This window comes from Amaranthus tricolor, chromosome 1 (genome assembly GCF_026212465.1).
Source record: "Amaranthus tricolor cultivar Red isolate AtriRed21 chromosome 1, ASM2621246v1, whole genome shotgun sequence".
Classification (NCBI taxonomy): Eukaryota; Viridiplantae; Streptophyta; class Magnoliopsida; order Caryophyllales; family Amaranthaceae; genus Amaranthus; species Amaranthus tricolor.
This window is the reverse complement of record NC_080047.1, coordinates 4,035,841-4,102,500: the sequence shown is the minus strand read 5'-3', so window position 1 is coordinate 4,102,500 and position 66,660 is coordinate 4,035,841. Positions and strand designations below refer to the sequence as shown.

Genomic DNA, 66,660 nt, shown 5'->3' with positions numbered 1-66,660 from the left:
TCGAATTCCTGTTCGGTTAAGGCTCGTCACCCCTGAGGCAGCTGAGCCTGCACTCATCATTGCATACGCAAAAATCTGTCTCACACAAAATTCAGAATTTTTATTAGAATAATTTGCGAATTACAACCTTAAAATTTAACACTTTTGCGAATTACAACCTCAATGTTTATTTTTTACGAATTACAGCCACCAAAGTATCAAAGTTTACAAGTTCATGCCAAAAACACAAAATTTCAATCACTTAACCTAAAATTCCGACCACCAAAATGGTCAGAATTTCGTGTTTAATTCACAAAAGTGCTAAACTTTAAGACTGTAGTTCACAAATTATTCTTTCCATTTTAAACTTTTATTCCGAAAAAATTCAACAAATTAGCTTCAGAAAAAAATAATTTGAAAAATAAGCTTTTTTTAGCCTTATACAAAGTTGTTTGAAATTTAAAATCTGGTAAGTAAAGTTGTTTCAAACAATAACTTTAGTCCCGAATTCAACTAAAAATTTGTGTTTTAGTTTTCCGATTGGAAAATTGTTGTCTCAAACAACAACTTCAACTGTCATATATGCCTATTATTTTTATCCCTTTTTCATTAGGTCGTTTCTAAGGCTAGTTTTGAGGTGCAACCGCTTAGGGCCTAATTCATGAAGCGGCTCAAATTGAGTTAATCCTTATAATTAAAAGTAAGTATTTGCGCTTTTAGCAAGGATCTAACTTGCAATATTAGGTTTTTCAGTTAAACGCATGAGTACTCAACTAAATAGTTGGAGAAAAAATAACCGAAACTTTAATTATATGAGGATCCTTTTTTATTTCTAAAAATTGTTAGGAACGACATTATTTCCCAAAAAAGGCAATTGTAGGCAAAATTGTCATGAGTCATGACTTGTATAAAGACATTAAAAACAAAACTTTCATGCAAGATTGATTGCATTTCTAATTTGTTTTAGGAATGAAAATAAAGTATGACACACCTGATCACCAGCATAGATAACCCATGCATAATTTTGAGATGGGATTACAATAGCTTTCTTCCTAAATCTTGACATACTAATTCCTAACTGAAGCAAAGAATGAGCTGCTACTGCTGCTGAAACTCCAACCAGATACCTATGTTGCACCAATTTTCATTAACAAAACAATACAACATCCAATTTAGATTTACACCAACGACGAGTAATCGAGTATAGGCCCTCGAAAATAGAGAATTTTAAATATTAAATGATTTGTAATATATTATTTTTGAGATAGAATATGTGGTAGAAAGTTCAAGTCATCAATCATTTAAAAATTGTAATATATTAGTTTTGAAAATTTGAGAGTTTTTTCCATTAACAAAATTCATAATTCCACAAAATCCAAATTTTTATATATGTAATCATAGCTAAAATTCTTCGATACTTAAAAACCCAAAACCCTTACAGATTGTTTGGTTATTGATATTAACGCATTAATAAGAGTCGGTTTTAGTTTTGATTTTTATAAAATATGTTCAATTATTTCCATGGAAATCTAGCTTGCACCCTCAAATGTATTTTTTTTCCTAATTTTCCAAAAGGGGATGATTAATGATTGAGAATAAATTTTGTGCGAGTATAAAACGTACATCATAAACCTTCTCACATAGTTTTTCTAGCAAACTTGCATTAAATTTCATTATCATTCTGATCATTCAATAGAACAATCAAATGAGTCGCCCCAAAATTAATTTGTTTTCCAACATTTAATAATTAATCAATTTTCAATACCAAAATGAAACAGCTATAAGTGAAAAGGAAAGTGGTGTATCCGTGTATATGACAACCCACGTACAAATAAACCATTAATAAAAAACAATTAAAAAATACTAATTTTTTATTGACATTGTCTCACCACGAGACGATTTCAAATGGGTTAACCTAATTAGATTTTGTTGTTTTTTAAATGTTTTTTTTGCTAATAGGCTACTTGTATGGGTTCGTCTCATAGTGAGACGGTTGAATTGACATCTGCAAATGAAGCAATTTTTTAAAATAATTTGCGCAGACACAATTTAAACCGTCTTACGATAAGACGGCTTCAATAAAAAATTAGTGAAAGGAGAAGGAAAGAAAAATGGAAGTACTCTTACTCAAAAGAGTCGGAAAAAGACCAATGAGAGTAAACAGGGAGTTGAAACCCATAAAGATTAAGACTAGAAGTTTGCTTAGCAGTCACCATTAAAGACAGTCCTACAACAGAAGTAACTAAACATAGCAACCTTAAAACAACATGAACAGCATCAATCATTGCAGGCCTAACTTTCCGGCTAACCGGAAACGGAGAAGGTGAGACTAATGGCCCACTCATAGCCCCCATTTCCACCCCAGTGGGTGATTTTGTGGCAGTATTTTTTGGTTCAGACCCATTTTCAGCCATGAATGTATGTATGAAAAGCTCAATTTAGGTTGAAAAATTGAATGAAAATATGATGTGGGTTATGAAAAATGATTGAAAAGAAAGGGGTTTTTAAAGAAAGGGAAGTGATACGCTTGGAAGAAGAGTATTGGAGGAGCTTTGAAATTTGAAATAGCTTGTCTTGTACGAGATATCTTACTAGGAAACGGACCATATAATTATTAGACCGTGAGTTTGTGACAATTCGTCACATAATTTCACCGTGATTCATTTTATGAACACACGACACCCTTGGGTTGGGACCACAAACTCACGGGTTCATTGTTTCTCATAACTATATGGTAAGGTTCATTGTTTTTCAAAACCATATAATCGTAGGTGTGATACCTCAGATTTAGCTTGAAAAAGGATTGGTAGACTACTCATAACAATAAAATTGCATCTTCTTTTCATGAGAGCTCGTTTGCTAAGAACTCTACAGTTAAGCGTGCTTAATGGGGAGCAATCTTAAAATGGGTGACTTCCTACGAAGTTTTCTTAGGTGCGCACGAATGAGGCTAAAGTGCGCTGAAAAGATTTGTGTTGGTCTGTGGGGTCAGTCTACAGTCTCCATGAATAGTCACCAGCAGTCCGAAGGGCCGGGGTGTTACGGTAGGAGGATTAGCTTATCCAATATACATGCAAGTCCACAACCCACTATTTTATCGATGTAGGATCCTTTCTTGTATGAGACAGTCTTACAATGAAACGGACTATATAATCAGTCCATTCCTGTGACAGACTTTAAAATTGTAAATTTTAACCCACTAAATATACATAAATTAGTCTAACAAAAATAATTTCACCATAAAACTATCCCATTTAAAAATTTATCAATTTGAAAAAATGTGAGAATATGAGAGTGTGGGCTGTGATCGAGTATTTTTATGCAAGTTTGTTGGGCAAGGACACGAGGACACGGTTTGGGTTCCCGGGGTTTCTATGTTTGAATGGACAAATTTTGGTGGCATGAAATTGATGCATTACTTATACTCTTGTTTTGGGTAACCATTAACCAAGCAAAAGGCACGCATGGATGGGTTTCATTTTTGTGTCCCCAACATATTTTAGGATAAAAGCGTTTTAGAAGATTATTTTTCGCTTTTTTAATTTCGTTGCATTACGAAGATTAATTTGAAAACTAATGAACTACAATACTACGGATTTTTTACAACCCTTTCTAATCCTACAAGATAGAAGTACTTCAAATAAAATATTATTAGTAATAACATTACTATGGAACTAGAAAAATCTCAATACTAAGCCTCACCGTCTACGAAACACCTCCTTGTAGAACAAGTTTAAGTAGGGTTAAAAGTATGTCTATAGGTGATGAGCTATATTATATAATGATGCAACATAATCATCATGAGCCACCTAAAAATTGAAATTTTTTTAAAGAATCTGTGTAATTTTAAAGATTATAATATTTTCTAACAATATTATATTCTTAAACACTTAACATATACTACATAATTTAATAGTAAAGCTTTTAATTTTTAGGCGTTTTATATGATCGTACTTGTTGAACATATTTAGAATATAATGTAGAGATAATCTAATTAGAGAAAAATTATTTTAAATATATGTGAAGTTGTAGGCGATGCGTTAAGCATAAAATTTATGAAATCATAAACAAATTTGCAATCTAATAAATTAAATACTAGATTAAATTTTGGGAGAAAATGCTTAAAAAAATATTAAAATGGGATTTATTGAGAGTGACGTAGTGTGTCTTAACGTGGAACTATTCTTTCTTGGTGAATGGTCTTGTTACATAATAAAAAAATCATACTAATTAAAGTTTTTTGCAACATAGAATTTAATGACATTTCTTATAAATGTCACTATAGATTATAGTAACAATTATATATGCCACGAATGGCCAAATAAATCGTCACCAAATCACTTAATAGAGGAACTTAAAATAAAAATCAACAATTATTACATTAAATATATAAAATCAGTGTCTTTTTTTAATGTCACTAAATCTAATGTGACGAAAAGTTAAATTTATTGTAGTGATACAATGTATTTAATTGAAATATTTACGGGAACTAAGAAAAATTAAATATTTTAGATAGTGTATATATTATTTTATTAAATAATATATTTAATTGAAATATGAGGACCATTACCTTTAAACAATGTTAAAAAAAATTGTGGAAAAAATTTGAAGACATAATTATTAAAAATATCAAAATAAAATAAAATAAAATAAATTAATTATATCTAAAATTATAATTTAAATAAAACTTTTTTAAAAAATAACATAAAATAACAAATAGAAACAAGTTTAATTAACTAATACTTGTAAACGAAAAAACAAAGTAGAATGAGTAGCTAGTGAGTGCCAATTGTTCAATGTTGATTCCTTGACGGGCAAGTGGAAAACTACTATAGATTTAACAACCTAAGGCAATTAAAACAGCTACTCTTCAGGATTCAACTTTACTCGTGACCAAACAGTACACATAGGAATTGCTTCTTACTTACATGTTTGTTTGTTTCTTTTAACTTATTTATAAGAAAAAAATTCTAATATCATGATAAATAAAGAGAGAATAAATTATGTCGATAAAGTTAAAAGAGAGTTATAATATACGTATGAGACTAAAAGATAATGATGAGTTATTGTCCAAAAATAAAATAATGCAAAATGAAAAAAACAATTCAAAAAGATAAATGATACCAAATGAGAGGGGTGTAGAGAGTATTGCTTCTTATTAGGACTCTCTATGTCCCTCTTAACTACCAACATGTGTTTTTTTGGTGAAAATTGATAGAGAGAAAATTGAGTTGAAAAATAAAACAAAAAACAAGTGAAAAACATAAATTTGTGTTTAAGACGGAGATATAAAAAGCATAAAAAAACATTATATATTTTTTATGTCAATAAGAAAAAATCTAAAGTCGATATACAACTTGATTAACTTAATTGTAAATGTCACTATATACACAGAAAGAATACTATGTTATTAATCTAATAGATGTTTTTAATTTATAACATAATATCATTTTTTGTATATAGTGATAATTTTTTTTTCTTATCCCTCTTATTATAGATTTTTTATTTGATCTTACACACATGACATATATATGACATATAATGAGCTAGGGGGTTTAGACGATGAATATAGTGCAATGCATTTGATGAAGGTAACTAAATATATCATACATCTATATTCAGTTAGAAAAATGACGTATAATGAAATATAGCTAATATTGAGCATGTACAAATCTATTAATGTTTATTCAAGATTCATATAATTATTTGTCAATTATATTGACATTTTCTTTTGATTTTGTTAATAATAAGTGAATAAAATTAAATTAAATTAAAATGTAAATTATATATTCGTCGAACTAACTTACCCTGCGATTTGCACGTGCACCTATACTAGAAAGAGTACAATGTTACTTTTTTAAAAAAAGATGTTACTAAAATTTCTCAATTGCCTAAAATATTGAAAGTAGGAAGGAGAAAAAATAAGTAAAAAAAGAATTTCTAGCAAAATTTTCTAAAAAGTATTGAAATAGAAAAAAGTATTGAACTACTGCATTCGTTCCTTAACAAAGTTTCCACAAAATATGTTTACGGGAAGTAAGAAAGATAGAATCTTTTAATATTAAAAAAATATCCTGAATAATCTCAACTATTGTCTATTTGCTGTGAATTATCCTAACTATTGATTAATTCTAAATGATTCAGCCTTTGTATATTTGTTGCTGACAACACCTATATCACATTTCAACCAGTTATTGTAGGTACCTACAACCAAAAAAGAGTTAGGTTAGACCAACGAAAAAACAAAAGGAAAAGAGAAAAAGTGATGTAACGGCTAGTAGGGACCACAAATACTTTATAAAGTTAGAGGGAAACAATGGGACTATATGTAAAATATAAAAAATGTTAAAATGAAGTTAATGGAAGATATGTGAGTACTATAAACATTATTAAAATATTAAAATGAAGATGAAGTATCATACCATCCGATCCGTCGATAATGAGGTGCTCCCAAATTATGATGATTGCCAAAGGTATATTTTGTTCCATCACCGATTATCGTAGAGTTTTGAAAATCACTAACCAGTTGTTGTTGTTGAAGATTACTAATCAATTGCAATTGTTGTCGTTGATCATCACTAATCAATTGTTGTTGTTGTTGAGCAATACTAAACAGCTGTTGTTGTTGATGAGCATGAGTAATCGATCGTGGTTGTTGTGGAATTGGAGGAAGTGGGTATTGTATCTTTTGTCTTCCGATATCTATTGCTCTCCGGTGTGTATTAGAATGCTCATCTGGCTTAAATGTTGGGCTCGCAGAGTTTTGAAAATTACTAATCAGTTGTTGTTGTTGAGCAAAACTAAACAGCTGATGTTGTTGATGAACATGAGTAATCGATTGTGGTTGTTGTGGAATTGGAGGAAGTGGGTATTGTATCTTTTGTCTTCGGATATCTATTGCTTTCCAGTGTGTATTAGAATGCTCATCTGGCTTAAATGTTGGGCTCGCAGAGTTTTGAAAATTACTAATCAGTTGTTGTTGTTGATGAACATGAGTAGTCGATTGTGGTTGTTTTGGAATTAAAGGAAGTGGGTCTTGTTGCTTTTGTCTTCGGATATTTATTACTTTTCGGTGTGTATTAGAATGCTCATTTGGCCTAAATGTTGGGCTCGCAGCGGGCCTATATTCGGGTAATAAACGATTCGATTTGTATCGAACCCCACATGCATTGCACAATGACTTTGGACCCATTGGTCCGCTCCTCCATTGCGGCGTCTTAACTGCCCCACAATGCTTACACTTCAAATCACCTTCTGGCCTTTTCTTTGAGGATCTTTTCTTCAACTTTGGTTCACTTCCTAAAGATGCAGGATAGTGAGAGCGTTTGCTCTGGGCGCTACTAGAAGTTAATTGGGTGAATTCTAATGAGGTCATGTCGCTCTGGTTAGACACGGTATTAGGAGTGGATTGAGTGAATGACAGTGGGGTCGTGTCACCCTGCATAGATTCGGTATTAGGAGTGGATTGGGTGGATGTCGGTGGGGTCGTGCCGCCCTGCTTAGACCTGGTATGAGGAGTGAATTGGGTGGATGCCAATGGGGCCGTTTCGCCCTTGTTAGACCTGGTATTAGGAGTGGATTGAGTGAATGCCGGTGGGATCGTGTTGCCCTGCTTAGACCCGGTATTAGGAGTGGATTGGGTGGATGCCGGTGGGGTCATGTCATCCTGCTTAGACCTGATATTAGGAGTGAATTGGGTGGATGCCAATGGGGTCATGTCGCCCTGGTTAGACCCGGTACTAAGAATGAGTTGAGTGGGTGTCGGTAGGGTCGTGTTGCCCTGTTTAGACTCGGTATTAGGAGTGGATTGGGTGGATGCCGATGGGGTCATATCGCACTTGTTAAACCCGTTATTGGGAATGGATGGGAATTCGATGAATACAAATGGGGTTGGGTTGCACCTGTTAGGCCCTTTTGTAGGATTGGATGGAATGGCCAAGCAATTGGTTGCAAAGGAATCGTCCATGAGATTGGGTGTCCATTTCATCTCAGCTGTATCATCAAACTGTTCTTCACATAATAATAAAATCATTAATCAAATAACTTTCCACAATTGATAAAGTTTAGTAATTAGTAATTAGTAATTCATTCATCACTTAAATTTATTATCTCGCACATAACGATGTCAGATGTAACACTTTCCATAAGTGGCTTTAACCATTTGTAACATTTTTTCGCAAATGAAATATAAATAAAATGTTAACAAAAGAGGCTATTAGGCGAGAAAAACAGCAAATATCGTACCATAAGAGCCGAGGATCAAGTTCGTCATGAGGGGACTAATCACATTAGATGACGATATTATTTCCTTTTACCTGATAATAGATTTAAGGTGTAGAAGATTGACACTGCTGAAAAATCCCTAGATAATTTTTTAGACTTATTTATAACTTAACTATAACATAAATATAACACTTATCACTTTATTATTTTTTATAGGAAAAATAAAAAAAAACTATCTAATTTATAGGTCTATTTGCAAAAAACTACTTAATGTGATATATTTCTCTGCAAATGACTACCACTTAACAAAAAATGTTAATTGACCGTTAAGTTTGAGGGTTTGACCAATTTGAGAGGTTAAGTTGTCCATGTGGCAGTATCTCATTGGTCCTCGTATTTTTAAATAAGTACTTGTTTCAACTGAATTTTCGAAAGATTTACTCCCTAAGGGTAATACTGTTACATAGACAACTTAACCTCTCAAATTGGTCAAACCCTCAAACTTAATGGTCATATAACATTTTTCGTTATGTGGTACTCATTTGCAGAGAAATATATCACATTAAGTAGTTTTTTGCAAAAAAAAAAAAAAAAAAAAAAAAACACTATAATTTTTTGCAAATAAAGTAATAAACCTATGAATTAAGTAGTTTCTTATAGTTTTTCGTTTTTAAATTGCTTATATATCGTTTTCTTATCATTACTTTCTCCTTCAAAATGAGTTTCAATATTGTCAACGTTTAATGATTTTTTGACTTCTAAAAATATACTAACATTGAATAAGTACTATACATAAGCTATTTTTTTTTTCAAATTTTGACAAATTTTCTCAACTTTTTCAATAATTAATTATACATTAATTCTGATTTTAATATTAATAATTGATCATTAATATTATTATCTTGAATTATTTTGGACAAATTTTATTTAATATCAAATTTCAACTTTACAAATTTTCGAAACATAATACTCATACTATTTTTCATTTAAAATACTTTTAAAACATTCCTTCTAATCAATGCTATCAATTTAGTCAAGCAAGTAATTTTATAAACAATGAGCACCACGTAGAAAATACGAATTAAGAATTAAGATTCACAATAAATTAAACAACATAATTTCAAAAAATAATTTTTTTATCTAATTAAATACTATCACTTTAGTCAAAAAAGTGATTTTACAAACAATGGTGTCCGAATTGCAAATACTAAATTCAAAAACTAAAACTCACTTTGACAAAAATAATCTATCTTAAAAGACTTTTAGAATATTCTTCTAATTAATTCTATCATTTTAGTCAAAGAAGTGGTTTTACAAAAATGGTCTCTAAATAAAAAAATATGAAGTTCAAGAATTAGGAGTTACAATAAATCAAACAATATAACTTCACAAAATAATATTTTTTATTAGACTTCTAAAATATTCTTATAATTAATTTTATCACCTTAGTCAAAGAAGTGATTTTACAAATAATGGTTTCCAATTGGAAAATTAGAAATTCAAGATTTAAGATTAAAATTAACGATAGATTAAAATATAATTTCACAAAAATAATTTTTTTTATATAAGACTTCTAAAAAATTCAAATTTATAAGACATTTAGAATATTCTCCTAATAAATACTATTACTTTATTTAAAAAAGTAGTTTTATAAACAATGGTCTTCAAATAGATAATATGAAGTTCAACAATTAAGTTTCACTTTCATCAGAATAATCTTATTTTATAGACGTGTTGAACGTTCTTTTAATTAAATCTACAAACAATAATCTCCAATAAAAAATACGAAAATTCAAGAATTAAGATCCCAATAAATTAGACAACATAATTCTACAAAAATTATATTTTTATAAAGCTTCTAAATTATTTTTCTAATTAATTCTATCACTTTAGTCAAATAAGTGATTTTAAAAACAATGGTCTCCAAACAAAAAATACGAAATTCAAGAATTAATAGCATGATATATTAAACAACATAATTTCATAAATATAATCATTTTTAAAACTTTTAGAACATTATTCTAATTAATTCTATCACTTTAGTCAAAGAAGTTGTTTCTAATATTTGCGAAAGATTATTCAATGTATTGAGGAGATTGATGGAGATGTTACTCATCGAATATAAGCAAGTTGGCTTAAATGGGAAGGAGCCACCAGCCTACTATGTGATAGGAAGTTTTCAGGTAGTTAAAAGGTAAATTTTACTGAATGTTACTCCCTCCGTTCTTTTTTGATCTTCCACTTTGGATTTTTCACACATATTAAGGAAAATAGAATCTTTGGGTTGTAGTGGGTATTATTTTAATTAAATAGTAGTGTGAAGTTGTAATGCCCCGAATTTTTCTCTGTGGCATAATTTCCATTTTATTCATCTTTCTAGTTACTTTTCTTTAAGTCTAGTTTTTAATTTAAAATAATTTATTATGATATTATTTGTGGATTATTATAACTATCTCTTTTATGCTTTATAATGTGATTTAAAAGGAGCGTAAGTTATTATTATTATTATTATTATTATTATTATTATTATTGTTGTTGTTGTTGTTGTTGTCGTCGTGTTAATATATTATTTTCATTAAATTTATGTACTACTATTATATGTCCTAGGTTATTTATTTTTGGACCAACTTGTGGTAACAAGTTTTAAATTAGGATGACTAAATATATTTTTTTTTTTTAGTACACTATTATCATGATAAGCTTTTAAAATTAGTGTTTAATTAGGTTAATTGATTCTAATTTATGCTTAATTAATTGGTACATTCTAGAATGGAATGAATGCATGAACATCCTTCAAATCTTTTCATTTTCTTTTCTTCAAGTTGATTGAACTTCCTAATGCTCATAAATTCTCAACCATTATGAAGAGTCTTTTGGGATGGTTTTTCCCCTCCTATAAATACTAGCCTATTGTTATGGAAATTTTCATTCATTCATAAACTAGCTCATAAACTTTCTTTCTCTCATTCTTTTCTCTCAAAATAAAAAAAAAAGAATACTTGCTTTATTTTTCTTCAAGTGTCAAAATATTATCATATTTTTGGGTAACTTTTGAAGACTTATTTTGAATTATTCAAGCTTACTTCAAGGAATTTATTTTGCAAATTATTTGGGAGATTTTCTTGGAGTTTTCTTTAATCTTCTAAAGATTATTACTTTCCTCCATTATCCAGGTAACTAGATTTTTCTTCACTTAGTTTCTTAATTAAACATAGAAGTCTTGTTTAGAATTAATTAAAATTTAAATTGATTAATTCGGTTTTATATAGTAAATTTTGCTTTAATTATTTTCGTGCATATATTATTGTTATTTTAATCTTCTATGATGTGTTATAACATAGATTAAATTAGGATTGGTTAAAATTTATTTTCGTGATTTGAATAATTTTATTTTAAATTATTATGAAAATCTGGAAAATCTACACTTCTTATTAATAGTAATTTGGCTGTAATTTATTGATTTTAATTTATTTCCACATTATTTTAACACTAAAATATGTTACAATCAGTAGGTAATAGTGTAAATTAATTTTGATGAATTTGGGTTTAATTTTACAAAATTATTATTTAATAATGGCTTAAACTAGTTAATTTGAATTTTGTGAATTAATTAAGGTTAAGAGGAATTAAAATCTGATTTAATTTATTAATTTATTATTTTTGGTCATGTACCTAATTGCTTGGTTATGTGTTAATTTCATGTACTACTTATTTATTTAATTAGATAGTTTATGACCATTTGTTGTTAAAGTCATGTAAATAGAGAACTTGACTTTGGCATTGACTTTGACCATGACCATTGACTTTTATTGACTATTATAATGGTTATGTGATTTTATTTTGATGGTTTATAAAACTGTTTTGTTGCTTGTCGACAAGTTTATACTTAAGAATAAAATAACATTGTCTGTAGTATATTCTTGCCAAGAGTTGTAGTAAGGTGTATTCTTGATTAAGTTCGAATTATCCTTATTCCAAACTCAGACATTACAACTTAAACTGTATGATTTTGATCTTGATTGGTTTTGAACTACTCCTTTGGAGTTTTGGTATTTTGGAAACGGTCATTGTGGCCTTTGGGTTCTTAAGGGTAAATCCATAGTGGTTCCTTATGAACATTTGATTTGGTTTTGGAATTTGACTTTTGGGTTCTTAAGGGTAAATCCATAGTGGTTCCTTATGAACATTGGTTTTGTTGTTATTTGGAAATCGTTGGGTAAGTCCATAGTGGTTCCTTCGATTGGACAGCACATCTATAGTAGATTGGTTTTAGATTTAGTTGTCGTTCTCGTTATGCTGGATCTTCGGAAAACGAGAGAGATTGGCCATTCTTAGACAGGGTTATATCATTGTGGTTGACCCGAGGTTCGCCCTGACTTTATCTAGGCTTAGTGGGCCGCGAATTTGTTCACTGCGTCTGTTCCAAGTACGACTTGAAAATATTGTTAACTTGATTTTTGTTAAATTGTTTTGGAAAAGTTATCCTTGGTTTTAATTGATTTGGTTACCCTACTTTGGTATTAATTGAATTGATCAACATTATTTGACTCTATTGGTTTGGCTTGTATGGTTGGATCGTTGTTAATTGGTTTGGATTTTAATTAAGTCTCGCATTAGTTCTTTGTTTAAATTTGAACCTTTGTGTTAAGGACAGTCTAGTTACTGGCCACTAAGTGGTAATTTGCGGTTTAGTTGTTGCAGGTGATGATTGAATTCACTCGGAGCGACTGGGGAATAAGACTGAGAGATGTAGGGTTACCTAGAACATTAAGTTGAAGTTTAGATGTTTTATTTATTTTTGTTTATGGGAGTGTTTTACTCCCTGGATTTTTATGTAATGACTTTTTGATTTACTTTATTCGAAGTTATAAATTTATTTTGAAAATTTTAGTGACCCAACTTAGTGTATTGTTTCCGCCAATACACCCTATATTAAGACGGGTCATTACAGAAGTAATAATTGTATTGGAAGTATGAGGTTGTAGTGGGTATTATTTTAATTAAATAGTAGAGTGAAGTAATGATTGTACTGAAAGTATGAGAGAGAAAATAATTATAAATAAAAGAAAAGGGGTACATTAAAAGAAAATGGGGGTTTTTAAGAAGTAAAAATAGGATAAAAACTTTCTAAAAATAGAAAGTATTCTAAAGTGGAAGAACTTTTGGAACTTCCCGTTATAATAATGTGGAAGATCAAAAAAGAACGGAGGGAGTAACTTATAAAGGCTTTTGAACATAAGATAAATGGTTTAGGGTGGAGGGTTATGAATGGTGTCAATGTTTGGGTTTGGCAAGATAAATGGATTTTGAAGGGGCAAGGACTAAATGCTCCTACTTTTCACCCTGATAATTGCACAAATATGTTCGTTTCGGAGTTAATAGATTTCAGCAATTGTTGTTGGGATATTGATGCTCTTGTTCGCTACTTTGATGAGGATATTATTGCTGCCATTCTGTTTGTGCCCTTTTCCAACAGATGGCCTTGTGATAATATATTTTGCTGGTTGAATAAGAGTGGTGCGTATTCGGTTAAGAGTGGATGCTGGCTTAGCTTTCTCGGTCTCATTGGTGATGATGATCAATCGTGGCCTCCTCCGCACTATGGCTGGGTGAAGTTGGACTTTGATGCGAAGGTTCCAGATGGTGCAAACCGTGGCATCGGTGTTGTCATTTATGATAATTTGGGTAAGCTCCTTGTGGTTGGTGTAAGTAGAGTTACAGCTAGATGGTCCGTTGATGTGAGCGAAGTTGCTGCTGCGCTGTTTAGTCTTGAACTGTCTGCTAGATTTGGGTTCGATTATGTCCAACTTGAAGGTGACTCCATGAATGTGGTTTCGTGAGTGGAATGATCCTCCCATATACATCTCCTCTATCATTGTATTTTTTCTTTGCGTAATAGTTTTATGGGTTTTGGCTATAGTATCGTTAAAAGAAATGGTAATACTTTAGCCCATTAAGTTTCTAAATGGGATACAGGGTTAGCCAATAAAAGGATTTATATAGATTTTTATCCCTAAATTTTGATTGAGTTTAATTTATGTTAATGTAGATTTATTTAAAAAAATTAATGATAAATTAAACAACATAATTTCATACAAATAATTTTTTTATATAAGATTTCTAAAACATTCTCATTTATAAAGCTTTTTAAACATTCTTTTAATTGATGCTCTCTCTTTAGTCAAAAAAGTGATTTTCAAATAGAAAATACAAATTTCAAATAGTAAATTCATTTTCACAAAAGTAATTTTTTTAATAAAATTTTTACAATATTCTTCTAATTAATTTTATCACTTTAGTCAAGTAATTTTACTAAGGATGGTCTCCAAATTAAACATACAAAATTCAAGAATTAACGCAATAAATTAAATAACATAATTTTACAAAAATAATAAATTTAAGAATTAGAAATCACAATAAATTAAACAACATATTTTTACAAAAATAATATTTTTTTTATAAGACTTCTAAAACATTCTTCAAATTCTATCACATTAGCCATGAGTTTACTAACAATGATCCTCAATTAAAAAATACGAAATTCAAGAATTAAGATTCACGATAGATTAAATTAATATTTTCAAAAAATAATATTTTTTATAAGACATCTAGAACATTTTTTTAATTAATCTTTTCACTTCAATCAAACAAATGATTTTGCAAAACAATGGTTTCCAAATAGAAAATACAAATTTCAAGAATTAAGAATCACGATAAATTAAACAATATAATTTCATAAAAATAATCTTTTTTTTTATATAACACAACAAAATACACCGAAAAACATAAAGAATAATGACCAAAAATGCAATTACCAATAAAGCCAATAAAATGGAAAACCAGACTTGTGATCAAAAAATATACTATATTAAACTTACACGAAATCTTTACGGTCTTTTTAGAGACCGTCTTTAATAGGGTAGCCAAAAAAGAAAAATATAAAACAAGTTAAAATATTATAGATAGGCATTCTAAATACTTTCGTGAAGTTACGTATATTGTAAGTAATCATTTAAGATCATGTAAGTAAACATTAAAAACACAGTAAATGAACATTAAAATTTAATATACTGAGCTTTATAAACGTCTCTCCAAGAGAGTCCCTAAGCAATAATTAGTTCCAAAATCTTTGGGTAAAAACCAAGAATTTTAACCACTTACTACAAAAAAAAATAAAACAATAAAAAGTATCAAGATTATAATAGATGTACCCGAACACAGTCGTTAACATCGGAAAAGTTAGCGTCGAGAAATGTGTTTGATACAGAAGAGTTGCCGCCGTCGGAAGAAAGTGTGAGGGAAGAAGAAGGATTGGAATTCGCCGGGACGGAATCAAATAAATTTTGGGTAGTATAATCATTTCCTTCAATAAAATTGTCTAATAGTTCATCGCAAAATGGATCTAGATTATCCATTTTTATGGGGTTTTTTAAACCAATATTCACTCTATTCTTTTTTATTTTTCTTATCACAAATTCTTGACATATATCTTATATTAAGATTAAATAGCTCAAGAATAAAAAATTTTAATTTATAGGTTTTTTGTTTTATTTTGTTTTGTGGTAATCTTATCGTGAGACAATTTCATACAAAATGACTTTCTTTTATATACTTTCAACATTAAAAAATAAAGGGAGTACAATATTCCTATAATTCGTACGAATTTAATTAAATGGTTTAAAAGATAAATTGAGAATAAGTGGCAAAAAAACCTGTTTTTCTTGTGCTTTTAAATGGTTTGTATTCAATCTAACCGATAATTTTTCTTCACAAAAGAAAATATCTAACCGTTATTTTGTACTTTTTCCTTATTTTATGGTATTATTACTACTATTAAATTAAACTAAAGAAAATACTTATCTAAATTTTTTTTTTCACAATTTCTTGTGAGAGACGGTTTTTCAAAGAGACCATTTTTAATTGGACCGGTCTATTATCTATTTTTTAGAATATTGTAAGCAGGAATTAAGAATAATATAAGTAGACATTTAAGATATGATTAGTAGCCATTAAGAGTACGGCAAGTAAGCATTAAGGATAATGTAAGTAGGCATTAAAAATATGGTAAATAGGCATTAATTTGTAATGGGTTGAACTTGAGATACGTTTCTTAAAAATACGGTCTCTCAAGAGACTAGCTGAAAATTCTTTTACCTGTTAGTCTTGCGTGAAACGGTACTTAAATTAATTATTTTGACAAATTCTTTATTAAGACCATTTTACCAGCTTAATATGAGCTGGTAATCAAGGAAATGAAAGGGTTTTTTTAGACAATTATTGAGAGGTAGTAGTTCTAGGCCTACCTTACTCAGAGGGGACCCGCATGAGAGGGGGCTAACGGGTTCTGCTAGGAGGGCTAGGCAGGAAGAGGCTGCCAAACACAGTATTGCCCAAAGGTCGAGTGCGCTAGACCTAGTCCGAACCCCTCTTGATGACCAGTCTGGCAGCATCCAGAGTAGTTGGGGGGTTTCTAGTGATGATGATAATGATGCTGATGATGTTCAATACGAAGCTTTCGATTCTCGCCCATTGGACTGAACTGTTGTTCGGGGACCCGACGGGAGATTCGAACGTGGCGGCCCTAGTTCTTCTGCCGCATCTGTGCGCGCATGACGTATTTTCGTCGATAATGAGCCGCCACGAGAGAGCAGGCTCTCACAGTCCGCTAACACGGACTGGTTAGTCACATCGCCCCAGCCCGGGGGGCCAACAGATACGCGACTGATCCCTAGCTATGGCGGGTACATAGCCAAACTTATTTTCGACGGCTCCGAGCGTACGCCTCCGATTCTGGATTGTCGCATTAGGAAGAGGCCGGTGGAGTCTATCATCCGACTGAGGGATATGTCCGATGCGCTAAATGATGTTCTACCTGCCACTTCCCTCGGCCGACTACCGGACATTATGCAACAGCACATCGACTGTGCTTTGATATCGGCGTTCGTGGAGAGGTGACAGCCGGATACGAACACCTTCCACATGCCATGGGGGGAAATGACGATTATGTTGCACGACGTGCAACGCATACTGGGCATTTCTATTGAAGGTTCTCTGTCGGCTGAGCCTTCTGAGGCAGAGTGGCACGTCGGTATCACCAATCTGTTCGGGGAGCCTATGTTTGAGCTTCGGCGTAGGGGTGCATTCACCTGCGGCTGCTTGAACGTTGCTGAACTGATGCGGCTGTGTCATAGGTCGCAGGCCATGGATACCCAGACGACAGCGTACTACATGGCTATCGTCGACTCTACCTTGCTGGCCGATAAGACCAGAATTGGCATGCGACCTCACCCGATACTAGCCGTGAACGTCGATCAGCAGGAGGTGGCCTGGGGTGCAGTGACCTTGGCCTACTTGTATAGGCAGCTCGGAATGGCATCTAAGGCTGGTTGCAAGACCATTGCGGGATGCCTGACATTGCTTTGGACATGGCTCTATGAGTACTTTCCCGCTTTCCGCCCTCATCCTCGCCGAGAAGATGTGCCAAACATGACTAGGGTGGAGATGTGGTCAACGAAGAAACCATGTCGTGAGGTGGACAGGCAGAGGGACTGCCGCAGGGTTCTTGACTCAATGACGGAGACTCAGGTATTGTACTTAAAGTTAATTTTGTTATGCATGTGTTTTTAATTGTACATTATTCTTATTTGTTAACAATAATAATAATAATAATAATATCAATAAGAATAATAAAAAAATTACGAAAATTAAAATTAATAATGACAACAACAATAATAATAAAAATAAAAATAAAAAATTTAACTAAATAAATAAAAATAATAATAATAATAATAATAATAATCGCATAAAACTGGGCAACTGAACCATAGTTCAGTCGCACAAAACTGGGCGACTGGACCATGGTTCAGTCGCCTAGTTTTGTGTGACTGAATCATGGTCCAGTCGCCTACTTTTGTGCGATTGAACCATGGTTCAATCGCCCAGTTTTCTGCGATTTTTTTTTTTTAATTTCCAACAATTCAAAACGAAAAATTTACGTACCGCATCCGATTCGTAGTCGCTTTCGTTAGCCATAGTTAACTGATTACAGGTAACAGCTTGTTTAAGAGTTTTTAGAGAGATAGTACCGTGTTTGAATTCGTAATTCATACGCGACTGAGAATTCGATATATATAGACAAATCTTCCGGATTAAGTTTCAAGTCCAGTGGCAATTTTGTAATTTTTTAAACTTCATGAGCAAATACGTAATTTCGAGAGAGGTGGCGATAAAATGAAAAGGGGTGACGAACTTTAGTAACACCCTAAATAATCATTGACATTGTTCCCTTAACTATTGTCTCATTAAAAAACAAACAGCAAGTAATAATTAATTTTTATCAAATATTTCGTAACAATTTAGTCAAATAACTGGTTTAACTTGCAAATCGACTAATGTTTCTGATTAGTAAAACCAACCACATCCTGACATCCACTTTATTTGCCAAACATAATGTGTTTGGTTTTATTAAACATATAATAACATATCCTTTTTATATTCTTGACATTTCGGGCAACAATAAAGTCACATCTCACAACTAAATAAATCCATTTCAAATCAACAACTTAAAAATGCGTATTTTAGACTCTTGTTTTGTAGTTAAAATATTCATTTTAAATAAATCATAATTTCATGTTTCATTGTTCAATTTCATTTTTATATTTTTGATATCACTTTAGGTTTTATAGTTGATGCTAAATAATAAAAATGAGTATTTTTTTAGTTATTCTTGTGAGAGATCGGCTCTCAGAGAGACGATCTTAAAATAACAAGTCTACATTGTTATTTTCCCTTTAATTTGGATTAATTGGGCTATTTAGCCCATAGATATAGTGCGTCTCTCTGAAAAATCGTTTTTCACAACAATTTGTGCTTGTTTTTTTTAACATCCTTTTGTGTTATATACTCTCTTTGTTCCCTAATGAAATTCTCACAAAGAATGTTCACGTGAATTAAGAAAAATAAAAACTTTTAGATAGTGAATATAATATTTTATTGAATAATAAATTTGATGGAGGTAGAATGAGGATCATAAACATTAAAAAAATATTAAGAAAGTTAGTGGTAAAATTTGGGAGCCACAACTATTTGAAAAGGTTAGTGGTAAACATGTGAAGACCATAAAGAATATAAAAATATTAAATGAAGTTGATGGAAGATATATAGGGACCATAAGTATTATCAAAATATTAAAATGAGGGTGAACAAGTTATTTTTGTCCAATCTTTGTGATATGAATAGAAAAATTCTTTATGAGAACAATAATTGAAACACCCAAAAATGACAAATGAAAACTTATTTAAGAAACGGATGGATTATTAAACAACTAAAAGCGAGTATATTAAATTCGAAAATAAATATTTTAATTATTTAGTTGGGTTATATAGCATAATTTCATATTGTATCACATGAGACTGTCTCAAATGAAAATATGTGTACAAATTGATATCCGAATGGAATTGGGCCTAATCAACTCTTTGATTTAATCTTAGACTTTATGGCTTAGCCCAATTAGAATTGAAAATTTAAAAAAAAATAAGGCTATTTAACAACTTAATTCCCAAAATAAGCTTCTGAAAAACTTATTTCCCAAAATAAGCTTTCGTACATCCAAGCCTAGCCTTGGGTAAAATCGCTGTTAGTAACAGCAAAAGAGGGAAAAAAAATTAAAAGGCCAAAGTCGCTGTTACTAACAGCGACTTTGGCCTTTTTATTTTTCCAGCTTGCTTCTTCCTCATTTCAGTTCACGCCTTCTCTTTGCCATTTTGACACTTACGAGCTCTCTTTCTCCTTGCACCATTAAAATCAACTTCAATCCTTCAACTAAACTCATCAAATTTCAAGTTTGTACCAGTAATTAGTTATTTCATCTTCCTACATTGACGTAAGGTACTAATTTTTTGTGTTTTTTTCCATATTCGAAAAATTAGGGTTTACTTGATTTTAATGAACTTTCATATGAATGTAGGTTTTTAAACTTCCAATTTACTAATTCTTGTTCATCTACAGCTTATTGAGGTACGTTTTTAATTTAATTTTTTTTATTTGGTCTTGATTTTAAAATGTATGTCATGTATGGTGATGTTGATTTTGTATGTATTGTTGTAGAAATGGATTCATTTCGTGTGACTGTTGTATGCTTTTGGAATGGTTCAATTCGATCAACTAGTAACGATGTTAAGTACGTTGGGGGAAGACGTAAACTGTTTGCATGCAACTCATACATGGATTTGAATGAATTTAAACATTTTATATGCTCTAAGATTGGCATTGACACTACAAGAAGTACTGTTAATATAAGTTTTAAGTACAATCTGAGTGGAGATTTGTTAGCTTTTCCGGTTGAGGATGAGGAGGCTATAGATGCAATGTAGGAGTATTCAAGGTCTACCCCTAGTCCTTCTTTAGAGTTATATGTAGAAGAGGTGCCCCTAGGGAATGAAGATATCAATGTTGTTGAGACAAATGCATTCATGAATATAACTTCTTCTGCTCCTTCTCATACGCCCTTCCCTACCCAAGAAACCCAAAATCCCTTTATGCCATCTTCCTCATGTCCTTCGAACGAACCCAATCAACTTCAATTTCAAGTATCAAATGATGATACTTTTAACTTAGAAGATACAAATGAGCCTTGGGATGATGTTAATAGTGAGAATAATGAATTCGTTGAAGCTCCTTCTGAGGACGATGTGGGTGTTGACGAGCAGGCTCTAGCTAATGACATGACCTTAGGAAACATTCCAACAATCGTTGCCCCTACACCCTATGCACTGGTTCCCCCTCTAGATGAACACATTGAGGACAACTCTTGGAGGTCTTGGGATTGTGATACAACCTACACCGACGAAGGAGATTTTCAAAAGGTTATGATGTTTGATAACAAGGATGCGTTGTTGGACGCTGTTAGATTGTATCATATTCGTAGGAACGTTGAGTACCGAACTGAGACTTCAAATCAAACCGTGGTAGTCTTGAAGTGTAAGAGAGGGTGTGGTTGGTGGCTTAGGGCTAGGAAGAGCTTCTATTCACCATCATGAGAGATTATTACGTATAAAGGGAAGCATGGGGGTTGTGTATTAAGTACTGAAAACGTGTCAGCTGGGCACATTCATTTGACATCTTCCGTGATTAACAATCTTATTAGAAATTGTGTTGCTCAAGACCCATCAATTAAGGTCTCTGTTGTGTGTCAAATGGTGAAAGACCAATTCAGAGTCGAAGTGAACTATAAGCGGGCATGGTGTGCTAAACAGCAAGCCCTTCTGTCCATCTATGGTACATGGGAAGATTCTTATCCTCTTCTTCCACGCTTCTTGAAGGCACTGCAAATTTCAAACCCCGGGACCGTAGTTGAGTGGTTCTTTAAGGAAGATAATGATGTCGGTGTGTATGTCCGTCCTAGTATTAGAACTTTCCAACGCTTGTTTTGGGCTTTCCAACCTAGTATTGAGGGATTGAAGTATTGCAAACCCGTTATTGCCATTGACGACATACGTTGTTAACTGCCATTGCCCAAGATGGGAACAAGGGAAGCTTCCCGCTTGCCTTTGCCTTGGTCTAAAAAGAATGCATAGCCGCGTGGTCTTGGTTTATGGCCTGTGTTCGTAAGCATGTGATGCATAGTCCAGGGTTATGCGTTATTTCCGATAGGCATGCGGGCATTCTAGCAACCATGGAGGAGCCGGAATGGCAACCTCCGAACGCCCATCATAGGTTTTACTTGCGGCATTTGTTAAGTAACTTCAACCGCCAAATGGGTAATGTGAAGTTGAAGAAGATGTATGGAAGGACTGCAGAGCAAAGACAACCACATAAGGTCGTCGAGGGATTGAAGGCCATTGGTGTTGCTAATCGGGTAGCACTTTTTTGGATTGATCAAGTTGGTGAAATGTCTAAATGGTCAATATGTCACGATGGAGGGTATAGATATGGTGTTACTAATACCAACTTTGCCGAAGTATTCAATAACGTGATGAAGGGTGTTCATTTCTTGCCTATAACCACTCTTATGGAGTTCACCTTCTATCCTGTTAATGATTGCTTTGTTAAAAGACGCGAAAATGCGAACGCGTGGCTAATTGGGGGAAATAAATACACTTCACACCCCACTAGGATTATAACCCGTAACACCGAGAAGGCAAACTGCCATGAGATCCTCGCATTTGACTACATACGAGGTCTTTTCCAAGTTAAGACTGGACGTGGTAATAAAGGATCCGCCAGGGGTGGTAAAATACAAAGTGTAGATATGAGAGAGATGAAATGCACTTGTAACAAACCCTCCATATATCACTTACCTTGTTCTCATGTTCTTGCCGTTTGTATTAAACGACACTTATCCTACGAGCGTTTTGTGGACTCCTGCTACACGACCCAGAGCTATGTTAACACATATGAATGCATATTCTTGCCGTTAATTGATAAGAGGTCATGGCCTCAATACACCGGTGTTGAGGTGCTACACGATCCAGATCACATTCGTGGATTAGGAAGACCTAAGTCCAGGAGGATCACAAACGAAATGGACGAAGGATCGCGGAGACGCAATGCTTGTCAACGGTGTGGTAGTGACGGTCACAACACCAGAACTTGCACGTCAAGGTAAACAGTAAACACTTTGAGTACTTCTTAATTATTTTTACAATACATAACGCTTAGTTGTTGTTGAATTGCAGCAGAGATGAATCCAGCAGCTCCAGGCCCTCTCGACCCTAGTGTCCTTACGATGCAGGCGAATCATAGGAGCATTAGAATACTGTTTGTATATATTGAACATTTGTACATATAATATAGTAACGTAAGTGAACTTTCAAAAAAGTATTAACGTTTATAAATTGAGAGTAAAACTAACATAGAGCATCATTACAACGGCTATTTTCAAGTTCCTAACGGCTATTTTTCTAATTAACAACGGCTACCTTAGTTCATAAAAAATAAAAAAAAAATTAAGGGCAAATTCGTTGTTAGTAACGGCGACTTTGGCCTTTTAATTTTTTTTCCTCTTTCGCTGTTAGTAACAGCGATTTTACCCGAGGCTAGACTTGGATGTACGGAAGCTTATTTTGAGAAATAAGTTTTTCCGAAGCTTATTTTGAGAATTAAATTGTTAAATAACCTTATTTTTTTCAAATTTTCATTAGAATTTGGGCATAGGGTATATGATCATTGCATGGAGTATTCTTTTACATTTCACAAATAAATCTTTTACATAAATAATATTTTAAAAAACAAATTGGCGTTTTTAAATTCTTTTTTATATGAAATTAGTGATTTTCAATTGTTAGAACAATTTGTGTAAATAGCCTTTTAAATTAAGGATCTTTTTCTTTTGAGGAATTGAAGATCCAAATAACAAAAAATCAAAAATATTCTATATATTTACAAAATAATTAACGGGTATATTTGGAGAATAGAAAAGCTAATCTAGTTAAAAAAATTAAGTATTTAGAAAAATATTTTACGATTTAGAATGTTGGAGATATATGATCATAGGATGAAACTGTAAGAGAATTTGAGAATGTCGGCTTAGCACATAACCGACATCACACTTCTATAAATACATGTACTAAGTTGTAATGAAAGCAAGTAAAAAAAGCAATACAAATGATCTGCTAAAACGAGCCTAAGAACAAAATGTCATGTGTTTAGCCAACATTAATTAGGGCATCTAATCGATCGGAGACAAAATGACGACTATTTTGGCCATTGTTATTTAATTTTGTTTTTTAGTATAATAAATTAAGTTTTTAATTGAATTAAGCTTTTAAATTCCGAGCAATAGTTCTTCCCACAACCTTGGAAAAATATTGAACATGGATTCAAGCAATTAAAGGCGCACCTCTAATTGTTTAGCAAGCAATAAAGTGACGGTTTTGTTGTAATTATGATATATGTTGAATTGTTGATGATTTAGTGGCGTTTAAAAATTTGATAGGATTTAAAAGTTTTTTCAGCCTGCAATTTATAATTGGAGTTTTTTTTTAATAATAATTTGAATTATAATTTATTTGCTTAAACAAAATTTAATTCATAATAATCTATGTTGTTGGAGTAATCTTCTCCAAAAAAAAATCCGAAGTATGTCTTTTACTAAAAATTTAAGAGCATTTTGAGAAGATAAGTAAAAGTTTGGATTATTATGAACAAATTATTTCAATAGTATGTGATAATCATTTGAGTTAACTAATACTATAGATTATTTAAAGTGAATAAATATAAATGTTAAAGCAAGTGCCAATAATCTTAATGATGACGTTAACTTTAAACATATAATCGAACATGTTTTATCATATACTTTGGAGAGGGTTAATAAGAATGTGTCAAGTTGCGATGATTTAAGGTTTGAAATGGCTCATGAGGTATTTAATGTGGGGCAAATAAGACTCCATTGAAGGAGGGAACCATGCCTTGAACGAGTCAAGGCATGACTTGAAATGTTGCTTGCTCGAGGCAACAAGAAGTTGAAAACAAAAGCATTGCTCAACCAGCTGTGTGTTGCTCGACCAGTTGAGCGGATGATACAGAATCAAACAGTGAGCTTCTGGAGTGAGTGCTTGTTCGAGCACTATTGAGGCTCATTCGAGCAATGTTCGTAGGATTCTTTCTGGACTGTTTTTTGCATGTTAAGGCTATTGAAGGAGGTGACTTAATTTTTGTTGACTGTCAAATATAACGGTTGACTGGTCAAAATAAAAAAGTCTTCTTCCTCATCTTTAATTTCTTTTCCAATTTAATTTCGATTTTGAGTGAAAAGTAGAGGAAGAAGATAGAGAGGAAATTGAATTGGAAAAGAAATTGAAGATAAGAAAAAAGAATTTTCGATTTTAACTAGTCAACCGTTATATTTGACTGTAAACTGAAGGAAAACGTTAATTGACACTTTTTGGAAATGAAAAAATTTATTAGGTATTTTTTGATAGTTTTTTTTATTAGATACTTTTTAGAAAAAAAAAAATTATTAGATACTTTTTGCAACTTTTCCCTTAGTTTTAAGTAGTTTTCTTTTACAATTTGGTACTTGTTTTTCTTTTAGGCACCAAACCAGAATACTTGAATTTCAATATGTTCTCTTCGTCCATTTGACTTCTCTTGTATTTTCCTTTTTAGTCTTTATAGATTTTTTTCATCATATCTCTTTATCATATTTCTATACTTCATCGATTTTTCATAAATAACACATTTTTACACTTTTTTTTATTTGCACTTTTCATGAGAGATTGACATCAATCATATAATTTTTTGCAAGATTTCTACTCATAATAAAAGTCATGTCACAAGATACTAGGAATGGTCACGGTCCGATTCGATGATTTTATTGGAGGCACTTCAAACCCGCCCCCTAATTTTAGAGTCTGAGTTCAATTTTTGAGACCAACAAATTTAGTTTTGGTTTCGGATCTAAAACCATTAAATGGATCTAAGACAGGGTCTAGGATCTTTAAACCCTCACCTGTTAGACCCTTTTCAAATCCGCTAGACCTGCTCTAGAACCCAACCTATTATACATCCCAAATTATTTTTAAATTTGTTCTAAACCCATTTCTACATTTATTAGAACTCGATTTAGACTTGTAAACAACCAAAAGACCTATTATAGTCTTAATAAAATCGTTAAAATCTAAAAAATTTAAAGTATGAATAATTAAATCTGGATCCATTTAGTACCCTAAATCCATTAAATTCAACGGGTTTGAATTCGGGTCCAAAATTTTGAAATCCTAAAATTCCAAATCTAAGTCCGAGCCAGAGTCAACTAAAAATTAACGTGATTGTGTTAATTCTGATTGGACCCGACCCAAACCCGAAATGTGAGTATGTGACCATCCCTACTATTACCTAATATAGACAATAATAATTGTGGAGAAATTTTGACATGTCATGTCATTTCCCTATCGGTGTTGATAAATTCCTCTGAAGAGATACGGATAGTCCTAAGTCCTAACAACAACAACAGCAGCAGCAGCTACCTGAGGTTTGATAATGACGTTACTGTAGGACTTGTTACCAGGCATTAATTACGCTCTTAATTATCTTATTTGTCCATTCATTTCGTTTTAATATCAATTTACCTTTTTTTGACCTGTTTCATTCATTTGCAAGCAATTTAATTATTATAATTTAAATGTTAATTCCATAATTTTTAAAACCAAACTTTATGTGTCCGGTCATTGTATTTTTATAAAAAGATAATACTTTTTTCAGGTGTGTATTCAACATGACCTATAAAATGATTATCAATCAGAGCTGGCTATTAGGGGAGCAACATGAGCGATCGCTCGGAATCCCGATTAATAGGGGGTCTCATATTTTTGTTATATGGTCAAAATTAAAATGAGATATCTTTGTTTATTGTATAGCAAAATTAAATGAATAGAGAAAATATTAAAATTTAATGTGAATTCACATTCAATCTATTTTCTAAAAGATAATTAGATAAATTGGTTAATAAATTTGTATAAACAGTTTGTATTGAATGATTAGGATATACTAATATAATTATTTTAGGTCAGCAATATATTATATTATTTTGTGCTAATTATATAATCTCTTTTGACAATTTTTAATTTAATACTTTTATTATTAGTTCAATTAAGATAAGTGATGATAGCGGTTTCAACTTTAAATTCGAAAGAAATGGCTATTTGAAATTTATGATTAATTGTTGCTGGTTTCATGTAATTATAAAATTTAACATATTAATAAAAGATAATTGTACTAATTAAAGTATTATCAAACAAATTTACAAATACCAAAATATATTAGAATGTAATTTAAGATTTTAAAAGTCCATAATTTATATTTTTACTCAGATCCTATAAAATATCGGAGTCAACTCAGTTGCCAATATGTACTACTAGCTAAGACAAGAAAAAATCTTATAGATCTAGTATTGGTTTGATATATATCGGATAATCCAGACCCATTCTTCCTTAACATATAAATATCCATTTGTAATCTAATTTGCACAACACGATATTCCAAAATCTTATAATCCGACGCCACTACGCCCACCTTAACCAACATATTCCACCACAATCAATTGTTTGGTCACCCACCACCACCGCAATCAACACCAACCATCGGACCACCACTGTCCAAACCTATCATTTTTGTGGAATTCAATTTTTTTATACTTCAAAAATGGTTATTGACTTTTATTATAATCTCAATTATGACCTTGGTTATTTGCTATCATGTAAATCTAACATTTACTTATCATTACTATGTAATTTTGTACTATATGATTATATAGTAAATAATTAATTAGTAATCAAGTGACGTTGATAAATAAAAATTAAGCATTTTCATTCATGAATAACTTCAAAAGAAATGCATTTCACAAATCTATCTTTTTCACATTAACATGAAGCGGAAGAAACTAATGAAACTAATGTCACAAATATTTCTAAAAGAGTTCATAGTTTATATAGTCAAAACTCTTCTAAGCGAAATAAAATTAATTTGAAGACACGTAATATAAACCTGACCGATTGACAAAACTTTCAAACTATCATCCAAGTGATCAAAATAAAATATAAAGAACTTATCTTATGAAAGATTTTTATCGATTTAAGCTTCAAAAATTTGTTTATGATAATTTTGTATATTATAATTGGATTAAATTATATCTACATATTGTTCTCACACTAATCGTGAGTTTTGGGCCCGTTAATGCTATTATATCATGTACGAATATTAAAGATTCATCAAGAATATTTTGATGTAAATTGAAGAGTTGTTAGAGACATATTTCATTTGTCCTTATGAGTTTGACACACTTTCACATTAATTTTTGATGTTTCGGGAAAAGTCAGCTTAAGTGCATGAGCACTATGAGCGTTTATTTTGATTACTCATGTTCCGACTTTGTAGGGACTATAAACTTTTATTTATATATTGAAAAAATTATGTTGAAAGACTAAGTTTTTTAGGTCAATTGTAGCAATCTTAAGATGATGAGGGGAGTATGAATATTTGTATATTTGTCTAGGTTATAAATATTATTTATTGAAAATATTTTTTTGTCAGTTGTAACTAGATATTATAAGATTAACATTTTTATTTGAAAAAATATTTAAAATATTCATTCAACGATCTTAAAATATATTTTATTTTTTATATTTAATATTTTAAAATACAGAATAAGTCAGAGAAAAGAAGAAGTTTGAAGCACCATGGAGAAGGCAACGAGAAGTGGAGAGTGGATACCGGATACGCATGCAAGAGGGGTCGTCATTCTGTCCTGTTGGCTGTTGCTTACCTCTTTAGTCTTTAGCCCTCCTTCATTTACTCCTTTTTTTTTTTATTCAAAAGTATTTTTATCTTCCTCTTTTATCCCTTTTATTTCATCTTTATTACCTTATTTGCCATCCATTCTCATTTTTCACCATTCCCAATCCAGTTAGCATTGATCATTTTATGAAGTAACCTTATGCTTTTGTTTTGTTTACTTTGGCAACTCAAATTGACAACAATGTTTGGTGGGTCCAACTTTTTAAAAATGTAGTTAGAGACAATAGCTAATGGATGTGGATTGTGGATGTAAACAATAGCTAGATAGAGTAATAATTATTTATCAACCTTAGATTAAGTAGATCTCCATTATTTCCATTTTATGGAACAAATCTGGTTGGATTACTTCACTTTTAACTCGTTTAGTTAATTGAGTTAAAAATTACGATTTTAATTGCTGTAAATAGATTAAGTCGACTCGATTTTAACCTACATAATTCATTTTGAGTTTTTTGTTTTTATTTTACCAGTTTAACATTGACTAGATTTTATTTTTTAGGCCTCAATTTTAAACTATTTGTTTATGAGTTGTTCATTTTATATGTACTATGAAAAATAGGAATATACTAAGTGTCTGTTTGGTAGGTAGTAATAAACGGTGGTAATAGAAATGAAAAATTAGTGTAATTTTAGTTGTAAATCTCTAAACTACCTTAATGGTCATGCTTGTCCAACTCCAATCATTTCATTTTCTTCATAAAATCCATTCCAATGCATTACCATTAGGAGCTGTGGTATTAGGTGGTAATAGAAATTTGTAAAACAATAAACTTTTTTATGATCAAATTTTCATTACCATGAGAATGATATGAAACTTTTGATGAAATTTTACACTATAAATCATTCTCATTACCACCATTTAGTACCACTAACCAAACAGGTCGTAAATGAATTGGGTTCAGGTAATACTTATTGATGTAATAGTAATGAACCCATTTAATTAAATAGGTTATACATGTTATTTCAGGTTCAAAATTTTGATCTTAATAAACAGATCGGGTCGGGTCAACCCATTTAATTATTTGGGTCAAAAGTTTCAACCCAAATCCATTTATTTTGAATTAAATTCAGATCGGATGAGTAGGCCGGGTCAGGTTTTGCCAAAACTACTTTTGATGGGCTAAAGATATAAATTTTTGCTTTTATATTATAATGGACTAAAGTATAATAACTCATTAAATTATGTGTACTTTTTTTTTTAAGTAAAATTACATATGATGTTTGCTAGCAATGATCAATCGAAAACAATTTTTTTGTTAGCTTTATGACATGTAAGTTTGCACACATCAGACCCTTCAAATTCCACTTTAGGTGGGTCCTTTAATGATATTAGAGTAATGAAATATGTGTGAATCTTAGGTAAAGTAAAACTCAAAGCACTAATCCAATTTGCAAGGAAATGTGTTTGAATTTTTGTATCATGATTCATATCTACACGTCTGTTTGTTTTTTTCTCGCTATGTTTACCAAATTAATAAAAAGCACAATTACATGGTATAATAACAAATTTACAAAGGTAGAAGGAATAGACACTCTAATACTCATCATCATTATCATCATCATCATATCCAATATGCCGCTCGAAAGCAGGATCTAAAATAGACAATGTAACACTACTCAACAAATTTAGAAGTACTCAACAAGCTAAGAATGCACACAAATTTTACTAGATACTCATACTAATGTCATTATACTAGGATGAATAAAGGGTTGAAAAGTTCTTTTGAATAGGTAGACAATTTTGTTTAAATAAAGGCATAGACAAAAAAAGAGCTTGTATATCACACTTAATACTAGCATGCATTATGCATATACATTTCCAGCTTAAGAGCATGCATGATAAACATGACCCTTTCTTCCCATAAAAACTAGCATAGTGCCAAAGTAATCAATTGCTATGAAAATCTATTCAACTTTTCAAACCCACTAATTTCCAAAATTCACTATAGTAGAAAGAATATGAAAAAAGAAAAAGGAAAATAAAAATACCATTCTCCAATCAAGTCAGAAAGCTTTGAACCTACAAACTCTTTGTCTGTTGTTGTGTCCACTTAAAACTCTCAAACACCTCTTTACTGGCTCTTTTCTTTGTCCCACCAATTAAGATAACAATGAAACTAATAGGTAATAACCCATTCTCACAATTTCATTTCAACCTTCACCCACAAGCCTTTCATCACCTTCATGGGTCATGCCCATTCTTCCTCCATTGGACTTTATATTGACTTTTGTATTGTTACTCGATTTTTTGTTAAAAAATTTAACTTGTTAGCAGTTGGCTTTTTGCTTGTCAACATATTTTTCTGAAAATTCTATGTGTTGACCTTTAGTTTTTGACTTTTTCAAGTTGTTGACAAACATCATTTTTAATTCATGTGGTGACCTTAAGTTTCTAACTTTTGCACTTGATAAGCAAAAATTTAAGAATTTTGTCAAATTAACATAATTATTACCTATCAGAAATTTATTTGAAATGAGTACTTAATATAACAAACAACTAAACTTTTTGTCTACCATGTGAAAAAGTTGAATGCTCGGGTTAACCGGTTAACCAAACGAATAAAAAAATGTTTGCTGTTATGTGAAAACGTCAAAATCCCAGGATTACCATGTGAAATTTTCATTTTTTTAATAAACAATCGACAATCAATACCTTCTTTTGTCAAACATTTCTTTAACATTTTACTTATTTAACTAGTTTAAACATTAGAATATTAAACTGATCTAACAAGCCAACTAAATCAGCCAACTAAGTACTTCTATATCTATATCAACAAAATTTAAGGGTTTATACAACTAACCTTTAAGTAGAGGGTAGATTTGTCATGAATCATGATATCCACAATTTGAAAACTTTCCATTTCTCCCTATACTGAAATCTATACACCCGTAATTAAAAAAAAAAAGAAAAGAAATCTATACACCCCAAAACAGCTTAAAAAAGCATACACACAATTGAAGAGAGAGAAAAAGGTACTACCTTTCTTTCTAGCTACAGAGAACCAACAATCAAACTCTAAAAAAACTGAAAAACCCAATAAAATTAAATTTCCCACTAAAAAACCCATAGATCCAATTTTTAATTAGGGTATATTTGTCTGCTTAAAAAACCTTTTGGCTCATTTCTCAACTTTTTTCTCTCTCTTTCATCAATGCAGTGTTTCAGGGCAAAATTTGTTTGTTCTATCAAGTCAATCTGGGTTAATGTTAAGTCTTAGAAATATCAGTAAGTAGTTATTATTGATAAGATGCTGGATAGTCCTACTATTACTCTAGATGACAATGAAAAATATTTTCTTTTTCAGTTGCATTTTCAGAAAGCAGCTATTTTAACAGTACTATCAGCAACAGCTATCAAATTCATACAAGGATTTTTTTTATTTAACTGAGAGATCTTGATTGCCCACTTTTATTATTGAGTTTCAGAAATTTCCCACCTTTTCTTTTGATTAATTTTATTGAAGTTTGTATCTGGTTGTAGACTTGAAGTATTAGATTGAAAAGAGAAGTAAAAATATTATGGGTTTTATGAATTATTGTTATGGAGTTGAGAATTTTCTTTCTTTAGATCAAAAATAGCATGTTTTTGAAAGTTCTGTTTGGTTTGTTTTAATTTCTAGAACTCTGATCTTGAAAATTTGGAGTAGAAAAACCTTTTCTTTTGTTTTTCACTGTTTCAGAATTGTTTAGGTTGTTGTTTGAAGACATAGAAGAAGAAAAAAGGAAAAAAAAAGTTGCTTTTGGTGGGTTATTGTGATTATTTTTTGGTGGGTTATTGTGATTATTTTTGGTGGGTTATTGTGATTTTAGATTGTTTATCTAATTTTAGTTAGTTTCAACTCCTGCACATCAACTGTTTGAGTATATGCTTCTGAGAGAGTAGAAAAAGTAAAGGAAGAATATTAAGTTGTAGGTTGTTGACATACTAAAAGGAAAAGGGTATTTTGTGAAATAGAGCTGTATTAATGATGGCAATGTCCTGCAAGGATGGTAAGGGAGTGATGGATAATGGGAAGTATGTGAGGTATACACCTGAGCAGGTTGAAGCCCTTGAGAGGCTCTATCATGATTGCCCTAAACCCAGCTCGCTCCGCCGCCAGCAGCTCATCCGGGAGTGCCCTATTCTCTCTAATATTGAGCCCAAGCAGATCAAAGTCTGGTTTCAAAATAGAAGGTGAATTCTGCTAACTTTTCTTATTTTTCATCATTTTTTAATGTTCATGTTACATGTTACTTTGTTATCACTAATAAATGCTACTTTGTAATCATTAATAATAAGAGTTAGCTTGCGCACATCTGACCTTCAAATCCCACTTAGTTGGGAGCCATTTATGTTATTTGGGGTAATGGAATGCTATGTTACTCGGACTCTTTATTTTCCAACATGTACCCGTGTCCAATTCTTTGATCCTCGGACATTGGTATAGACACTTCTTTTTATGCGTAAAATTGAATATTAAGACCTATTCGACACTTATAAGTTATAACATCAGTTACCGAGTCCAAGTAATATAGATGGAACATGATAAAATGTTACATGTACTTTGTTTTATGTCATAGTTCAAGTAGTACTATCAACTTATTTTCATATTCACTTACTAATTATGGACCGTCATATTTTTGTGTGTGTGCTAAGTAATACTTTCAATGTGACGAAGTTATGGCTGTTATTGTCTTCCATTATTATAGAAGTATTATTTTGTTGGGATTGTAATAATGTGTGCTCAAAATGTGGAACAGATGTAGGGAGAAGCAGAGAAAAGAGGCATCAAGGTTGCAAGCAGTAAATAGGAAGCTGACAGCCATGAATAAGCTTTTGATGGAAGAGAATGATCGGTTACAAAAACAGGTTTCTCAGTTGGTTTATGAGAATGGCTATTTTCGCCAGCAAACACAGAAAGTATGCTTTAAATATGTGAACTTTTTGATGATGCTTTATTAATTTAGCTCTTGAATGAAGTCTTAATGGCCTATATGGTAATTAAATGGCGGAATAGTAATGAAAATTTAATATAATTATGATAAGGTGTGTGATCATGATTGTCCTCTAATCATTTTTTTCACAAAATTTGTTTAACAATCGGGAATATGGTATTAGTTGGTAATGAAAAGTTATGACTTAAAATATCTAAAAATGAGAGCTTCCTTACCATGTAATTGGTATATACTCAATCCCTTCTATTAAGCTTATATGTCTAATTGTACATAATTAAAAAGGGCAAATATTGATATTATGAAAAATTCCATTTAAACGAATCAAACTAGATCTTCCTCGTCTATTTTTAACTTATAGATTAAGAATTAAATGTAGCCAGTGATTGATGAATAGTGTGTCAAGAAATAAGACGTTAAAACTCATTCTCATTACCATCATGTAATACTAACAACCTAACGGCCCATGAAGAGTGTTATTTAAGTAGAGTTACATTTAAGTAGGGGTGTTTAAAAATGCCCAACCGACCCAATGACCCGAGGCCTTAATAACGGGTCATGTGTAAATTATATGTTTTGTTATGAGGTTACAGTCAGTTGCTTCTTTTGCTTCTTCCTTATATAAAATAATTATTGTTGTGATACACAAGATCATTTGCAAACTTCAGTAGCTCAATTTGTCCATACAGATTTCTGAATATAAACATCACCAGAAGCAAATTAAACTTCTGAATATTGTTTTTGTTATTTTTTGTTAAAACCTTTACTATAATCATATATCCGACTTACCGGGCCAGGAAACGGGCTGCTAAAACAACTATCCGACTTACCAGTCCAGGACACGGGCTGCTAAATTAACTACCCGACTTACTGGGTACCCAAATCTTCGGGTATCCAAAATACCGGATACCGAATTATAAACACCCCTACATGTGAGTGCTTGTAAACTAAAATAATTACATTGTTTGTTTTATGTAGCAGTCTGGGATAAATAGTAAAGATACAAGCTGTGAATCTGTGGTGACGAGTGGTCAACACCATTTGACTCCACAGAATCCCCCAAGAGATGCTAGTCCTGCAGGGTAAGTGGGGAATAATTTGGTTGTTGTGTCATTTTCTGAAATACAAACATCGTGCACTGTGAACTTTCTTTGTTGTTGTGTGGCTAATGGCTTTGTGGCTTTTTTTCATTTCTTCCCAGACTTTTGTCCATTGCAGATGAAACTTTAGCAGAGTTTCTTTCAAAGGCCACTGGAACTGCTGTTGAGTGGGTCCAAATGCCTGGAATGAAGGTACCTTTTCTTTATTTAATCTTTAATTCCTTGGGTTATTAAATAGTTAATTTCCATGCAAGGCTATTGCATTAGTCATTTCTTGTTCATTTTTAGGATTATTTTTCCTTTTGAAAAGAAGTTTGGGTCAAAGTTCAATACTGTAAATTTTCCTCTGCATGTGACCAATTTTAGTACTTCTATTATAGTAAAGTGATTTATCAAATCATATGCGCATCTTATTCACATGAATTTGCTAGTGCTAGTTATAATAGAGGTCAATTGAAGACAGGGCCGGCCCTGAGGGTAGTCTTGAGGTGCAAGTGCAACCGCCTAGGGCCCAACTCATGAAGGGGCCCAAATTAGTTAATCCATATTATTAAAAATTAGTCTGTGCATAAGTAGCTCCTAGCATGGATCGAACTTTTAACGTAATATGATCTTAAATTTGTACAGTATTTGACATTGATGTGATGGAAAAAAAGAAAAATTATATGATGCGTTGTTGGAGAAAAATGAGCCAAACTTATACAAGGGCCCTTTTTTAATTTTTCGCTTAGTGCCCAAAAATTGTCAGGAATGGCACTGATCGAAGACAACCTCTTTGCTTTTATTACAAGGGTAAGGTTGCATAGATTCCACTACCTTCAAATGCCGCCTACGCGGGAGCCACATGCATTGGGATAGTGACATGTACTAAAATTTATTTCAACAGTAACTATATTATGACCCAAATTTTATGTCGAAGTATTGGGTGCAAGTATTGATTACCAGTTGGTCATTTTGTAGCCTGGTCCGGATTCCATTGGAATCGTTGCTATTTCTCATGGTTGCACTGGAGTGGCAGCACGAGCCTGCGGCCTGGTTGGTCTAGAACCTACCAGGGTAAGTACATTTCACTGTAGAAGCTAATGCGATTTTCTTGTTGATACTCCTTATATGCTGAATTGATCTTTTGCTGAATTTACAGGTAGCAGAAATCCTCAAGGATAGGCCATCGTGGTTTCGCGATTGCCGAGCTGTGGATGTGCTTAACGTGCTGCCCACTGCCAATAGTGGAACCATTGAGCTGCTGTACATGCAGGTTAGATAATTACATGTACTAGTGTGTTTAGCCTTTCTGGTTTGATGTATAATTCTTGTTGCTCACTTATTTTATTGTTTCACATTAATTCTTGGTGCTTTCAGCTCTACGCTCCAACGACGTTGGCGCCTGCCCGTGATTTTTGGTTGCTTCGGTATACTTCTGTCATGGAGGATGGTAGTCTGGTGGTATGTGTACCTTATCCTTATGCATGTACTGATTCCTATAGTAATTATATTGATCATAGCCTAGTCTGCTTTATGAGTACTATTGCTTTTCATGTGTGCTGAACGATGTATTCCACGTACAGGTTTGTGAAAGGTCACTTAACAATACTCAGAATGGTCCCAGCATGCCACCTGTGCAGAATTTTGTAAGAGCGGAGATGCTGCCTAGTGGGTATCTTATAAGGCCTTGTGAAGGAGGTGGCTCCATAATACATATTGTTGACCATGTAGACCTTGAGGTAGCCTTTTGAAGCTTTTCTATCTTTCAATGCTTAATTATGATGCACAATGATGCCATTTGTTATTAATAATCAGATTTATCCTTTTCTGTAAACAGCCATGGAGTGTGCCAGAAGTATTACGTCCCTTGTATGAATCTTCAACAGTTTTAGCCCAGAAAACAACGATGGCGGTAACTTTTGTCCATTATATTTTTTTATTATTCTTTTTAATGAAATATATTGTGTATTATAATTTATGAAATTGCTTATTTAGTGGGCCGTTGGCTATTCATAATGAGATAAGAGGTTTTGCTGCAGGCACTGCGTCAACTGAGGCAGATTGCTCAGGAAGTTTCACAGCCTAATGTCTCTAATTGGGGTAGGCGGCCTGCCGCTCTTCGATCTCTTGGTCAAAGGCTGAGCAGGTGGTTTATACTTATCTCAATATTTTAGTTTTCTGTTGCCATTTTGTTATCAGAATATGATGATTTCAGTGAACAGGGGTTTTAATGAGGCCCTCAACGGATTTACTGATGAAGGGTGGTCAATGATTGGGAATGATGGCATAGATGATGTCACTGTTCTTGTTAACTCGTCACCCGACAAACTGATGGCATTAAATCTTACATATGCAAATGGGTTTCCAGCTGTGAGCAATACGGTTTTATGTGCGAAAGCTTCCATGCTTCTACAGGTTTGTTCTACTTCGTTTTGCAGACATTTGCCTTCTCAGAGAAAATTTAGTTTTGAGCTGTATCTCTGTGTGTGTATGTGTGAGGAAGAGAAGGTAGTGGTTAGCGGAAGTAGTAAGACTGAATCTTTAGATTGCTATAGTCAAGCCCTCTACCTCTCTCCTCTCCCCTTTCCCCTATTCCCTCTTTGGACCCAGAATAGGAGCGACAATTAGGGCCGAGGTGAATACGAAAGAGATCAAGAGAGAAGGGAAAGAGGGAAGGAGGGAGGAAATATAAATTGAGATAAGTTTTTCTTGGAAGTAATTAGTTGAATGTTGTGTAACTATTGTTGCTTGCGACCCTGTCAAAATACAAATCTAATTCATGTTCGCTTGCAAATATTTTTGTTTTTTGCAGAATGTTCCCCCTGCAGTGCTTCTTAGGTTCCTAAGGGAGCATAGATCAGAATGGGCTGATAACAACATTGATGCTTACTTGGCAGCAGCTGCCAAAATTAGTCCCTGTAGCTTGCCTGGAGCACGGATTGGAGGTTTTGGTAATCAAGTAATTCTTCCATTGGCACACACCATTGAGCATGAGGAGGTATGCAGTTTTCAGTGCACTTGAAATATTGTGTTTAATTTTGAAGACTTTTGACCTTTAATAAGCGGTTAGTTTATTCTTGATGAATCGTTGCAATTTATATGATTAGTTATTGGAGGTCATAAAGCTTGAAGGTGTTGTTAGTTGTCCTGAAGATGCTATGATGCCAAGAGACATGTTCCTTTTGCAAGTAAGTACTGGTCATCACGTACTTAATTACCTTTTAAGTCCTGAAAGTTAGCAGCTAATATCTATTTTCAACCCTTTTTTTTAGTTTGGATCCCATATCCCATAATTTCAGCAAAGAGGAGCTGCACTAGCATACATCTTATGTATCATTGTGCAGTTGTGTATGATCATCCGATTTATCTTTTTATGTTGTTTCTTTCTTTTTCTCGACGGGTACTTTGTTTCTTTCTTGAATATTACGTTTGCTGGCTTGATATAAAACTACCTGTATGGTAGTCATAATCTTGACATTTCTTGTGCATGTTATCTCCTTTATGCCTTTTGTTTGTACTTTATAGAAGGCGAATGTGTACTCTGTGAAGTGCTTCTTTTGTTAATTTTTTTTGTGATCCAATGGATGGAATAATGATTTTTTACAAAAATTGAAGGAACAATTTCTTAAAATCAGCAAAAAATTTGTACTCGTTATTTTTATATTCGAGTGGAGAAATTAAGCATCTTTTTATGCATGACTGCAAGAGTATCTTATCTACGGGATTAGGGTTTCAAATCTTCCACTTTGACTTTCTGTTTGCTGACTGAGGGAGACTAAAGCCAATCTCTGCATCAATCTCAAGTCAAACGAACCGAATTGACACCTATTGATATTTAGTAATACCTTCTGATGCATGATGGAATCCTTATTTTTCCTGACTTATAAAATTGGCTACTGGTTGTCCATGTCAGTTTAGGCTTTTAGCTGTAAACGTGGAAAGAGGAAAAGCGAAGACAGTCTAATGAATCCACGTGACTAATGAATGGGTCAAATTGAGTATCACGAATATCAAAGTAGTTCTAAACTAAGCTGATATTAGCATTATTGTTGGTAATATATGGAAAAATTTCATTGATAATGTGGCCTCAGTTAGTGATCATGCTGTCAGCATCAGAGTTATTGCTATATTTTCATTGAATATGGTGCTTCAATGCATTGGCCGAAGATCTCATTGAGATATTATCTAATAATTATGAAATCTCTTTTGAAGTTTAGTTAGTCGAAGCTTTATGCCGTTTGGTTTTTTTGTGAAAATTTTTGGTTGTGTTCATCCGTGGCATTTTCAATTCCTTATCAGATATGTAGTGGCATGGATGAGAATGCTGTTGGCACATGTGCTGAGCTCATATTTGCTCCTATAGATGCTTCTTTTGCTGACGATGCTCCTCTTTTGCCATCTGGTTTTCGTATCATTCCTCTCGATTCTGTGAAGGTTGCATTTCTTTCACTTCATTTTTCATTGTTCTCAATTTTCATCAAGATATTTCTGATGATTGAATGTTGCTCATGCTTTTGCAATAATTGTTGTGCTGTTGCGTATTTAGGAAACCTCAAGTCCAAACCGCACTTTGGATCTTGCATCTGCTCTTGAAGTGGGTCCATCTGCAAATAAATCTTCATCGGATAATTCTGCCTCTGGTAATAATATGAGATCGGTGATGACTATTGCATTTCAATTTGCTTTCGAGAGCCATCTTCAAGACAACGTGGCTTCAATGGCAAGACAGTATGTTCGCAGCATTATATCTTCAGTTCAGAGGGTGGCCTTGGCTCTCTCTCCTCATTTGGGTTCTCAAGCTGGGCTTAGGTCTTCTCTTGGTAATCCTGAAGCTCACACTTTGGCTCGATGGATTTGCCAGAGTTATAGGTATGTCTAAAGCCTGTTGATGCCTGATACTATTCTTGCTAAGAACCACCTCTGTGCTCATGATTTTCCAAGTGAAATTAAATGTTATTTGAATTATAATTGCATATTGCTATGTGGTTCACACTACAAAGTTCAAAGTATTTGCTGTGATGAACATCTATATGTGATTGAATTTCTCTAGTTAGTGACAACCACCATGAGCACCTCGTCTTCCTACAAAAGTTTATAGGATACTATTTTTTGCAAGTATTTTAGTTTGCTCAAATGCTGATCATCTTGTTAATCTTGCTGCATGCTGATTGTTTGATCATTTATCTATTCTGCGACATGTTTAGTGCAACAAAATTATTATAATAAAAAGTATGAAATCTTCCGAAATCTTAGGATTTGGTTAGCAATATCTTGGAGAATTTTGGATGACAATGTGCCACTTTTTATCCTAGTTATGTTTTTGACCGATAGATGTAATGATTGTATTAGTTGATAACTGTTACACAATTTATTTTGATATGGGTAAGAAAGGTACTCCATGTAAGTATATTAGTATAGTGCAAGATATGAATGAGAATACGCGTACCAATTTTGAGACATGTGACAGAGGTAACCGAAAATTTTCCCAATCACAATTGTCTATATAAAGGTTCTACTTCGAGCCTGTTTCTGTTTGTAGCGGTCATAGATAAGATTATCATACTTATCTAGGATGAAATGCTATGGTTCATTTTGTTTTCTAATAGCATCATATTAGCGGATGAAATTTGAGATGGGGTTAATGCTAGGCTAGAGATTTTAGAGGTAGGCATTAGAATATAAGGGTTTTGACTAGTCGAAGTAAGACGTAGCATTTAGCATATATATGTTGTTTAGACACGAAGGATCATATCGATGGTGTTGTAAAGCTAGACACGAAGGAGCTTAATTCCAGTGAGTGTTTTAAGTACATAGACTCAAATGAAGGGTTGTGACTGAAATAATATGTGATCGAGATGTGCCATGATTGTCATTTGACCAACACTTCTATATGAGTCAGGATGTAATTGGTCTTTTAGATTAGATCATTGTAGGAAGTTGGGGGTAGATGTGGTGTGTACATTAAGATGGACGAGTGGACATACCCTAAAGGATAGAAAGTGACATGAAAACATGAGAAAGGGTATTGTAGTCGTAGATATTGAAGACTAAATGATAAAATTATTTACGCTTGTTTGTAAACGTGCGAAAGATGCACTAGTTAGCTGTAGAATGTAGATTAGTGTTGGATATAGCCGAATAAAGTAATCTTTGATAGCAACAATTTTTCACATTGATTTATGTTAGTTCATATAGCTGACCCAGTATTAATTGGATTAAGGTATTGGCATTGTTTTTATATATTTAATTATTTATTGTTTTTTTAGTTTTGCTTACCCTCATTGTAATGGGGGTGATGTTTTCAGAGGTAGTGCTGCCAACAAAATCTCATTCTTATTTGTACATTTCCCATGGCATCCATCAAGAGTGAAGTTATTATAGCTGCTTTTATCTGAAAACCTTGTTTGTTTTGTTTTCTTCATCCCAAATGCTGATTTCGCTAGAATTTCATGCATGATTGAGTTTGTGTTTGAAGACGTGCAACATAAATTGCCAGCTAAATCACTTTTTGAATTCGCAATTCGCTCAAAATGAATCAAAAATAGAAACTGACCATATTTTTTACGGAATGATGTGACATTGGACTTTGAAGTTTGAATGTTGTTCTAACTTCAAGGTCAAGTTCAACTCTTCGGCATAGCTTAATAGTATTTCTTCCCGAACAGGTGCTTTTTGGGAGTAGAGCTACTCAAATCAACCGGTGACGGTAGTGATGCAATCTTGAAGTCCCTGTGGCATCACTCTGATGCAATCATGTGCTGCTCCTTAAAGGTGACTACTTTGCTGTCGAGATTTCCTGAAAATATGAATATAATCGCAGATTGCAGAATTTTTCCTTATTTACCAGCTTTAAGCTTTTTATAAATATATCCAAGGATTTCATCTCTCGATTCTTTTCGTGTCGTTAAAGTTCTGTTGCCTTCACATTGCTAAACTAGGGGTTGCGTAATTTTTCAGGCTTTACCAGTTTTCACCTTCGCAAATCAGGCAGGTCTTGACATGCTCGAGACAACCCTGGTTGCCCTGCAAGACATCACGCTTGAGAAGATCTTGGATGATCATGGACGGAAGACTCTTGTCTCGGAATTTCCTCAAATTCTTCAACAGGTTTTGACAATCACTTCACTTTCAAAATCCGTGCTTTTGCAAAATTAGAGGAAAAGAGTTCAAGGATAATTTGTTGTTTATTTCTTGTGTAGGGTTTTACATGCCTTCAAAGCGGAATTTGTCTCTCGAGCATGGGTCGTCCAGTATCATACGAACGGGCAGTGGCGTGGAAGGTGCTGAACGAAGAAGAGAATGCACACTGCATTTGCTTTATGTTTATGAACTGGTCGTTTGTCTAGTTGCTGGCAGCGTTAGTTCTAAGTACTCCCGAGTAAAAAATACTTGCAAAAAACAAGTTTATTTAAGTTACCATGAAGTAGTATTATGTTTCTTTTGCTGTCGACTGTCGAGGTTCTTACTTATGAAACCTTCGTAAACTGATGGATGATCTATGGATGTTGCAGCTAAGGCATAGACCTGGAACTGCTTTTCTGTTTATATGCATCTAATTTCCGACACTGTCTGTAGTTCCTATGCTTGCATTCTATACCGTCTGCGAGCATTATCCATACATACCAATGCAGTGGCTAAACATCATCGAAATGGGAAGGGGCTTCGCCTCTCCGAACGCATGGACCGTAAATAGTGCATTGATGCTGCATGTTTATCAATAAAAGCCATTGAATAATGGTTGATCGATATAAACATCCTTTGCCAAATAAAGATGATATTTTAAAAGTCCAAGATAAATTAAAGAGGGGATTCCTAGTAGCGTAGTTCAAATATAATAATGTTGAGAAAAAGACAAACTCCCTAATAATCATCTCATGTTTTTCAGATTGGAACTAAATTTTGATTTTTATTATTTGAATTTTGAGATCGGATCGATTCGATAACTGGTTTTTAACACCCCTACATGATACACAAATGAAGCCATGATTTCAACAATCTTTAAAATATACTTTACTCTTTAAAATATATTTTAATGTATCTCATACAAATAAATTCGTGCATTGCAGAGTTTCATACTAATTACTCGTAGTTAATGGAAGCAGTACAAACATTCACATATATTAGTTTATCGAGGCTCAAATGATGAGTTGCTAAAATATGTCCTAAAAAGTCTATATGTAGGTCTTTACATCAAGTGGGAAAAGGTGAACATCCTTAAATCTAAAGGAACAATAAACATTATTTGGAACATTGCTACTCTTGGGAAGATCACTTGGAACATCACTGCTCACAAATGGGTGCTTGAGAAATATATATAATGGCAGTAATGCCCGCCTTCAAGTTTGAGACTTTGAAGAAACTTCTTCATCAAGAGACAAACTAAAGATCACCAAAATTATGTTTCGCCTATTGACAAGAAATATTTAGCAAAATTTATTGGAGATCGTTTAATTGTGAGACAAGTTCATAGATTGATATATATGTTCTAAAGATTAATTACAACTGCTAATTAATTTTTAAAAATTTTAAACTAAAAATATGCATATGATGCATAAATATTAAAAAATCGATAAAGTAGGCGCGAAGCATTAATGAATCTTTTATTTTAATCACCTTACCTACTGGAAAATAACATTAATTAATGCATAGATAACAAAAATTGATAAAATAAGCACAAATGGTGAATGAATCTTTTATTTTAATTATCTTATCCTAGTGGCAAATAACATTAATCTATACATCTATCTATACAATATACTAATAAAGAAATTATTAGGACATGTGTCGACTTTATAATAAAAAATTTTCCGTTCTTTTCATGTTTTATTAGGCAAATATTTTTAGCATATCATGTAATATCTTTTTTATTAGATTTGTTTTATTAATTAGTTACAAAAGGTTTTAAAATACACCTAACTTTTTACCATAAACAATCAATTAAGTTATGTAGTATCTTTTAATTACAATGGATGAGTATCAAATAAGATATTAATAATTTATGTAAAAAATAACTTTCATTAAAATATTTTTGTAATAAATTAAAAAAAGAAAATAATTTTGATATAGTTTTTCATAGATAATTCTACATATTACTTACAAGGCTATCATAAAAAAAAAACTGTACAAATCAAATAGATTACACATTAAATATTTAAGTAAATGATTAAGATACGTATTTTTTTTAATAATTTATAAACCGTGTTTGGCACGGAAATCTATCTAGTTGATAGGATACAATAAAACTCCTTACTATTTCTTATTAAAATAATCAACATAATCTTAGCATATACAATAGGAAAATTTACCTAGAATAATCCAACCTATTCATGATTTTTCTACAATAATCCCACCTATTGATTAACCATGAATAATTCCAACTTTAAGGGGTATTGGCCTAGAGTAAACTTGGGTAACCCGATGACCTGCTATAGTAGGTAATTCATAACAAAAGTAAACTGAAAATGAATTTAAAATTAGAGAAAAATTTTGAAATTTTACATAAAAAATTCTAAATGATAAAAAAAATCATAAATTTTTTGGAACATTTTTTTAACATTTTATTTTAATTTATCTTTTTTTTAAAAAAAACTTGCTATAGCAAGTCATCCGGTCACCCGGTTTACTCTAGGAAAATATCCTTTAAAGTTGAAATTATTCATGGTTAATCAACAGGTGAGATTATTATAGAAAAAACACGAATAGATTGGATTATTCTAGGTAATTTTTCCTATACAATATGAGACAAGTTTATGCTGGTGTCTAGTTCAAAATAAACCGGATATAAGAGGTAGACTAGGGGCCTTGGGAGTTGGGCTAATATCATTAAGACAAGGAAAAGGAAAGGATATTCAAAGATAGTATGTATTATGTAAATGTAATCTTTGTATGGAGTTCCAATCTCATTGAGCTCTTAGCCGTATGGGGATTTATTCTCGAATATCGAGCATGAGAGTCCTTGTTTGTCTTATTATAGTTGTTTTTGGTTGACATTTATCATGTGACTCAGCAATCTACCTAAAACAAACTCACAACAACACCTTCCTACTACAACATTTTTTCCAAGAATATTCTGTATTTGTTGTCATAGTACATAGTACAACTTTAGAATTTTGTAAATTTGTGATTAGCTGGTTGCCATTTCTTCCTCTGGCCGCCTTCTTTTGTAAACGACTCTCTTGCCTCTTCTTTCCCTTGTTTACTCTATAAATAGGTTGTCTCTATTTTAGTAAAGGTAAGGATGAAATTTGTAAGAAAGAATATCAGAAGCTTTTAAATCATCTTTCAATGAAAAGTTTTACTACTGTTTGCTGTGCAATTTGATATACATTACTTTCATACAATCTTGATTATCAAAGTCTTCATGGTATCAGAGCACTAGTGCAGATAAGTAGTATTTTTTCCCTTCTGTTTTAAATCCTCAGTTTTACTTTGATGCAATCTATTGATGCTGCAATTCCTTCCAAGTGTGAATGAGGCTTGCAACTTACTTCAACAAGATGAAAATCAAGAGAAATCTTGAAAATACCCAAAGAAGACACTGAACCTATGGCTATGTTCAGCAAAAGAACAGCCCCATCTCCCACTTTCACTTTTACTGCTTGTGGCAGATCAGGACATCAAACAGAGAAATGTTGGAGTGTAGTTGGTTTTCCATCTTGGCACCCTCCCTCTAGCTCAAAATGATGGCAGGGGGAGAAGGCAAAATCCTAGAGGAAGAAGGGGTAGATGGACTAGAGGAAGAGGAGGTAAGGGAGGCAGAAGTACTTCTAATATACAACAAATTTCTGATTCTATATCCGATCCTCCTTACACCTTAACTTCCACTCAAATTGAACAATTGATGAAACTTTTATCTTCTACTTCCAAAACTGCTCCCTCTGATACTGATGAGGAATTAGATATACCCTATGCTGGTATGGTCACATGTTATCAGGCTGATCATGAGCCTTATTTATGGATCATAGACTCTGGTGCATCCGATCACATGACAGGCAACCTAAAACTCTTGCACAAACCTGTCCCTATGCAACACCACACAACTATCAATCTTCCTAATGGACACGATTCACATATCTCTCACATAGGTCATGTGCAACTACAAAACTCACTAACTCTCCAAAATTTTTAACATAATTTGTTCTCTGTCCAGCAACTCAGTAAAGAAAATCATTGCAAACTAATGTTTGAAAGTAATTAGTGTCTTATTCTTAATACTACCACAAGGAAATTGAAAGGAATGGGCAAAGCCTTTAATGGTCTTTATTACTTGATTGACGAGCCCATCCAATATCAACTTCATGCTAAAAAACAACACAGTGTCAGCACCACTCTTTAAGTTCCGCAAGTTATTTAAGGTCATCCTTTACTTACTTCAACTAATTTATGGCATAGTAGGCTTGGACATATTCCTTTGACAAAACTTAAAAAACTTCCTGATTTTTCCAATCTTCGTATTGCTAAAGGTGAAATTTGTGTTACTTGCCCCATGGCCAAGTTTACTAAATTACCATACTCTACTAGTTTTTCAAGAACGCCCTCAATATTTGATATTATTCACCTCGACATTTGGGGTCCTTATAGAGTTCTAAGTAGAACAAACCATAGATTTTTCCTCGCTATAGTGGATGACCATTCTAGGATGACATGGGTTCATTTGCTTAAACAAAAATTTGATGCTTTTTCTATCATTAAAATGTTTGCCAGCATGGCTAAAACTCAATTTGATAAAAACATCAAAGCTATTTGCACTGACAATGCTTTTGAATTTGATGATAAACAGTGCAAACTTCTCTTCTCGGATCTTGGTATTCTACATCAAAAATCATGCATTGATAGGCCCCAACAAAATGGTAGGGTGGAAAGAAAATATAGAAATATTCTTGAAATGTTTAGGGCTCTTCGTTTTCAAGCTGGTCTTCCTTTGGATTTTTGGGGGGATTGTGTGTATGCTGTTACTCATATAATTAATAGGTTGCCTACTGCTGCTTTAGATCATCAAACCCCTTTTGAAAATCTTTATAACACAAAGCCCTCTTATCAGCATCTAAGAGTCTTTGGTTGCTTTGCTTTAGCTACTAATCTAAGTAGGCGCCTTGACAAAATGCAATCCAAAGCTGTGCCTTGTGTGTTTTTAGGGTACTCTCCGGCTCACAAGGGCTATAATCTTCTCAATCTTGACAATGGTAAGGTTTTCATTAGTAGAGATGTCGTTTTTCATGAGCACATATTTTCCTATAAAGTTTTTTCTCAATCTTCTCAGTCCATTCTTGAGAAAAATCCTACTATTCATGTTCATTCAAACACACATATTGAGGATCTCACTCATGACCCTACTCTATCTCCTAATCCTGTTGAATGTGCTCTGCCCACTGATTCTCATTATGCTGAACCTCCCTTGCCCACTTAGTCTGACTCCACCTCTATTCTTAGAAAATCTTCACTTACCTTTCATCCCCCAATTTGGCACAAAAACTATGTGATCGCTTCCAACTGTGAGACCTCTCAGCCTATCAAAATTGATAGAATAGCAACTATTCCTACATCTCACTCTTTTTCTTATTTTCTCACTCATTCTCTTAAAAGCACTAACCCTGTCCACTTTAAAGATGCTCTCAAACATCCTGAATGGGTGGCTACTATGAATGACAAGCTTATGATACTTGGGATTTTTGTTATCTTCCACCAAGAAAAAAATCTATTGGGTGCAAGTGGGTTTATAAAACCAAATTCAATGCTGATGGCACCAAAGGCAGATGCAAAGCTCGCCTTATAGTTCTTGGAAATCATAAAAAATATGGGGTTGATTATCAACAAACCTTTGCACCAGTAGCAAAGATGACAACTATTCGATCTCTCTTATCTATTGTTGCTATTAAACATTGGCATGTTCATCAAATGGATGTTAAGAACGCTTTTTTGCATGGTGATTTATATGAAACTGTTTTCATAAGGCCCCCCCACTGGTTACAATCATTTAGGCCAAAGATTTACATATTCTCCTCAGGGGGAGTTATCCACACATGAAACTACAATGGTTTGAAAACTTAAAAAATCTCTTTATGGCCTCAAGCAGGCTCCCAGGCAATGGTTTGCCAAACTTAGTAGTGTTCTCTTGCATCATAAATTCATACAATCTAAAGCTGACTATTCCCTTTTTCATTAAAGACACTTCTCATCACATCACTATAATCTTAGTTTATGTTGATGACTTACTTATTGCAGGAAGTGACCTCCATGAAATTGACAATACCAAAATTTTTTTGCATTCTCAATTTCACATGAAAGACTTAGGTCATTTAAGATAATTTTTAGGCATAGAGGTGGATAGAACAAACCAAGGATTTTTTTTTCTTTCTCAACGAAAATATGTCTTAGATTTACTTGATGAATATGGCATGACAAAATGTAAACCTCTTAAATTGCCTATGAATACTCATATAAAGTAGCCTTGTCTATTGCTGCCAATTCTGTCCATCACGACCGCATCAAACATGTTGCCATTGATTGCCACTTTATTCGTGATCATATTCAAAAGGGTGATATCATCTCTTAATACATATCATCCAAGGCTCAAATTGCCGGTCTCCTCACTAAGGTCCTCTCCACCAAACAATATAATGCTCTTCTTCCCAAGCTGGGAGTTCAGACATCTTCCTCTCAGCTTGAGGGAGAGTGTAAAAAGAAGCAACCAAATCATATGACTCAGCAATCTACCTAAAACAAACTAACAGCAGCACCTTCCTACTACAGCATTTTTTCCAAGAATATTTTGTATTTACTGTCATAGTACATAGTACAACTTCAGAATTTTGTAGTACTGTGATTAGCTGGTTGTCCTTTCTTCCTCCTGCCGCCTTCTTTTGTAAACGACTGTCTTGCCTCTTCTTTCCTTTGTTTATTCTATAAATAGGTTGTCTCTATTTTAGTAAAAATAAGGAGGGAATTTGTAAGAAAGAATATCAGAAGCTTTTAAATCATCTTTCAATGAAAAGTTTTACTACTGTTTGCTGTGCAATTTGATATACATTACTTTGATGCAATCTTGATTATCAAAGTCTTCAGTCTTCTTATTATATTTGTTTTTGGTTGAAATTTATCAGTACTCTTTTTATTCTATTTATTGAACCATAAAGAATCTCTCTCTCTCTCTTTCTATATATATATATATATATATATATATATATATATATATATATATATATATATATATATATATATATATATATATATTATAAATTTTGGATACAAATAATCTTATTCATTTTCATTTTGATATTTTAATAATTTTAATACTCCTATTTTTTAATGTTTTTGATCCCCACTTTCCTCTATCAAGTTTTTTGATCTTTTTGAACATTTCTTATGAGAACCTCAGTAAGGAACAGATAAAATATAAGAATTTGAAGGTTTTAGAAAATGCCAAAATTAATTGTATGTGGTTAACAATTAACATAAAATTTAAATTTTCAAGGGTAATTAATTCTTATAGCTTGTAGGAATTTCATTACCATGGTACCCCTTGCAGTAATTACAAATTTCTATGTTAATTTAAAAATTTACTATGACCAATCAAACAACATTGTTTAATTCTTAGAATTTAGCAAGAGAATTAAATTTCCGTGCATTATAAATTTTTATGGAAATTTAATTTCAATAACAGCCAAATGAGTTCTTTTAGATCCTTATTTGCATGAGGATATACTATGTTGTCCCCTTAAATGTGATAAATTTGCATTGTTCCTCTTTGATTATTCATTTTTTACTTATTCGTAGAGAATAAATAGTAATTTGTATTATGTGGATGATATAAAAAAACGAAAAGAAATGTAGATACAAATTAAACAAAATAGTGAAGAACTTTACATAAGAGAAAATGTAGTAAAAACCATTGTGACATCCTATTATAAAATAATTATTGCAAATTCAAAGAGACGATCATGAAATACTCTCTCTATATCTAGAAAATTAGTATAATTGTATATTGCACAAAAATTAAAAATAATATAACTATTTAAATTGTATGAATAATATTAAAAATTAAAATATGTGAATGTAAATAATAAAAAGTAATAAAGTCAATTACGTAGAAAGAAATTACAGCAAACTAGCAAAGTAAGAGAAATAGATTAAAAACAAAAGTGTGATCGAGGTACTCTTGGATGGTAACTCATAATTTACAATTATATAAATAATGACAAGCAAAATAAATTTCGTGAAATCATTAATAGATGGAAGATATTTTGTGGAAGAGAGAGAGAGAGAGAAAGGGAAATGACAAACACAGAAAGTTGGCTTAAATCAGCTTTTTTATGGTTTATTTATACTTTATATAATAATAACTAAATTAATAAAAATATTTAATTAGTATTAATTCACCCGTGAAGAAGTGCTCCAGACTACTTGATGAATCCAGGGAATATCGATAATTCATGCAATGTTTTTAATGGTTGTAACATTATTAACGTGAATTCTTTCAACTACTAAATCATACTCCCTCCGATCTTATGAATTAGTCCCATTTCCTTATTTGGCAAAACCTTTGAATTAGTCCCATTTCTATTTTTGGCAATCATTTTTTACTTAAATACCCTTAGTTCATACAAGTAATTACGAATATACCCCCATATACCTTACTTACCCAACTACCCTTCACTACTTATTCTTTACTACTTACCCTTTACTATTTACCCTTTTTAATAGACCCCACACAATCCTTAATAAAATTACTCCAAATATGTATATATTTAAATGAATGTGTGGACGTATATTAACCGTATGTTTAATTATTGATATTAAATTTTACCGTATCATCATATACATATTATAATTCAGGAAATTTTGTGCCACGTAATATTCATATACAACACAATTTGTCGTTCAAATTTATACAATTTTCATTTTCTTATGTCTTTTTTGCATTGAAACTCTTAAATATCAATTAAATTTAAATATATTGAAACTCTTAGTCTTCATCAATTTAATTCATCTTTTTTTGTATTATATGCTAGAAAATAAAAAACTCTTTGTCTTCTAAATTTAATTATTATGAAGACGAAAAGACAAAATTTTAAAATTTTTTGTTAGTGCCACATACATATTATTTATATGATTGAATTTCAAACTCTTCATTTAGTGTATCCCACATATGGGTTTTTGTTTTGTTGCTATGTGAATATGCAATTTTATCTCCATAATTTTATGGGTGTAGATATGGGGTAAAATAAGGTTTATAAATTGAGATCAAGTTTTGAAGTGTTGAGTGGAGATGAAATGGAAGCAAAGAGAAAGAAGATATTGATGAAGATGATGTTTAATTTGTTTTCATGTTGACATGTTGTATAGTTATGGATGTCATAATAATCAAATATATGTTGTTATGATGAAGATAAAATTTAATAAGCATATGAGTAGCTTTTGTTTTAAATATCACTTCTTTTCAAGGGTTTAGTAAATATGTTTGATTAAAAATACTAATATTACGTTACTTGATAAACTTAACACAAATTGAAGATATTTTATATTATAGTTAGTTGATATTTTTTTGGTTACGTTAAAATTTTATAGATATAATTATTCAAAATAACATTTGTATTAATTTAACAACAATGTCTAAATTAATATTACATTCTTTTTATAAAATAGATCTATAATTATGTGAATAGCACAGGTAAATACCTAGTATAATACATTCTAGGATTTTATCTATAAGCTTAAGATTATGATTGAGTTTATTTTTAATATGGTATCAGAGCCAACATGACCGCAGATTTTAAGTTTGAATCTCAATTATTACACCTCATTTAAAGTGGAATGATCAACACCTACCATGTATATGAGTACGGTATGTGTTGTATCCACACTTCTAGCCTAAAGGGCTCTCGTGTGAGGAGACTTATTACAATGTAAATAACGTATCTTAAGATCTTAACTATAAGCTTAATTTGTTAAAGGCATAAAATATGTTATACACTCTATCCATTATGTAATAACATATATTAAGAATCTTCACTTATTTCTCATCGTTCAAAAATTTTTTTACTTTATTCATATTTACCCAATAAAATATCAATCTTAGCTGAAGAGCAAGTATACATCTCCATGTAATATTCTGAGTATGATTTTTATTTAACCTTTTCCTTCCCTGTCCTCTACCCATTATGTAATAAAAAAAATATTTTGATAATTTACTTTATCTTCCGCACTTATAATTAAAATCAATATAAAATAATATACAAAGAAAAATATTTATCTTGATTTACTTACATTTTAGTTTAAACATGTAGTCTTTATATATTCTGTACTTATAAATTAAAATTAATATAAAAATATTTTCATAATTTACCAAATCATTATCCTAATCTTATAGATCTTGTTTGTTTAATTTCTATAAATATTTCTTGTGACAACAACATTTAAAAATAGAAAAAGTTTCAAGTGGATAATAAAAAAACGTATAGTATACAAAATGGAGTGTGTTTTTAGCCACTTTAAATGGTTGGACATGCAATAAAGGGCCTAACTCCGAAGGCTTGTGTCGGACATTTTGAGCTTGAGACAGCAAATCAGTTGGACTTAAAGACTGATATATAATGATATAAAGTTCATAGACATAGTCGTTCATAGTTGTAAAGTGCGTACAAAACTATCTTGAAATTGCTGCTCACCATATATCAACTCACTCGTTAACCAAAAATTCAATTAAAAAATTAATATTCTTGGTTGAAATTTAACCAACAAGTAATATTTCAAACAACTATCATAGTATGAGGTTCTCATAATTTGTGAGGATGTCTGACAAATGGGTGATAGTTGGTAGCTGATAGTTGATTATAATGACTAATTTATCCAATTGATTTTATTAACTAGTTTGACCAGCTTATTTTGAACCCACTGCTATGAGCAGCTTGTTCAAAAACAGCTTATTCATATCAATAAGTAGTTTCAACCAGCTAATTCACCAAACACTAGCATTAGCCGGTTTGACCACCAAACCCTCTATTTATATCAAAATAAGCTAAAATTGTTCAATAAGCTAATTTGCCAAACACTCTATATATTTTTAATGGATAACTAAACTCTCACATTAAGACCACCCCGAGTTTGTGATAATCAAATGACTATAACCTTCAAAATAGGTCTGAGTCATTTAAAAATTGGAGGAGAGATAATCTATTTAAAGAGGTTTTTTACTAAAATCAATTAATAGTAGTAAGCGAGCTTCTCAAATTTAATACTATTACATTACATATATGTGAAATAACAATTTACATGTAGGTATTAAATAGACTCTTTAACAACCAAAAACATACATAGATTTCCTTTTTAGATTGATTACTTCATGTATTATTATTATTTGAAATGATAGTAATTAGGGATGACAATAATTCGTTTTTGGATCGGATCTAGTCGGGTTTAGATCCTGATTTGTTTTGTGATACTGAATCTAAATTCGTTGATCAAAAAATTTGAGATTCAAATCCAAATCTAAGAATCTCACGGATTCAAAAATAGACCGAAAACTATAACAAATCTAATGAAAAGGGTTTTAATTTGACTTAATTTTGATAGGGTTAAGTATAAACTTCTATTAATAATAACAAATTATAAAAGACATTAATAAAAACTTATATAATATTAAAATTCAAAACATATTTATACAAATGACTAAATTTTTTAAATTTTTTAGAATGATAGATGAGTCCATAAATCTACAAATTCAAGATCTAAATCTTATACTAAGATTTGGATTCACATATGTGATTTAAAATAAATCAAGACTCAATTTAGATTGATTTATAGAGTCTAAAATATAAACACACACACACCATATAAAACGAATTTACAAATTTAAATTTACAAATTCAAATCAGATTTGATTGTGACCGCTAATATTAATAATAAAATGTCATGCAAAGTTAAATGTAAGATATTTGTAGCAGAAAGAAATGTAGCTTTCTTCATCAACAAAGTAGTGCAATTGCAAGTTGGCTTAGGCAATTATGTCAAAAGTTTTATTTTTTGATTAATGGCCAAACATAACTTCTATGCATGGCAATTTGTTAACCATGCAAGAGTATTGAACATAAATTGAGGTGCAAATTTGGGGTTCATCTTTTATTTCAATTATTGGGTATGATTGATTGCTTTAGAAATAGGCTATTTAATACTTTTCCAATTAATTGTGGTATTATTTGAAACCAAGTTGGCAAAAAACTATATCTTTTTGCAATTAACTCTATACACATAGAAGAAATGGGGGAAAGGAAGTTAGGTATTATAACAAAAATTGAGTATTAATAACAAGGTTTGACAAGAGATAGATGTTTAAATTCATATTACAAACTCAATCAAATTTGATCAAAATTTATTAGGACTTCTAAATTAACGAAATTATAAATAAATTGAAGAAAACACATATTATAATTGAAGTTGTGTTGTAAATCAAAAAATCCTTTCTTCACAAATTTGTTTAATCCTTCATTATAGATTTAACATTTTTTTACCCGACTTGGTATTGTTGTAGGAATATATATATGAGGGTTCAATCCATCAAAGTAATTAATTGATTGTAAAAACATCACGAATAAAGTGACAATCTATTTCAATATTATTATTGGTTGGTTCATTATGCACCACATTTACATGGATTGATAATTTTCAAAGTAATTGTCAAATATCATTAAAATAATCTAAAACTAGTTGTATGACACGTATTGCTCCATTGCATTATATACATAGTTTAATGCATTATTTTGATAATTTATATTTGAACTTGTACTTAATTAAATTTTTTTATAAATTAATATTAGACTATTCATATAAAATTATTCTTTAATATTTTCTATACACATTAACTGTAACATAATTAAATAAGATTGAATGATATGAAGAATAACGAGCATCCTTATTTAGGGTTTTTAAGAGGGGTGCTAGTTGCTAAATCTAACTTATTTTGTATTTTAGCCATCCAAAACCTTTCAAGTAAATAAAAAACTCTGATAATACAACAAGTCTTGTATAAGACTGTTTCACCTTACCATAAAATAAGTCCAAATAATTAGTTTATGATATCTGTAATTGATCATTTTAAAAATTATAAATAATTATTTTAAGGTTGTAAGTAATTACTTTAAGACTATATAAAGCAATCAATTTAAAAATGTAAATGATTACTTTAAGACGGTAAATATATATTAGGTTAATTTAATAAAGATAATCTTACTATAAGACTCTCTAATTTGAGAATTTGTGCAAATAATATGGTTTCAAAGTGCTCAATGCAGCAGAATTATTTTCAAAGATAATTCAAACATTCACTAAAAGATTGATTAGAATAGCAGGGGAAGTGTACGTAATCTTTAATCTTAATAGTTGGAGTAGGATTGTATAGGCAACCATTAACCATACCCTATCAAAGTCGTAACAAGCTTTGCAAAACAATGGTTAGGACTTAGGAGATTGCCTCGGTCTAAATCTGTCAAAACGGTCCAACAAGAGTGTTTTGGCTCAAGTCAACCATTTTTAACAGGTCAGATTCGATCAATTTAATGGGTTAATTTTAACATGTCCTCTCTTGAGAGACTGGCTATAGTATAGATGCCTTTCTCACATTATTATATTTAGAAAATATCTTAATTAAAAAAAAACTGTTGTTTGTAAAAAACCCTGCATGTGTCATTCTCAAGAGAAAAAAATTGCTATGTTTTTGAAAGATAAAAAGTTTTCTGATTTTTTCTTCTTCCCTGTTCAACCATCGAACATACTTCTACAACCTGAAAATATTGTCTAACAATGGAAGAAATGATGCTTGAATTCGATTGTGGGTTTTTTTTTAAATAAAGCTTCATTAATGGTGGAAAACAGCGATGTTGAAGAAGACAACAATATATACTATTTGGAAAAGATAATAAAAACTGTTGTGGTTCTTCTGATTTTATTTTAAAAAAAATTTAAGATTCATCAATGGTGTAAAACAGTGATGTTGAAGAAGACATCTATGGCTAATTTTTGGAGAATTATAATAAAAGCATTTGTGGTTATATATTCATATATTTAGGGATATAACCAAAATATAATTGGTACTATAATTGTGAATATTTGACATAGGTTGATGTAGTTGGGAGTAAAAATTGTGTAGTAACAATATATTTGGGGTTATAATATAATATATTTATCGTCATAACATAATATATTTGAGGGTATAACATAGTATATTCGGGGTTATAATAACTTATATTTAGGATTATAACATAATATAATTGGTATTATAACTGTGAACATTTGACATAGGTTGATGTAGTTAAGAGTATGACATTGTGTAGTTTGGGTTATATCATTTTTAGTTGGTTTTATAACATAATGTAGCTGAGAGTATAACATTGTTTAATTGGTGTTATAACATAGCTTAATTGAGATTACAACATAGTTTTTTAGGGGTTATAACATAGTTTAATTGTGATTATAACATTGTTTAGTTGGGGGTATAACATTATTTAGTTGGGAATTTGAGATTATAACATTACTTTATAAATCCAAAATATTATAAACTACGCACAATTATAAACACAAATATAATCTATTATAAACTCATATATACAATATTATAAATCCAGATACACACTATTATATTTCCAACATAATCCTAAATATGAATACATAACAATACGACAAATACCATTATTATAAACCCAAATAAACAATATTATAAATCCAAATACATAATATTATAATTTCAGTTACTATAAGCCCTTTGTTTGGGTACTTAATAGGCTACCTTTGATTGTTGAGGGATGTCATTTTGATCCTTAGGAGGAATCTTTTTGATCTTCTCTATGAATACAGAAGTTAAGACAACACCATCACTAATTTTTCCCAATTTTTAAACCTTAAAATCAAGAACAAGTAAAATCAAAAAACAAACTTTAAAATATTAAAATATTAAACTACAAAGTTTGATTAGGTTAAAACACCAACTTACTTTCCTTCTTCAACATCACTATTTCTACCATTGTTGTCTTCTTCAACATCACTATTTCTACTATATTGATGAAGCTTAATTTTTTTACAAAAATAAGAGGATTGTAATTTCAACTAATATATAACACAATTAACCCAAAAAAAAATAAAAATGAATGCTTTGAAAACGAAAATGGTGAAGATGAAGCATAAATACATACCCTTAATAGTCTTGCAATGTTGAAGAAGATAAATAGAAAATAAACGATAATAGAGTTTGAGAGAGAAATATGAAGATTGAAAACCACAAATAGAGTTTGAGAAAGGTCCATGAGTGGTTTATATCTAGAAAGAGTGAAATGAAAACTGAAATGGAAGTTGAATAGTTCAGAGGAGCGCGTGACAATAATCACAAAATTCAGTTATTTCTTTTTTTTTTTAATTTATAAACTGGGCCTGCCCAAACTTGAAACATCTCTTATATAGACGGTCTCAAGTCAGAATTTGTGTAATAAAAAGTAACCATAGCATTTTAAGTTTTTCTAAATGATTCATGATAATTTTTTACTTAATATTTTCGTATTAAATTAAATGACCAATATATATTACTTTTACGGTCCGTTTGGTTGATGGTAATGAAGTAATGGGAATGAAATGTTGTAATGGCAATAGTAATGAAGGAATGGATATGAGAATTGGTAATGAAGATTCTTTTGTTTGGTGTGCATGACTAAAGAATGGTAATGGAGGATAATATTCCATTGATTGCATTTGGTTGTTAGTAATAAAAAATGGTAATGACTCTTAGTTTTATTATTGTATATTTGTATCTAAAAGCATTATTGTATCTAAATTATTCTATCTAATGATTTTTTTTTAATAATAATATTTTTTTGGATAATTACATACATAACTTTTTTTTCTTCATTATTTTTTTTCTTCAGCTCTAAACAACATTACCTTATTTTATTACCACAGTAATACTTCATTACCATTACAGCCTAATACCAGGTTGTTTGATGGTAATAAAAATGGCCCTTTTTGGTAATTTCATTTTCTTATTTTATTACCATCCATTACCATTGAAGGCATTCAAACAACCAAATTTTTTATTACTTAATTTTATTACTATTACCGCCCTCTAATACCATGTATCAAACGGGCCGTTAAGGCTTTAACAAAGAAACACTGAATGATCTAAATAAAAGAGATTGAGTAGAAAGATTGAGGATGTTGACTAAAAATTAATAATGTGAACCGAAAATTTGAGAAAACATATCAAAATGAATGTGTTTGAGTTACCATCGAATTATTTGACCCAAACTTTTCCAATATTTATTTTCAAGTCGAATTATCTTTAAATTACATATCAGAGCTTTCAAGTTATCACTCACTAGCTAGTTTAATTAATGGTGGGATTTTAGGCCAAGTGAGAAAACATATCACTCATTAGCTACTTCAATCCTTCATAGAAGGTGGGCTTCTTAATATATTCATGCTATTTTCTAAAGGGATGGTAATGTGGGTCTACCTAGTTTTGTTCGTAAAGGTTTGTCCTTTTGTTTGTATATAATCTTATGATTTGGTGATTTACTAAATCGAAATTTTAATTGCCAAAAAAATTTTGTTATTTGACCATGTCTCACAAATTCTGAAAATAATTATTAGTTTTGATAATACAAATTCAAAGTTTATTTTCTCTAATTACAGGTCTGGATAAAAAAATAGAAGAGATAAATGAAAATTGAACTCATAATATAGTCTAAAAATAGCTATACTTACTCAATTAAAACAAGATGTAATATTTTTTATATATTTTTTTATTTAAATAGCACTGAAATGAAGACCCAACTTCTCATTATACTCTCATTCTCTCCTTCACTAAGGTAGTTAAAACAGATTTACATTCTTTTCAAAGAAGCTCCCCTAATACACCAACCTAATCAAAATAGAAGAACCCATCCTGTTTTTTTTATGTTTGTTTTTTTTCCTACGATACATGAATCTCGTGCTCACCCAAAACAGGAAAGTTAAGTTTATATAAAAAATATAAATCCATTTTATTTATAAAAAAACTACCATAACAAACACATATATAAAAAACAAAGCTACTCTTGTAAGAGACCATCTCAGTGAAACAACCTTAAATAAGGAGTCATATTCTCAAAATATCTATTAAATGAGAGTATAAGGTACATCTCTTAGTGAGACCATTTCATACAACAATTTGTAATATATTTTCACTGCATAATATCAAGTTTTCATGTAACATTTCAAGCCTCATAAAAAATTATCTAAAATACATAGTATGGGTGATAGTAGACATATACAAGATATTTGACCGCATAAAGTATAGTAGTTTACAAATTATAATAAGTTACTTTTTATTTAATTTAGTTAGACTCTAAAATTTTAAAAAAGAAAAATAGCCTAAAAAAATTATTGTGCAATTTTACTCCGCCATTCATATATTGTAAGATGTGGAATGTAGTAATGTTAAAACAAAAAAAATGTATGCATGAGCTACTTTTTATTTAGCTTCACAGAAATGAAATGCACTCTCAACTTTATTTACATACGTTGCATGAAAATGATCTTTAACTACATGCTTTTGTGCATGGTCACGTAACATTTCACGAAAAATCTAGATTTTGACACTTACATCTACATAATCCACAAGATTTCATTTTCATATCTTTATCCTTCCCATATAAATACAACCCAATACTTATTCATCATCATTCAAAAAAAAAAAATCCTCAACTACTCTTAATTCAGCAAAATATAACTTGATCAAAACTTGAACAATTTTCTTTTTTGAGCCATGGCCCCACCACATGGAGAGGTAGTTCATACATCATTCCCTATGCCAACAAGAACCTTCACAAAGCCAACAAAACTCTCTAATGATAACCTTAAGAGAACGGTATCTGACTTTGCTTACGTGTTAAGTAAGGAGATCGATAGTGTGATCGACGAAGAAACAACAACAACAACGACAACACTTCCAACAATCTCGGAAGTAGAAGATGCAAAGTGTGAGTGTTGTGGGATGAGTGAAGAGTACACACCGGAGTACATAAAACGTGTACGTGACAAGTTTTTAGGGAAATGGATATGTGGGTTATGTTCCGAGGCAGTTAAGGAAGAAATGGAGAAAAATGGAGGGGATTGTAAGGATGCCCTAGAAACTCATATGAGTCATTGTGTCAAGTTTAATAAGCTTGGTAGGCCTTATCCAGTCCTATCCCAAGCTTTGGCTATGAGAGAGATGTTAAAAAAGAGTTCTAGGATTAGGGCCAAGTCTATGAGCCCTAGAGACCAAAAAGGTCTTAAAAAAGGCGGCGGTATTACTAGGAGTTCTAGTTGCATGCCTATTATGATGAATAATCTTAATATTGAGGAATGATGCCATTTTTTTGGGTTTACTTGCAAAATTTTACTCATTTTCTTGGATGGTTATTAATGAATTATTAACATTTTTTTTTTTGGGGGGTTTAGGGGTTTTTCTTGAATTAACACAATCTAGTTTTTGTATATGCTAAGTATGATCCTACTTTGATATTTTGCTCTTTAAAGGTCTTTTTTGAGTGGGTTCATATGTAGAAGCATATATATTATAAGGATTGATAAGAATTTGTTGATTTGGATAGTACTCCGTCTATGTAACTAATTAACAAGACTTTAGTTTTTTTAAAGCCATTGGAGATGCCATGTTTTGGCTTATTCTTTTGGCCTAATTCCAAGTCTTGTACTTATTGTAATATGCTTGATGTATAACTGAATAAAACCTTGTAATATTTTTATTTTCTTATTTTATTATATTGCACTATGTACTTATAAATGTTTTAGTATTAACATATTCTAAAACCTCAATCATCAGCTTAAGTTTTTAGTTTAGTTAATTTTTTGACATGATATCAAAATTAGCATGACAAGAGGCCACTATTTGAATTCCAACCACTATCATTTAAAGTGAACTATTCAGCGCCAGGTATGATGAGGGTCTGTACTGCATCGATTAAAACTGATAGTTGAAACTATAGGATATTATAACATTGTGGTGGTTGAAATTGGTCTGGTTAGGTCATCTAAAATATGGTTTGATTAGGGGTATAATGCTTAAAAGTTAATCAAATATTTGCTAGTGTTGCCCTTTTTCAGTATAGTGTAGATAAGCCCGAGGGAAAAAGAGGACTAAAATGAAGGCAATGAGAATTGAATCCCTATGACCAAAACAAGTCCCAATTCACGAGCTGTGTCTTTTTTACATTCTCTGATAACAGGATGTAATAGCAGTATGAGTTAGTGGCATGTTCAAGCCAAAAATCATATCCCAAGACAGTCAATTTCGGAGGGCACCCTATGCAATTTCTCGTTTGTTCTATGTATAAAACCTTCGGTAAAGAGCCGAGCAAAAACGCAGAATAAGTTTTCAGACTCTATTTATTTTACATCTTTCAGTCATTGTAAGTACCAAAACAAGTAATTATTTGCAAAACAAACATCACAGTAAGGTTACAATCCATTACATTTTGAAATTCTGTTGGCCATAAACACACCTAAAAAAACAATTGCAAGAGCATAAAAGGCTCCTTGCCTGCATAGCATGAACTCTCTCCATGTCAACGGCTGGGTGACTACACGGAGTACCTTCTGAAATTGTTCGTTTAAGTCATCAAGTGATCCTGTATTATCAATCACAATGTCTGCTTTAGTTTTCTTTGTATCCAGGGACATTTGAGCGTTTATTTTGTTGTAAGCTTCTTCATCTGATATTCGGTCTCTAGAAACCAATCTTTTTAGTTGTGTCTCGCGATCAACCCATACAACAATAATTGGCTTTGTCCATTTGTCCATTTTAGCCTCGAACAATAGGGGGATGTCAAGAACAATAACCTTGTGGCCCTTCAACCACAACTTCATTATTTCTTTGACAATGCCCGAAGAAATATAAGGGGCCAATAACCTGTACTGAAGCATCAGGGTGAAGCTATTAGTGGACGAAATTCAGCCACGGCCTATCCTCAACAATCGATAAAAATGTATTATTTATGGAGTATTCGGCTTATAAATTACTTCATTTCTAATTTTAAGTCACAGGTAAGTGGTAATGAAACTGTTCAAATAAGCTACAGAGTCCTGATAATTTTCTACCCCCTCAGCTTAAAATCTTATTGTAATGTTAACAAGAAAATTTCCCTCCCCTCCTCGCCTAAAGTCTTGGCTTTGTCTTTGAATTATCACACAATATCACAATATCGTGCCATATCATTGGTATCTTTGCCACTTGTCAAAATAACTACTGGTGCTTGTCTTGGGCAAAGCAACTAAACAGTCATAAAATTTGTCCGAAGTGAATAAAGGCGCTACAATGGGCAAGACATGAGGTACACCGCCGGAAAATTTTCAGGCAAGAAATAGGCTGCCCAATTTGGCCGGACATACTCATGATCAATTAGTCCTAAAACACTTCTTTGGTGTGGAACATGATGAAGTGTAATGAAAGATACTTTATCTGCTCTGCAGGTAATAAAATTCTACCTGTTGAGTAGTTGGCGCCTATCGGGATTGGAGAATACAATACGTCCCAGCTGAGGCCTATCTACTTCCCCATCAGGCTGTAGAATGTCGTTCCCAAATGCTTCCACAACCTTCTTCCATCCTCCAGTGCCTTTTTTCAATGCATCCTAAAAATAGAACCACAGTCATAAATGTTCGGTTAACTTTAATAGTAGGGAATTAAATCTGCCAGATTCAATACAACTAAAGCAAAATTGTACGGATCACTTCATAACAGGAAGTAAGGCTGCCAGTAATCTGGGCAAGATATGGTAATCAGATGTTACTGCTACAAATCTCAAAGGCTTGCACTAATTCTTGGTTGGAGATAATTCTGATAAAGGTAACTTCATAAGTAACCAAACCGATGGAATCAGTTGATATGAGGCCTATAAACTTCAACGTGAGAAAGTCTTCTTTTTTACACTTGATGGTACCAAGATACAAACACTAGAAACATTGCCTAAAAGTATATTATTACCTAAAATAAAGATTCACTAATAATTGGCCAGCGATTTTGTGGACTGATGATCTCAATCCTTTCAGAGAAGCTCCCATTCTGCGGTCTTATATGTTTTTACCAACGTCTGCAGGTGGGTTTAAATGTTAAAAACAATTCTATTTGCCCTATTTGGAATACTTCAGCAATGATTAAGTTGTTACATTTCTATTTTTGAAGATGGTTTGACATTTTTTTCTCTTGAATTCATTCACGCTCATTCTCATTTTTCATTTCATACATGTAATTCTTCCACTGATTTGTTTTTGTCTTATACTCCCACTAAAATTAATAAAGCAACTTTGTAATATTTAACAAAATCAAAGAGTTTGAGGGAGTACAACACAAGTCAACAACATGCCATTACCCAATGCCAATGTCCTAATTGCTGCCTAAATATTAAAGTTCGGGAATTAGCCATAGATATGAACATGAAATAACTGATAGAATGGTAATGATATGTAATGACAAAATTAGGTGCAAATGCGTAAAGACAAGTTTTAAGCCATCCAGTCATAAAGTAGACGCAATTCCTAGTAGATCTAAGCCTCTAACCTCTCTTTTTTCGGCCAATCCCCATTTTTTGTTGCTCCAAATGGTAGTTAACCAGACATCCCTTATTCCAAGAATTAGCTTATTAGATCTACCACATAATTCACTAATGATATTAAAATTTTTCTCCAAACAAAGCAAAATTGTAAAAAATATTCCAACTCTATACAAAGCACTTTGTGATAGTCCAATACTCAACATAAACAAATGCATTTAAAACATTTCTTTCTACCCAATCTAATGCAAAAACCATCATCACTATTATAATTACAGAAAATAAAAATAATTTCCAAAGATAATAAAAAAAAAAGCAAATAGAATTACACCACTACAAATCACATTTACCTCAGTATTATTGAGAACCATCCCAACCCTAATGGGAACTTGATCAAATTCAATTCAAAGGAAAATGTGATCAGACCAAATTTCAACACAAAAGCCACCAAATTTTGTCGCATATTACCCCACCACGAAAAAACATAATTGAAATTGTACAATTAGAGAAAACTGAAAAAATTTTAAGCTTAGGACCACAACTTAAGATTAGGCCAATATACAGACATCCAAAATCAAAATGAGAAATTTCATGGAAAAGTAAGTAACAAGAAGAAAAGTACCCGAGCAACAATATCAGCATCAACAATGGGAATTCCATGAGCTTTGAAGAGGTTTGAAATAGTGCTCTTCCCAGATGAAATTCCTCCTGTTAGTCCCACAATCCTCATATCAAGCACCAAGTCACCAACTGCACCAGCAAAACAATCAACACTCAGAAAACTATCTTTGTGACAAGTCTTTAAGAGTCCCACTTAGTGTAACATGATCCGCCAATTAATTCGCTTTTTGGATTCACGATTCGCTTAAAATTACCCTAAAATAGCCCAAAACAAACCATTATTCGCTTTTTTTATTCGCGATTCGCAAGGAGATTAGTGAATCATGTGACAGTTGTCCCACTTTCCGACAATCTTCTGCACCCATAATTTTAATATTACTGTGTAACATTTTAACGGCCAAGTTTTTTAATGGATATCAAGGTTTTATCTCTGAAACTCGCAACACTAAATATGTCTAGATCTTGCATATACCTGTGACAAAGTCACATTTACACATTATTGAAAGAAAGTTCTACATTTATGTAAAAATTTTGAATTTAGTGCTTAACCTAACCAAACAAACACAAAAGACTATCATTAAGGGAAGAACACAAATTTAGATATAAATTTGTCAAGCACTGTGCTTGTAAAACTATAAAGATCTGACCTTAATTGAAACCTCAAGCAAGAGATGATTTCGTTTTCTTTTATAATCCCCTTGAGGACGACTTAATTGTTAATTTATTGCTTTGAGTGTGCACTAGATTGTAAATTGATTGTTGCACTTCAACTTGATAGTTATGCCATAAAAATCTAAATATAGCTTTTTTTGAAGTAGATTAGTTTGTTTCTTTTTGAGTTGTTGTTTCAATCAATAGTTAATATTTAAATATTCAATATTCAGGTTCTTATTATCAATTGCTTGTGCATGAACTTCATTGTGATGAAACAAGCATGGCCTAAATCAGTTGGAGTCTCTGTCAGTGGCGGATCCGGAATTCAGAGTCCCCTGGGACACCAACAAATGGACGAGATTTTGACAGAGGTTCATTTGTAAAATTAACAACTAATATTTTTTATTTCGACAAAGACTTGTAGAAGCGCAATGATCCCAAGAGAAAGCCAAAGTAATATAAAAGGTAACGAAGGAACTACAATGGTTCAAATTTTCAATGAAAACATAGTCCAACAGAATGAAATATAAAGTAACAAACAAACTACAATTGCTTTCGCCTAGTTTTCATATTTTGGAATCTATGTACAGTAGCATCAATTCTAACATTGAGAAACAAATTCTTCTCTAAAAAGGTAACTAAACTATCATTCAACAATTACCTTTGAAACCATTGACAGACCATCATCTTAACGGTACTAGATAAACACAGTGTTGTATGTTCATTGTTTTACTACAATTCAGCATTCTTGGAACTTCAACCAAATCTAAACCCATCATTTTTTATGAAAGAAAAATCTAAACCCATCATTAGTCCTTAATCTTTCATACCTAACATAATAATTAAATATATTTAACATAGCAAACAGTGATTTTTCCTACTTCAATGACCATACAACAATTAACATTGAAAAATAAAAAGTTGAAACTTCCCTCAACCACGAACATTGCATTGGGAAATAATTTACCCTTTATCATCTCATAAAACCAGTAAGAACATTCAAACACATTCACACATTACAAATATTCAATTATTCAAATAACAAAAAAAAAAAAGAAAAAACACTAACAAAATTCAAGAATCAAGATTAAGATTAATTAAAAAGTACAACATCAAGCCTCAAGATTAAGATTAAAGATTAGAATATTAAGATTAAGATTGAGTAAAAATACCTTAAAAATCAAAATTTTGATTTTTTGGGTTTTTGTTAATGAATGTGAAATAGGAACCACCGAACCAGCCACTAGGCAGCCACAAGCGGCAGGAGGGGACGGCAGGTGTAGACGGTAGGCGGCTGGCCGGAGGTTGCAGGCGGGCAGGCGGCAGGTGCAGAACATAGAACACATTAACAAATAACAATTAACAAATATTCAAAGAGGATATAAAAAAAAATCAAGAACAACATTTCAACTTTTCAAAATTCAAATTACAAACACATTAACAATTTAACATTAACAAATTTTCAATCACTCAAACAACATAAAGAAAAAAAAAATCAAGAAACAACATTCTAACAAAATTCAAAAATCAAGATTTAAAAATAAATGTTAAGACAACAAGTCAACAAGATTAAGAATTTAAGATTAACGATAAGATTAAAGATTAGAACAAGATTAATATTAGGATTTAGGATAAAGAGTGAAAATACCTTAAACAAAATCAAAAATTCCGATTTTTAGGGATTAGGGTTTGTCAACCTTCGAGTTCGAGTGTTCGACTGTGTTCGATTCGAACAACCCACAGCGGCAGTGCAGCACCGACAACGTCAAAGGCTCAAAGCACCAGGCAGCAGCGGCGGAAGGCGTCTGTGATGGAGCAGCAGCCGGCGGTGGCGTGGTACGGGAGTGCGGCAGCGACAGTGGAGGTGGAGGAAGAGTTGTCTAGAGTTTTGAGGGTTAGAGTGAAAGAGAGAGAATTGAGTAATACTATTACTAACAAGCCCCTGTTTTCGAATTTTTTTTTAAATTCAGGTGGGGCACGTGCCCGGGGGTGCCTGTACGTAGATCCGCCACTGTTCTCTGTCCACTAAACACAACATTCGAGTTTATGGGGGTTGCATTATTGTATCTTGAAAGTTGATACAAGTAATGACTAATGAGCAAGCAGGTTTGTTTAACTTGAGGTTGCATCCTTACCAGGGAAAGAAACTCACTTCTTTTTTCTTAAATTTCTATAGCTACAATTATCAAAATTAATTTAAGCTTCGACTTATTAACTTCTATTTAATTACTTCAACTATTAGCAGTTAACTATATTACTTTTTTGTCAATTTTCAATAGAGCTTGTGAATCTTTATGGTGAGAGTTAACAAATGG

General features: G+C 31.9%; 4 protein-coding genes across 7 annotated transcripts in view; 2 read left to right on the top strand and 2 right to left on the bottom strand.

The window, feature by feature from the left end:
• Nucleotides 1-2,515, bottom strand: part of LOC130799766 (CASP-like protein 3A1) — a 2,847-nt gene extending 332 nt beyond the window's left edge. The window contains exons 1-3 of the mRNA XM_057662997.1: nt 2,107-2,515; nt 971-1,106; nt 1-75 (exon numbers count right to left, since the gene is read on the bottom strand). The exon at nt 1-75 is cut by the window's left edge and continues 332 nt beyond it. Of these exons, the coding sequence (XP_057518980.1) occupies nt 1-75; nt 971-1,106; nt 2,107-2,393 (498 nt within the window). The 5' untranslated portion in view covers nt 2,394-2,515. The remainder of the gene's footprint in view (nt 76-970; nt 1,107-2,106) is intronic.
• Nucleotides 2,516-31,348: 28,833 nt separating this feature from the next.
• On the top strand, nt 31,349-42,053 carry LOC130799754 (homeobox-leucine zipper protein ATHB-15). 2 transcript variants are annotated; one of them, XM_057662985.1, is made up of 18 exons: nt 31,349-32,668; nt 33,235-33,394; nt 34,408-34,508; nt 34,628-34,718; nt 35,487-35,582; nt 35,668-35,781; nt 35,886-35,969; nt 36,092-36,247; nt 36,346-36,420; nt 36,548-36,654; nt 36,731-36,923; nt 37,321-37,506; nt 37,616-37,696; nt 38,808-38,942; nt 39,055-39,377; nt 41,174-41,279; nt 41,466-41,615; nt 41,708-42,053. In XM_057662985.1, exons 1-18 carry the CDS (start codon nt 32,460-32,462, stop codon nt 41,852-41,854), a joined length of 2,514 nt encoding a protein of 837 aa, XP_057518968.1. In that variant the 5' UTR covers nt 31,349-32,459; the 3' UTR covers nt 41,855-42,053. The 2 variants fall into 2 exon arrangements, with proteins under 2 accessions (XP_057518968.1, XP_057518959.1); XM_057662976.1 differs by having other exon boundaries at nt 34,405-34,508.
• A 17,155-nt stretch (nt 42,054-59,208) lies between these two features.
• On the top strand, nt 59,209-60,383 carry LOC130799744 (uncharacterized). The gene has a single exon (XM_057662965.1). The coding sequence runs from the start codon at nt 59,287-59,289 to the stop codon at nt 59,869-59,871; it is 585 nt and encodes a 194-aa protein (XP_057518948.1). The 5' UTR covers nt 59,209-59,286; the 3' UTR covers nt 59,872-60,383.
• A 507-nt stretch (nt 60,384-60,890) lies between these two features.
• LOC130799729 (dephospho-CoA kinase) lies at nt 60,891-66,410 on the bottom strand. Of its 3 annotated transcripts, XM_057662935.1 has the most exons (5): nt 65,994-66,408; nt 65,518-65,639; nt 63,693-63,820; nt 62,007-62,152; nt 60,891-61,431 (listed from the first exon to the last, which is right to left on the bottom strand). In XM_057662935.1, exons 3-5 carry the CDS (start codon nt 63,798-63,800, stop codon nt 60,981-60,983), a joined length of 705 nt encoding a protein of 234 aa, XP_057518918.1. In that variant the 5' UTR covers nt 63,801-63,820; nt 65,518-65,639; nt 65,994-66,408; the 3' UTR covers nt 60,891-60,980. The 3 variants fall into 3 exon arrangements, with proteins under 3 accessions (XP_057518918.1, XP_057518936.1, XP_057518927.1); XM_057662953.1 differs by lacking the exon at nt 65,518-65,639 and having other exon boundaries at nt 65,994-66,410; XM_057662944.1 differs by lacking the exon at nt 65,994-66,408 and having other exon boundaries at nt 65,518-65,967.
• Between the last annotated feature and the right edge of the window lie 250 nt (nt 66,411-66,660).

Bases quoted from the DNA above. Each gene is read 5' to 3' on its own strand.
- LOC130799754 (XM_057662976.1), top strand. From the start codon at position 32,460: ATGATGGCAATGTCCTGCAAGGATGGTAAGGGAGTGATGGATAATGGG. The intron at 38,943-39,054 runs GTTGCATTTCTT...TTGCGTATTTAG, and splicing joins TTCCTCTCGATTCTGTGAAG to GAAACCTCAAGTCCAAACCG. The intron at 39,378-41,173 runs GTATGTCTAAAG...CTTCCCGAACAG, and splicing joins TGGATTTGCCAGAGTTATAG to GTGCTTTTTGGGAGTAGAGC.
- LOC130799744 (XM_057662965.1), top strand. From the start codon at position 59,287: ATGGCCCCACCACATGGAGAGGTAGTTCATACATCATTCCCTATGCCA.
- LOC130799729 (XM_057662953.1), bottom strand. From the start codon at position 63,800: ATGAGGATTGTGGGACTAACAGGAGGAATTTCATCTGGGAAGAGCACT. The intron at 62,153-63,692 runs GTACTTTTCTTC...TTCTATTTTTAG, and splicing joins ATGCTGATATTGTTGCTCGG to GATGCATTGAAAAAAGGCAC. The intron at 61,432-62,006 runs GTAGAATTTTAT...GCTTCAGTACAG, and splicing joins AGGCGCCAACTACTCAACAG to GTTATTGGCCCCTTATATTT.